Source organism: Telopea speciosissima, chromosome 8, assembly GCF_018873765.1.
Source record: "Telopea speciosissima isolate NSW1024214 ecotype Mountain lineage chromosome 8, Tspe_v1, whole genome shotgun sequence".
Taxonomy (NCBI): Eukaryota; Viridiplantae; Streptophyta; class Magnoliopsida; order Proteales; family Proteaceae; genus Telopea; species Telopea speciosissima.
Window position 1 is genome coordinate 14,729,554 of NC_057923.1, and position 65,216 is coordinate 14,794,769.

General features: G+C 39.9%; 3 protein-coding genes, 2 long non-coding RNA genes and 1 pseudogene across 6 annotated transcripts in view; 3 read left to right on the plus strand and 3 right to left on the minus strand.

Moving 5' to 3' along the window:
• Window positions 1-373: 373 nt before the first annotated feature.
• On the minus strand, window positions 374-4,363 carry LOC122670919. Its single transcript, XR_006334287.1, has 3 exons — window positions 3,999-4,363; window positions 2,675-2,678; window positions 374-386 (listed from the first exon to the last, which is right to left on the minus strand). It is a non-coding gene; the product is annotated as an uncharacterized LOC122670919 (long non-coding RNA).
• A 705-nt stretch (window positions 4,364-5,068) lies between these two features.
• On the plus strand, window positions 5,069-5,552 carry LOC122670918. 2 transcript variants are annotated; one of them, XR_006334285.1, is made up of 2 exons: window positions 5,069-5,099; window positions 5,204-5,552. It is a non-coding gene; the product is annotated as an uncharacterized LOC122670918 (long non-coding RNA). The 2 variants fall into 2 exon arrangements; XR_006334286.1 differs by having other exon boundaries at window positions 5,075-5,115.
• A 4,500-nt stretch (window positions 5,553-10,052) lies between these two features.
• LOC122670914 lies at window positions 10,053-37,780 on the plus strand (annotated as a pseudogene).
• Window positions 37,781-38,120: 340 nt separating this feature from the next.
• On the minus strand, window positions 38,121-39,449 carry LOC122670916. Its single transcript, XM_043867954.1, has 2 exons — window positions 38,366-39,449; window positions 38,121-38,298 (listed from the first exon to the last, which is right to left on the minus strand). The coding sequence occupies exon 1, from the start codon at window positions 39,365-39,367 to the stop codon at window positions 38,381-38,383; it is 987 nt and encodes a 328-aa protein (XP_043723889.1). The 5' UTR covers window positions 39,368-39,449; the 3' UTR covers window positions 38,121-38,298; window positions 38,366-38,380.
• Window positions 39,450-57,669: 18,220 nt separating this feature from the next.
• On the minus strand, window positions 57,670-59,334 carry LOC122670915. The gene has a single exon (XM_043867953.1). The coding sequence runs from the start codon at window positions 58,998-59,000 to the stop codon at window positions 57,939-57,941; it is 1,062 nt and encodes a 353-aa protein (XP_043723888.1). The 5' UTR covers window positions 59,001-59,334; the 3' UTR covers window positions 57,670-57,938.
• Window positions 59,335-64,949: 5,615 nt separating this feature from the next.
• Window positions 64,950-65,216, plus strand: part of LOC122670917 — a 1,084-nt gene continuing 817 nt past the window's right edge. The window contains exon 1 of the mRNA XM_043867955.1: window positions 64,950-65,216. This exon is cut by the window's right edge and continues 817 nt beyond it. Coding sequence (XP_043723890.1) covers window positions 65,006-65,216 — 211 coding nt within the window. The 5' untranslated portion in view covers window positions 64,950-65,005.

Consider the following 65,216-nt stretch of genomic DNA (forward strand, 5'->3'; position numbering starts at 1 on the left):
ACTTCCAAGAATTTGTGATCGGACAGATTCATACTCCTGCCCAAGTCCTCCCAAAAAGCCCATAACAGCCACCTGTTCTCTTTGGATTTGCATCTGTTTCACATCCGAAGAGATAGGAAGAAGAGCATTTAATTCTTCATACAATCGCTTAAAATCAGCGAAATATTGGGTGATAGAACGCCCCTTTCTCTCAGTCCTGTAAAACTCCTGTGACAACTCATAAATCCTTGATAAATTATTTTGGCCCGAGTAAAGAACTTCCAAGTAGTCCCATAAATCTTTCACAGTGTCAATATGAGTGACCAAATCCACAACATGATTCTCCATCGAGTTTAACATCTGTCCAAGAATTCGGGCATCGACCGTCTCCCAAGTTGCATCATTTGCTGGTTTGGGTCCTGTCAAGTGTAGTTGCTGATTTCGCCCAGTCAAAACAAGCTTCACAATTTTCCTCCATTGCTAAAAATTTGCAATGCCTTTAAGCTTCTTCTCTGTGATCCGATTGGAAGATGAGGAAACTACCTCTATAACCACTGCACTACTTTTATCTTCATCACCCATGTTGACTTCACAATAAATTTTAGAGATCAAAAAAATCTCAAACACACCTCCAATAGATGATACCACCAATCGAATCACCAAAAATCACCCACGACTTCACCAACTGCTGCTACAATAGGTACTGCCATCGATCACATCCAAACACATCACTCACTGCTTCAAAAAACTGCTGCTCAACCACAAATCGAGCCTCCCAAAACCATCAGTCCACCAATACAGCACTCAAACAATCACAAACACCATCGCAAACACACCAGAATCTGCTTTTAATTATAAGATAGCAGATTTACATCATACACTTCCAAACACCAATCAACCAATACCCAAAAAATAATCGCAGGGGTGAAAATCACGTCCCTTGCTAAAACCGAGAGCCTCTGGTAGTGTTACCAGATATCACAGAGAAGGAAAGAAAGAAAATGGAAGAAAAGGAGAAGAGAGGGCTTGCGCAGATTTGTACCAGGCCTAGAATCTCTGCTCTGATACCATGATAGTTGAGAAAATCAGAAATCAGAAAATAGAAGAAGAAGAAGAGAAGAGAAGAGAGAAGTGTTGCAGCCGTCACAATCAATCTATTCAATAGAGACAGCCAAAAGAATACATATGCAAGGGTAAAGGGTAAGGGAAAAAGACGAAAAAGGTCTCACCTTTGGGGCTTAAGGAATCTCGTGATTAGCGCCTGGAGCTAATCACGAGATCCTATGTGGACCCCACGACAGCACCATAACAGTTGTCAAGGCATCGCCTAGGCGTCCAGGAGCCTTGGGCGCCTTGTTGGTGCCGCCTTGATTTTGGACCCTCTCCAACGCCTTGGGTCGCCTAGACTCCGTGACAACTATGCTGGCGTAAATGGCAGATCTCTCCATAGGCACAGAGTGAAACATAGCAGTACGATGACTCTCCTCAGAATCAACAAGAGCATAGGCCTGCTCAAGGGTAGGGAATGGATATTGATTGAGAACATGTGCCCGAATTTAATCAAACTCCATATTCAAACCAGCCAAAAAATCAAAGACCCGGAGTTTATCTTCCTACTTGCGAAAGGCAATAGTGTCAGTATCACAAATTAGAGTAAATCTCCCATAGAAGTCCAAAGTTTGCCATTGACCTCGCATAGTAGAATAATATTTAGAGAGAGAGAGAGATCCTTCTGTTGCATATTGTGAATTTTTCTACAGAGTTCATAGCATTGTGCATCATTGCCAACTTGGGAATATGTTTCCTTAGCAACCTTCCAAATGGTTGCAGCAGAGTCAAGAAGGAGATATCCCTGGGCGATAGCAAGATCAATTGAGGTGAGAAGATAAGACAGGACCAGGCATTCATCACTCTCCCATTTAATTTGAGCAGGACCAGCAGTATACTTCATAGAGGCCCCGCTAAGATGGCCAGAGAGACCACAGGAACCCATGGCAAGAGAGCAGGATCTCAACCACATCAAGTAGTTACTCTCATCAAGTTTGACGGAGTTTATAGGGAATGAAGGAAAGTCACATTCACGCTGTTAGACTACTCCTTCCTGTCCGGTAGATGCAGTCGATTCATCCGACATGGCTGCTGATATCAAGAAAATATGTGAAATGGTAGCCAAACACTTACCACATGAAAATCTTCAAAACAACGGAGGAAGATTCAGTTCATGGGTTAGAAAGATCCTTTGGTGGGAGAAAAAATCACCACCAAGGGAGAAAGAACAAAAAAACAAGGAGGAGAGATGGAGGCTCCGGCGGCGGAAGACGGTGATGTTTGGCGGTAAGAGAAGCCGAGAAGAAGAGGCGGAAGGGAGGCGGTGAAAAAAATGAGAGAGGCAGAAGGGAGGTCGGCGGTGGTTGGTGGCGGTGAAGATAGAGGCGAGAGAGAGAGAGAGAGAGAGACGCAAGAGGGGGATGGCGGCGGTAGGTTTAGGGTTTCATGGGGATGGAGGCACAAATCCCAAAGTCAATTCTCCTAGCTTTGATACCATGATGGAATATTTGGGGAATTGAACTTATGTCTATGAGACACAAGCCCTCTTTATTTATAATGAATAAGATGATGTACAAGTTACACTCATACCCCTAGGGCAACACAAGCTAAACCCCCCTGGACAATTATATCCTTGTACCCATATTACAACACTCTTGATATTCGTTAGCTGCAGTAGTGCAGCATCCTTATCTCCCCAACACTAAAGTAGTGTTCTGAAAATTCTGCAACATGACTAGTCTTTAGTTTCACAGATCCACCTTCGCTTCCGATCACTCTTTGAAAGAGAGTGAGAGAGAGCTTTCGAAGAGGAGCCCGGATTTATAAAGTCAGTCACCGCCATGATGGCTCTTTTGGTGTTGGTCACAAAGATCTGAAATCCTTAGAAACACTGAGTATCAGCTGCTGAAGTTTCAGTCAGATTCTAAGAGTGGGATGCATTGTTTGCTTTTGCAAGATTGAAGAAGGGGAAGATATCAGGGAGCTCAGACACGAGCTTCTCCTCAACAGGGACTTGGTTAGATAGAGGCGCTGGGTGTCAATGCTGCATATGTTCCCTTTGTCTTTCCAAGATTAGAGAAAACTGGGTGACTGGCTCCAGGCTCTTACCAACCAGAAAGGAGAACATTTGGGCAAGTAAGGAGACTCAAATCTTTTCCAAGAATAAGGGTAAATTAGTCGTAATAAAAAGATTGGGAGCTCAACTAAGCTATTTCCATGGCTTAGAGTGACAAACCTCCAATGGAGGGACCCCAATTATGATTTTTGAAACCTCAGAAATATCCTTGTTGGGGTTTTCAAAATTGAAGGGACCCGGATGTTATTTACCTTTTTCTTTTTTCCCCTTGTTCCCTTGGGCTATATATTCTTCTTATGTTTTTACAAACTTCTGTTTATTCATTGGAAAGGGGGGGGGGGGGGAGAAAGTGTGAGAACTCAAGGTAGGTGAATGTAACTTGTGAATCCTTTTGTGTAACATCTGTCTGTCTAGTTTCCACCACTGGTAACGGTTCTAGACCCAATCAATATTCATTGAGGCTTCAAAATGTCTTTCATTTACCACATATGTAATTTTATGATCGTATCAGTTGAGTAGGTACTTGCCCTTAAGCTATGCAATTTCTCCTGAAAATAATGGTATCATTCCCATCAAATCTAGAGGAAATATGGAATTCTGTCCAACAGATCATAGATGAGCTGGTGGCTGGTAGTAGGTCAGCTGCAGGCCTGTTGACATTTGGCACCGAAATTAGCATTTATTACTTGCAAAATTAGCTAATTTAGTCTTCCCTCTTCTTTTGGAGGGGATGTGGTTGGTTTGTATTTCCACATTTGCAACTTCATTGTACAACAACAATTTCATTGTATGCTAAATTTTATTTAAACTAGATTCTGGTGATTCTTTTCGATCTGTTTATATTGATGATAAAGTTGGCTATCTTCTGCATGACTAATGCTGAACTGATATTTACAGTAACTGCAACTCTCTTAAATTTTGTGAGGATGTTTCGGAGAGCACATGATGAGAACTGTAAGCAAGCAGAACTAGAGAGGAAGAAAGCCCAGAAGGAGGCCGAAATGGAGAAGGCAAAGGGTATTAGCCTAACAAAGAAAGCTGCAACATAGCTGCAAGTGTTCTCCATAGCCCCACATGGAAAACGAAGTCAACCTCCCCCCCCCCCCCCACCCCAACCATGCAGCTGTCAGGGGATGTGAATAGAAACATATGACAGAAAGTTGGACTGCTTCATACTCGGGCCCAACTTCGGGTTTTCAGGAAACTTGCAATGGTAAGCTTTCTAAAATGACATTTTGACAATTAAGAGGAGCTAATCTGAAGCTTGTTAACCCTAAACACCTGATGTTTCTGGTCCCTCCTTGGAGAGATGGGCAAATCCAATCATGCGCTAGTGCTCACCTTATTCATTGCTCTGGTTTAAAGAGGTTGAGAGCTCTATCTATATAGTATATTATTTTTATCTGGAAACTCAACCACACTCTAAGAAGCATGTTGTCAAAATCCTGAACCATCTGATTCATAGAGTTGGTGTTCTGTAAATGATGTAGGGAAAAATGGCTGGAAAAGTTCCATCCTTGTGGTTGCATGTGGCACACCAACTTTTCCGGATTTAGAGCACCCTGCCTGCATGGGCAGTTGGATTCTAGTAGCCAATTGTGTTTTGACATGCATCTCCTTGCGCAATTATGCCTCGGATTAAGATCCAACAGCTTACTTTTGACTGCAGGCTTTTTAGAGTGTGGTCAAGCTTTTTCAACAGCATAATTCTTCCTTAAAGACGGTTCCGTTCATGGTTTCGGGAATCGGTGTTGGATCGGCTAGACAGGCCAATTCGTATCGGTATCGGTGGAGATGAATATCGAGTCCTGATCAATCCCGTATCGGTGGATTGGTACAGACAAGGGTAAAAATGTATTAAAAAAAATGATTTTTTTTTTTAAAGAGAACAGGGGTCATCCTGACTGATACAGACCGATCCAGTCGGATTGGTATCGGCCTCTGCCGATACCGATTACTAAAACCCTGTTCCCGTTAGTAGGATTCATCAAATGAGGTGCTGGCCTCTATCCGTTAGTAGATAGTAGTAGTCACTCTTAGACTCTGAATTTGTTCTTTTATTTTGTACATGTTTTGAATCATATTTACTCTTGTTGGCAGATATTTTGGGGGAACCATTGCAGATGTCCTTGCATTGTAAAGCACAAGCCAGAATGTATCTATGGACTGTGTACATAGCTCTAACCCTACTAACCATTGATTCTTTTTCATGTAACATAAAGGTAGCCTTTTTGTTTTTAATTTTTGTTCAGATTTTGACAGGATCAACATCATGAAAATTTTGTATAGAAGTTGAGAAATGAAAGGAAATGAGAGGCCAGGCATTCTTATTGTAAGTGTAATATAACCAGGTGTAAGTTGATAGTTGAGAATTCTTTTTTCTATTGTTTCACTCACCATTTGTTAGAATATTCTCATTTATTTAAAGGAAATATATCTCTCCCAAGTCGATTTTTCAGGACCTCCGGTCATTGATTCCGTTGCAATGCTGAACTTTTTTTGACGTATATTTGTGCATGCACTGTAAGCTCTGAAACTATTTTATATTATTTGTTTTTGGGCAAGAGAATATTAACCGGTTGTATAGCCCCTACAACAGCACAGTAGCCAATGAAAGTGCACATATAGGTATTGGTTTGGATGCGATTTTCGATTTCACTAGAGACTGAATGGTCTTTTCACATATGAAGACATTGATTTGTGTTTAGGTGTAGGAACCATGCAACTGGTTAGTGTTCTTTTTCCCTTTGTTTTTATACAAGGTATGCCTCATGAGCATTTAGCAAAACCATCGTTGTGAAACTTGAGCCATAACCAAGGTTTTAAGAATCATTGAATTGGCCGATTCAGATCGGAATCTGCCGATCACGATTTCCACTAATCTGACACGGCTGATTCACACCCAAAAAACCTAAGAATCCTTGTTTTTTAGTCAGAGGACCAATTCTATTTCTAGGGTTCTTGAGCACCGATTCTGTCCCGAATCCGTGTTTAAAACTTTGGACATAACAACAAACCCATTACGAGGTACCAAATAAACAGTTATTTTTTGGATTAACCATCTGGTCACAAGTATGGCTATCCCATTCCCATACTTGTTCAGTGGTCTCGTTCCCACTATAATTAGAAGGTCAAAGTTAGTCTATAAACAATGGTTGGGTACCCAACTAATAACATGTTGTTGGCTCTTGAACCAAGAGAATGCTCCAGAGCTGAGTGAGTCAGCTGGAACTGAAGGATATCATAGGGGTAGGGCCAGAGTATAGTGTTACCACCCATTTGAACCCTATTATCCGATTCCTTGAGTCGTACTTTGGAGGAGAGCCATCACTGGCAGGTAATGGATTAATGGGGATGCTCGCTCGCTGCTCGATCTGTAGGGTGGTGGACCTGATCATCTGATAACAAGAGATGCCCTAAATTAATGCCCAATGCAGTACAGAGATATAAAAGTGTCAGGGAGAGAAGAGTAACAGACGTGGAAAAATACGATGGAAACATCCACTTGCCACTTTGCTTGGCCAAGCTTCTCCGACGACTCACAATTAGATGCCAAATACACCAAAAATGCCATGCCCTTCGCTGTGGGGGGTTGGTCACTAGTATTAAGCTCTCACAGAAACCTCTCAAGGAAAAAACACAAGATGGGTTACCCCCTCCCCTACGTTTGTATCAGTCGGTATCCCTCACGTGTTTGGAGTCTTAGGACTCGCGACGGGAATGCCTTGATGAAGATGGAACTGATTGTCTAGATAGGTTGTCTTAAGAGAAATTTAAGTTCTTAACCTTTAAATGTTAATACAAATTGTCCGAATGACACCTCTGTAAGTGTATGTAGAACTTCACAACTTCTTTTAATTATTATCCTTATCTTATCTCAGAAGTTTTTTAAATTAAATGTATAAATGAATTAAAAAATAATAATTTGAAAGGGATAAACCCTCAACGGGCACGCGACACATGGCAAAAGACCAGTCAATGGAAGGACTCGAATCATAATTGAAGAGAATTGTTAGAAAAACGGATCATCGATATCAGTCCTCTGGGAGGACTCTTTGCACGAAGAGTCAATTCTCCATTATCAGAGTTAGTTTAAGATTTAAACTCCACTCTATACATGAGAGAATAGGGCACGCCCCCCAAATTAAGGGAAGTACAAGCCTCACTCTACAACACTCAAGGGAATATGTGAATTTCCCAAGCGTGAAGGGACCCCAACCTTTGTCAGGACTCTGCAACCGCCTCATCAACTGCTTCTCCTTTATATAAGAAAGGAGGGAGTCCAAGGTACAATCATTCAACAACTTACTATTCTCTCCGTACTCCCATCTCATTCTTACTATTGCACGGGATCTGAATTAAGATGTCGGAGAGTCTCTCGTCGGAGTTTGCTCTGGGCCTTTTCTGTGCCCTTCGCCTTTTGCAAGTCGTCCTTGTCACCTACTCGGATTCTGACTACAACAAAAAGTAATTTATCATCATATCATTATCATAAGCTGTTATTGTCTTGCACATTTTTCGAGCGCATATGTGAAATACTAATATTTACCTCGTTGGAAAAATATATATATCATATTAAAAAGATAAAAAGTAAAATTTAAAATATTTGACATTTTAATGGGTGTTGAATAAGACTATATTTGAAAATCAAGAAGAGTTTAAAAAAAAAAAAAACTGAAATGTTTAATAAAGAGGAGAAATAATGTCATCATGATTTTTGTTTTATTTATTTATTTATTTTTTCTTTATCGTCCAAACGTAGCAAAATCTCAATGTTAAAACTTGAAACTGAAAATTTTAAACTGTAAAGCATGAATCCGGTTGAAAATAAGAGAATGGATCATCTGTTGTACGTGAAGAGGAACCAAGCTCGAAACTAGTCAGTGAAAATGAAGAAGTGGAAGCCCCAATATTAATCTGGTCACCACAGGGTTGTGGAGAAATATTGCCAAAGCGCTTCAATATTTAAAAGAGCATCCCACATTTGGTCAAGTGAAAACAGGTTTATTTGGTTCGTTGTCAGTTTCTTTAACTGTTGTAAATTATCTCTTTCTACATTGGTTTTTTTTTTGTCTTTCACTATTACTTGCTATTTTCTTTTGTTTTATATGGAATCATATTTTCAAGAGTACCTGATCTACATCTGTCAAATTCTATCTCCTCTATATTAGTCAGGCTATCTCTTGATCTTGAGGTCTTATGTTATTCTCGTTGTTCCATTTCTTTTGCCCCCTTTGAATTATCTACTCTTAATTTGTGCAGGAGTATCTAATCATTTCTTGAACGTTTCACAATGGGCCTATTGCATTTTATCTTGACAGGTTTGGATTATATAATGACGGGATTGTTACCTGAACCGGTTAAAGAAGTTTGGCCGTGAGCCCGTGACATCTCTTTTCCACCTTTTTGGATCTTTCTTCTCTATCTCTTAATATGTCTTTTTGTATGCTGCTGGATAATAATGTAATTAAACTCTTTAGGAAATAGGTTTATTTCTTGGCCCAAAACGAGGGCATCAGGCTAGATGGGTGTAATAGCAGCACAAATGTCACAGGTGCCAATGTAGAAGAGGGACCCCCTTCCGGAAAATCATTTTTTATGATGTTCTTTCTATTGGATCTAGATCTTCTACGACGCAGGTGCCCGTCCGGTCTGTGCTGCGCAGACACATGGTCGCACACAATGATCGTCTTACCCCCGCTCGGGCAAGACGCTCAAGCAGGGGTAAGGCGATCATTACGCATGGCCCTGTGTCTGCACAACACAGGTAGGATGGGGCAATGCCGCCATAGAGAATCTATTTCCCTTTCTACTAGACTGTTAGCATCGATGAGTTACAAAAAACAAGTCAGGACAGTTTTCTTCCACCCATAGAGGACAGTTCACCAACCACCCTAGGATTCACAAAACCTTCCTAAGATTTTAGTGTGTTCCAAAACACCCCCCCCCCCCAAATACCCATTCTTGCCCTCTCCAACCCCACAGTGAATGAGGGTGGAGGAAAACTCGATCCAAAAAGTAAACATCAATGAGGATGAATCTTTCACAACCATACTCCACCTTGCATTATTAATGATTTCGTATTAGCACCAATCCAACGGTTACAAAAAATCCCATCCCACATAATAGATAAAGAGGGTATCATTGAATGCGACTATAGTTTGAGGTATCGATATCTCATCGCCTAATATGATGGATATTGCATGATTTGAAGGTGATTTGATATCAATGTCTCATCAAATATTGTATCAATAACACGGTACATACAAGTAGTGACATAGGCAGAAAAAAAAATCTAATTTTTAAGAAAAACTAAGACTATGTTTGGAGGTCAAGAAAAGAAAAAAAAAAAAAGTTGAATTTGAAGAAAGAGATTAGAGACATAAATTGTCATCATATTTTCTATCTAATAAGGGTAAAACCATGAATGCAACTGGTTAATCCATTTAGTTTGACGAGAGAGAGAGAAATCAGAGAATGGATTTCCTTTTTGTGCTTATAATTACTCTTCCAAGTTCCAACGTCCTTATTCTTTTCGCTTTTCTTGTTTCTCGTGTATGTCTGTTTCTTCTATGGACATATCATGTCTGTCTGGTCAGTAAATAAGACATGGTCGTTTGGTTTTGTCTCTATCAACCCATACCACTCTATCTCTCTCCCCAGTCCCCAGTCACTCTCAGTCTCAGAGCCTTGGTTGGATACAGAGGCCTTTCAAAGCTTTTGCCCGTTAGAAAAGGTTCACATGGAAGAAGCAACCCAACCCACATTTCTTATCTCTCATCATCTTCCATTACTGGAGAGATGATAAAGTAAACCAGACAAGCTTCTACACTGTCTATTGCACCCTCTCCCCCAATCCATGGCCAATCGTCTCGTCTCCCCCACCTTTTGATATTTTCTTTTTCTTTCTTTTCTTCCTTTCTTCCTCTTGATAAGAAGGGTTCTTGCTGATATACTTCATCACATTTGTCCCCGAGTAGAAGTAGCAGTAAAACAAGATAAAAGGAACCGAAGTCTTTAATTTTGGTCTTATTACTATACTCTTGTGTCAATCTGGCGTTGTAGCCATTTTTCTGTTTTGCATTTTGTCTGCAACATTTGATCAGGAAATGAGGAAGCATGGATGGCAGCTTCCCTACCACCCTCTTCAGGTATCTTTTTTTTTTTCGTTTGTTAACTTTATATATTGGCTTTTAGTTTACTCAGTCCTGCTCACTCTGTAGGTGGTTGCTGTGGCTGTATTTCTGGCACTGGGGTTCGCGTTTTATGTTTTCTTCGTTCCATTCGTAGGGAGGAAGGTGTTCAGTACGTTGTGATGGGGCTTTACACTGCCCTAGTAAGCCATTTAACATATTTAATTTACCCCTCCTATTTTCTTGTTTATTTACATTTCATTCTGTTGGGTTTTCATCAGTCATTGCATGAGATGTTCCTGATTTGCTTTTGATTGGTTGGTGTCTGAATCACGAGCTGGGCCTGTTCCTATGACCTGCCTCTTAAATGGGTTTTGTGTTTTTCTCTCCGTACTGCTCATTTCGAATTTCTTATAACCTGTGACGTTTGTATGTTTTCTGACTAATCCTATCTAGGTTTGCACAACCTTGCGACTTTAGAATAGGTAAAATGGTAATGGGTATTTTTTTTTTTAACCTCTTATGCTGTATCTTTGAGAGTCTTCGATGTCAATAATGTCTCAGACTCTGGAAATGAATGCGTATCACTCAGAAAATTAGTCTTCCGTAGCTCATTTGGATGAGGCCACAAATTATTTATCTGTAGTGATTTGTGAGTGTTGAATCCTACTCCTGTGGCATGTGGTGTTAAACATCGGGATGCCTTGCTCAAATATTCATAATAATTGGGATAACAGTCACATGGGCTAAAGAAAGAGGGGAAAGACTTACATCTTATATCCTTGTATTTTAATTGCCATTTATTGTGTTTTGAACTTCATGGCTGGTTTTTGAAACTCTCGATTCTATTAGAAGAACAGTTTTATTAAAGTTGTATGGAGCTTTATTCCATATACTTCAACATGTACAGGGACTTGATAATCATCTCTTCAGGTTGCTCAAGGCTTCTTTGGAGCTGTAGGTACTAGTGTGCAAATTTTTAGTGTGTTAAATATGACAGGTAGTGTTGGAAATAGTGCATAGGTTACATGGTAGTGTTCACAAGTGTCAGATAGGGTTTGGCAAGGAATTTTGATGATGCACAATATTTACAATTGTGTTCTGGCAGTGTTGGACTAGTCAGACAGTAAGTTTGCAGTGCAGACAGGTTTTGGTAGGTATATAGAGAGGCATCTGAACAGATATGGTAGGTGTTGGCACTGTATTGTAGTATATTACATGCTTACACAACATTTGGCAGAAGGTAGAAGCAGCAAGTGAAGGCCCCGTACGGTAAAAGTGTTCAATTCATAGGTTCATGCAGTGGCAGCGTGTTTGGATTTATTTTCGGAAGGCTTCATGGCAGAGTGTTGTACATGGAACTTGTAGAGAATCGAGTCTTCTTTCCAATGCCATTGGAAGTGTGTTGTTTCGATATTGGATGAAGAAGTTGTCGTAATTTTCATATTGTCGCGCAGAAACTGAGCAAATTGAGAGAGTTTACAAATATTTAAGGTGCTCTCTGGAAGTAATTCTTGAAATTGTGCGGAGTTAAGCTTCCAACTGTTACGAGCATGGCGGCGAAGACAAAATAGCAAAACTCATTAAAATGAGTGAGATATAACTAAGATACTCTTTCGGTGATTTGGTTGGCCTGGCACATTGACTTACTGTGTAACTAGATGCACCAAATCAGTTTTCCTATGACTTACTTGAAGTTGAAGATTCTGCTGCAGCCTTCCTGATTGGTCGGACAACATATTTTTGGTATGCTGCGTCATACTGGATCACGTCAAGATTGTCTGTAGCACATGTAATAAATCCACCTAGAAGATTCCACATGATTGGTTCATATCACTTTCACGTTTGTGGAACGGAGAAGATACCAATCCATGCATCCAATTTGAACTCGCGTCTATGGATTCTGATCCTAGGGTTTTGGTTCAAGCCACGGGACCTGCTCCAATGTTAGTTTTGTGTATCATAAGCCGCTGGGAGATTCTAAATATGTGGCTTAGAGAGCTTGCATAATCGGTCGACGGATTTGCCCTTGATCCTATAGAGAGATTCAGCCCACCTTTACGGATACTGATCGAATAGCTTATTTTGAAGCCGTCGGTACACCCTATAGTGCTGTAACCAAGGAACTAAAACTCGTCTCGAGTACAGTTTTCGAGCAGCCAAATTTCTGAGTTGGCTCGAGATCTTGCTCGAGTTGGGGTAATTTTTTTTCCCAACTCGATGGCTGGTTTTGATGGGTTTTAGACCTATTTTGGGTCTGAAACTTGGTACTCCTATTTTAGGCCATTTAAACACAGTGACACTATTATATTTTGCAAAAACAAAGTCCAAATAGGAGTTTCAAATCGGATCCTAGGTCGATAAGCGATGGCGCACTAATAGGCTCTATTCTACACATAATTTAGTAATTAAAAGCAATTAAGTCATACAATTAATATTAAGCAACTTAAATAAACATTGCAAATGTAAAGTTCAATGTTAACATATATGAGATACATCTATTCTTCCAAGCCATGTATTCGACACCAATAAGGCTCAGACTATGCCACATAGTTTTCCTATGTCATAAATTCACGCCAGAAATGGGTGTAGTCTACCACACAGCTTGCATAAGTGTTGTCATCAGCTATCTGAAGGTACCCTATCCTAGGGTATGGAACTGGAAGAGGTGATTGCGATGGGAAGAATGGGATCGATCCACTGCTATCTGAAGGCATGTATGGCTGGGTTGGGACTGTGAATAGGTTGTCAACAAACCCTGACCCAATGCTTGAGTGTCGAAATCATGGTCATAGTGTACTGACTGCGGCTGCCCATAGGCACTATATTTGGAACCGATGCTCTCCTGGCCATAATCATAGTCATGATGAGGCTGAGATGAATGCCACGACTGACGCTCACTCGTAGTATCTATACTCGTGCTTTCGAAACTTGCAAGCATGGTCTTCATACTCATGTCATCATCCCTGAGCCTGTGACTGTTTACGACCCTTCTTTCTCTTGTATGTAGCAGGGGTACCATGGTCTTGATCCTGTGTGGCATGCGCAAATTGAGACTCACCTGTGTAACGCACAGGCCCCGCCTACGTCCCCACCTCATACTGGTACCACTCGCGCATCCCCTCATGACAATCATCATAATAACCACCACTCCGCATGCCACCACCACCAGTAGGGTCATTACCATTACCACCATCATCATCATCATCATTAATACTTCCTACTGCAGCCTCAAAAGGTCTCGGTGACTCTGAATGCACACGCCCCTCTTCCGACATATATTCCTCAACATTTGTGCCTGCTGTGGTCACAATGGTGGGGTCGGGCCTCCCAGGGTTATCCATATCTGGTGCACCACGATCCCTTATCCACTAGAATAGGGGATCCTCATCATCATTAGAGTCCTCCTAAAAAGTGTTTGCTACCTCGATGGGTTCTCTATCATTGGTGTCCATTCCTTCACGTATGTGCCTCATCCTTAGTCTCATATTGTAATGCGCATACACCAGCTGCTTTAGTCGTTTGTGACCCAATCTGTTCTGCCTCTTCGAGTGGATCGATGAGAATGTACTCCAGTTGCGCTCGCAGTCGGAGGATGAACAAGTCTGTGAAAGCACACTCTCACTACTATTTTTCTCAAGTTGGGTGTACTTGTACCATAAAGCACCTACTAGTCGGCTGCATTACAAATATAGAATATTAGGAATATATATATCTTAAAGAGATAAAATTATAATTCATAAATGTAATGCCATGCCACCTACCAGGGTCTGACTTTTTGTCTACCCTCCACTGCAGCTTTTCGACTGAAACTTGTTGTGGCCTCTCTGAAGTATTGGATCTGTTTTCATTTCAAATTTTAAACATTGTTAAAGGGATTAGTATTTACTATTTAGTAATTACATTCATTTACTTACTACCAAAATACCAAGTCCCATACTCTCACCTCATCATTGCACTCAGCCTGTGTCATTGCATTGGGCTCCAACTTCTCAATAACATTTTGAACTTCTGCCTCAAGCAATTCTGTTTTTAGCACAAGATCATGTGAGTACTAATACTTTGGATTCAAATTGTAAGCTGGTAAAGTGGAAACCACAAATATAACTTGTTAATGACTTAATGCTTTTGAGTTTTGAATGTGCAAATGTAAAAACTCATGTAAAGTATGTTGAAGTGTTGAACTCACCAGCTTTATGTAATGGATGACTCATGTGCTTCTCCCATTGATCATCAATGATGTTAGTGTATGACCTTGTACTCTGGGGTATCGCAGTTCTGACCATTTCATTCTTCTTCTGAAGGGCAGCATAAATGTGAGGCAAGGTAGGCTTCTTCTCTGAATCAATAATCCTTAGTAGTTAGTACGACCACCACTAACTCTAATATGACAACAACTTTATTCAAATCACGTTAGAATGAGTCACTTGCAATGGTCTCTTATGCTCCCTTCTTCTGAATTCTACCCCTGCCAACCAAACCATTGTTCACTTGCAAACATAGACCTCAGACCCACCCCCTTCGTCTGAAAGCTCTTCAATGCAATTTAATTGGTGGCAAATCGAGTGACACCAGGCCTCACTAAATAACCATTGCATCTTTCCATCAACATGGTGGCTAAAGCATAACCATAGTTATATACAAATGTGGTCACTTGTCTTGCCCTCTTGACCACACTTGCCACCAAAGTTTTCTTCCCCATGTCATTCAGCATTAAATTAATGGAATGTGTTGTACATGGAATCCAAAAGAGGCGGATCCTCGTACTCTTTTTGTTCATCAACTTCTCCCCAGCCTTTTTAAAGTAAAAACTGTGATCCATCACAATTTGGATAACATTCTTTGTTCCTACATCCTTCACCACGTGCTTCAGTTCCCTATACAAATATGATGCATCTACAGACTTCAAGAATACTGTCTTTCCATTACAACCAAAGTTCGAAAACTCGGCCTCGAAGGCATCTCGACCCCTCCAAAAACCGAGATGAGCTGAGATCTCAGCGAGTTGATGCATTTTTTTTTCCGACTCGAAACCCCATCTCGGTGGGTTTTAGACCTATTTTGGGTCTGAAAGTTGGTATTCAGCCTATTTTAGGCCATTTAAACACAATAGCATTATTAGATTTTGCAAAAACAAAGTCCAAATAGGGCTTTTACATCGGACCCTAAGTTGGTAGGCGACGACGTACTAAAATACTCTACTCTACACATTAATGACATAATTTAGTAATAGAAAGCTAGCAAAACATTCAATTAATAGTAAAACAACTTAATAAGCATTAGAAATGTTAAAGTGATACATCAAATTGTTTAAGTTTAACAATGTTACAACTATCATCACATAAAATGAGATTGAATCACGTATTCATTCCCCACTTGTTCCACAGTCTTCCTATGACATATTGTTGCTGCATTGTTGCATAAGTGCTCCACAACATTCATATAATAGTTGTTATCCACATATACCAAGGCCCCTATCCTAGGGTATAGCTGTTGCCATGTGGCGTGAGACGGTTGCCATGAAGTGTGAGATCCACTGCTTCTGCTACTGTCATATTGAGGCATGTATGGGTTTGGGAATATGGGCACAATACCAAACCCAGTGCTTTGATTGTCAAACTCATGTGTTGACTAGCCAAACTGACAATAGGCATTATATTCAGAACCAGTACTCTCCTGGCCATAATCATAGTGATGATGAGGTTGAGATGAATGCCACGACTGATACTCACTACCAGTATCCGTACTCATGCTTCCGAAACTTGCTAGCATGGTGTTCATACTCGTGTCATCATGCTGAGGTTGGTTGTCTTTGCGACCCGTCCTTCTCTTATACGTTTTAGTGTGGCCACCATGGTCTTGATCTTGTGTGGCATGTGTAAACTGAGACTCACCTATGTAACGCACAGGGTCCGCCTGCGTTCCCACATCATACTCGTACTGCACACGCATCCCCTCATGACGATCATCATAATAACCACCACTTCGCATGCCACCACCACCACCACCACCACCACCACCAGGGTCATCACCATCACCATCACCACCATCACACCATCACCATCACCATCACCATCAGTAGTAGTTCCTGTTGCAACCTCAAAAGGTCTTGGTGACTCTGACTGTGCACGCCCCTCTTGCGACATATAGTCCTCAACATCTATACCGGCTACGGATGCAATGGTGGAGTCGGGCCTACTCCAAGCTCACCCATATCTGGTGCACCACGATCCCTAACCCACTGGAATAGGGGATCCTCATCATCATCAGAATCCTCCTGGAATATGTTGGCTAGTTCGATGGGATCTTAATCATTGGTGTCAAATTTTTCACGTATGTGCCTCATCCTTAGTCTCATATTGTAATGCACATACACCAGCTGCTCCAGTCGTTGACTACCCAATCTGTTCCGCCTCTTTGAGTGTATCAATGCGAATGTACTCCATTTGCTCTCGCACCTAGAGGATGAACAAGTTTGTGAAAGCACTTTCACTGCTATCTTCCTTAGGTTGGGTGAACTTGTACCATAAAGCACCCACCAGTCGGCTGCATTATAAATATAGAATATTAAAAATATGTATATTCTGAAGGGATAAAATTATAATTCATAAATGTAAAGTCATGCCATCTACCAGGGTCTGACTTTTGTCTACCCTCCGCTGTAGATTTTCGACTGAAACTTGCGGGGGCCTCTCTGAAGAATTTGATCTATTTTCATTTTAAATTTTAAATATTGTTAGAAGCATTAGTATTTGCTATTTAGTAATTACATTCCTTTACTTACTACCAAATTACCAAAGTCCTATACTCTCACCTCGTCATTGCAGTCAGCTTGTGTCTTGGCATTGGGCTCCAACTTCTCAATAACAGTTTGAACTGCCACTAACAAATCTGTGTCTAGCCCAAGATCATGCGACTACTGGTACTTTGGATTTAAATAATATGTTAGTAAAGGGGAAACCACAAATATAACTTGTTAGTGACTTAATGCTTTTAAGTTTTGAATATGTAAATGTAAAAACTCATATAAAGTGTAAAGTATGTTGAAGTGTTGAACTCATCAGCTTTATGCAATGGATGACTCAAGTGCTTCTCCCACCGCTCATCAATGATGTTAATGTATGACCTAGCATTTCGGGGTATCGTAGCTCTGACCATTTCCTTCATCTTCTCCAGGGCAGCATATATATGGCGCAAGGTAGGCTTCTTCCCCGTATCACCCATCCTTAGTACTGCCACCACTGGCTCTAATATGGCAACAACTTTATGTAAGTCCTTCCAGAGTTGGTTACTTACAATGGTCTGTTGTGCTGCCCTACCATCTTCTGAATTAGAACCATGGCAACCAAACCACTGTTCACTTGCAAACATAGACCTTAGACCTATCACCTTTGTCTGAAAGCTCTTCAATGCAATGTAATTGGTGGCAAATCGAGTGACACCAGGCCTCACTAAATCCCCTTTGCATTTTTCCCTCATCATGGCTAAAGCATAACCATGGTTATATACAAAGTTGGTCACTTGCTTTGCCCTATTGACCACACCTATCACTAAAGCTTTTTTCCTCATGTCCTTTAGCATTAAATCAATGGAATGTGCTGCACATGGAGTCCAAAAGAGGCGAATCCTCTTACTCTTGTTGTTCATCAACTTCTCTCCAGCCTTTTTAAAGTTAAAACCGTTATCTGTTACAATTTGGATAACGTTCTTTGCTCCTATATCTTCCTCCACCACTTGCTTCAGTAGCTTATACAAATATGATGCATCCTTTACATGCTTCGATGCATCGACAGACTTTAAGAATACTGTCTTCCTATTGCAACTCACCATGAAATTGATAATGGATTGTCTAGTAGGTCCAGTCTAACCATCAACCATAAGGGTAACCCCATATGTGTCCCACCTTGGGTTCAGACCCTCAATGTACCCTTTTAGCTCCTCTACCTCTTGAGGCAAATATACATTATATAACTCATGTGGTGAAGGCCCCTTCCATCCTGGGCCAGCCCTCTCTGCAGCGTCAAGGAATGCATTATAGTATGTTCCTTGTGCTACATTAGCTGGAATGCCATTGTATAACATGGATTTGCTTAAGGCTTTCCGTGCTTCCTTTTGTTTACCACCAAACACTTGCGGGATGGTTGGCTGGTAGGCATCTTGTTGCCTAAGGTAGATGGATCCTGCTTAAAATGGGATCTGGGGAATGTGCTCGTGGTCGGGCTAGGGGCCGTGGGATTTCTCTTGTGTTAGTGCTTCTCCTCCTCTCAACTTCTTGCATTGGTGCAGCTGAGCCAGATCCACCAGCTCTTCTCGCTTGGTCATATCTTCTCACATTCTCATAATGCAAACTTTGTCTACTCTCTGCCAAAGTCTGCTGGTAAATTCTCCATTCAGCCTCTGATTCGAACTCACCAGGTGTAGGTCTATATTCAGTATCATCTCCTCCACGGATCTCTACACTAGGCCTCTCTAGAACTGCCTTATCAAAAGCTATTTGTTGTCTTTCCCTCTCAGTTTTCTTTGTTCGTATTCCTCTCATGTTTTGTGCCATAGCCAGTTTCACTTGGCTCGGAACATTTCGGCATGAGGCAACGTCCTTACCTGTATCAGACAAATGTTGCTTCAACCTAGTTGCTCCTCCAGAATTTAGAATCTTTCCACAATAGTTACACTTCGACTTCTTTTTATCCTCGGACATCGGGACTCCATGTAGCCATGCTATATCCCCCATTGTGTAAGAAATATATTATTTTTTACACTGTTACATAAAAAAGCATGTATTAGTAACTATTACAGACTTAAAATAATGTATTAAAAACTTAAAGTATTGTATTCATACTATTAAACATAATGTCAAGCTTCTAGAACAATCAAATAGCTATCTCTTATTTATTCCCTAATCCTAGTATTTATTTCTTAATTAAAAATAATATTTAGAATTTTTATTAAAAATAATTATACCTTAAAGTATAAAATATTATAACATAATGATGTACTTGACACCATTTGAAGTTGGACATTATATACATATGTTGTGCATAATTTTTCAACAAAAACATATATTTTTCGTTAATTTATATATTTTTAAACATTTTAATAATATTTTTATTAATTCTGGAAAATAAAATACTTTTTTTAATGCGTTAAAAAATAAAATGACTCCACGAGGCTGTAGAGCATCTAAAGTTGTCCAACATATATGAAAATCACACCCAAACAATAACTATTCATGCTATTTTTTTCAATTTTTTTGTAGAAAATATAATAAAAAAATTAATAACAGAAAAAAATTCAGACTCCATCAAGTGATAGATCGGCCAAAGTTGTGATAGATCTACCAAGGTTTCAACAATTTTTTTTGAAAAAAATAGATTTGGGGAAAAATGGCTTATTTTTCAAAAATCCTTCAAATACTAGATGAATCTTGCAAACGTGGAGTTGAATCTTCAGTTTGGCAGCTGAATCACCCTTGAAAGCTTGAAATCCATCAAAAAAATCAAGTGAAAGAGAGGTTTTGGAAGAAAGAGTAGAAGAGTGGTGTTTTGAGGTTTCTAGACAGAACTTGCCGAGATATGCGAGTTTTGTCGAGTTAGGTGGATAAAATAGAGGTAGGTGGGTCAAAAAAAATGGGTCGAAATCGAAACCTTATCCGAGATCCGATATCTCGCCAAGATCTCGGTGAGATATTGGACTTTTTTCTCTCGATCTCTGTCTTGTCTCGGGATTTTGGAATACCGAGAAACTCGACGAGATCCCGCGAGTTCTCGAACTATGATTACAACTCACCATGAAATTGATAATGGACTTTCTAGTAGGTCCGGTCCAACTATCAACCATAATGGACCGGTTGATAGTTGACTGTCATGTAACCATAATGGTTGATAGTAAACTATCAACCGGTCCATTATGGTTACACGACAGTCAACTATCAACCGGTCCATTATGGTTGATAGTTGGACCGGACCTACTAGACAGTCCATTGTCAATTTCATGGTGAGTTGTAATCATAGTTCGAGAACTCGCGGGATCTCGTCGAGTTTCTCGGTATTCCAAAATACTGGGACGAGACAGAGATCGAGAGAAAAAAGTCCAATATCTGGCCGAGATATCGGATCTCGGATATGGTTTCAGTTTCGACCCTTTTTTTTTACCCACCTACCTCTATTTTATCCACCTAACTCGCATATCTTGGCGAGTTCTATCCAGAAACCTCAAAACACCTCTCTTCTACTCTTCTTCTCCCAATTATCAACAAGAGTGCATTGTGAGTGTCGTGACGTTATTGTTGATAGGTACAATGCTTTCAGTGTTGGGAATACCAAGGGTGCATTGCAACGTGTGTTGGGTATATTTTTGGAGAATTTTGTGACCCTAATTCACCCCCCTCTCAGTATCAACCTGGGAAATATCATGAAGTGCTTCGTAGTTAGAAGGGTATCAGCCTCTCTCAAAGGAAGTATGTATAAGATCTTTTGTTTGAGATTGGTATGCTTGCAACGAGTTTATTGATACTCTATTTGACCCTAATCAGAAGTTTGGGGCAGATGATGGTAAGGAACTTGCAGATAAGCATTAGTTCATGACACTTGTTGGTAAACTTATTTATCTCACTGTTACCCAGGCCGATATATTTTTTTGTGTCATTGGTGCCATAAGTCTGTTTTATGGAATCACCTAAGAAGGTTCACTAGGATGTTGCTGCTTGGATTTTGAGGTTCCTTAAGGAAGGGTCTCATTTATAGACTTAATAATCATGCAGGATATTTTGATGCAGATTAGGCTGGTGCCGAAGGTGATAAGATCTATCACAGGATATTGTGCATTTGTTGGTGGTAACCTTGATACATGGAGAAGTAAAAAAGCAGACTACTGTGGCAAAATCAAGTGTTGAGGTTGAGTATAGAGCTAGGACTCATACTGCAGCTAACTTAAGGTGGTTGAGAATTTGAGATCACTTCTTGATGAACTTGGCTTTGCAGTTACTAAACCCATAAATATGTTCTATGATAATCAAGCAGCCATTTATATTGTTGGTAATCCAGTTATTCATAAGAGAACCGAGCATATTGAGGTGGGCTGTCACGTTGTGAGAGATGCAGTAATGAGGAAACTGATTTTTACTCCTTTTTTTTTGGATGAATAAAAAATTCATTAACAAAAAGAAAGAAGGGGGGGGGGCAAACATATACAATCACGATCCAATTACAAGGCCTTGCCAAGAGAAAGGGAGTACGCTAGGGCCTGCAAAAGAGAAGGGGAAAGGCTCCAACCAACCACAACAACAATGGACTAAAGGGGGAGGGGAATCGCCAAGCAGAGCGAAGCACACTATCCAGGGTCCAAAATCCCGTGACAAAGGACATGATCTCTGATAATGCTACTCCATTTATATCCTTGGTGAATCAGCTTGGTGATGTGTTTACTAAAGCATTATTTTGTCTAGCTTTTCTTGCAGGTTGTTCCAAGTTGGGCATGGGTGATATCTATTTTCTAGCTTTAGGGGCAGTGTTAATACGTTAGTTATATGTGTGGTGACATTTAGTATCTATGGTGAAACTTCACCATACTTGGTGATGTTTAGTATTCTCGTTGAAATGTGAGTAAAGTTAATGTCAGTTTAGTGCTCTTGTAATCGTATTGTGTTATGATTCTATTTGAATCATAACCTTATGAAATGATAAAGGAATATCCAGAGACCCTGTCACACCCCGGCCTGGTGCTTAAGGGTCAGGAGAGACTGGATGTCTCTGACATCCAACTAATCCCCCAAGGATCGCAAGTGCAGTACCCTATTTACAATCATTATCTCACAAATACAGTAATCAGAGGTAGTGGAAACAATTTAAATAACAGAGGTAACATTATTAGTAAGAGAAGTCTAAGTGATATTTCATATATATAAAGGATAAAGCTTGTGATACAACTATAAAGTTCATAAAAGTACCAGAAGGTAAAATTACATAAGAAACTATACTATAACTATACAAAGTGTTTATAAAGCATAAAAGAGTGGGGAGGTAGCCTGGACTGTCAGGCCAAGATCAAGAGATTGCGTAATCATCACTTGCGCACGAAGTATCGTGCACTTCAAAGTCCAGCGCCGCAAATCCATTATTAAAAGTAACTAAATCACCTGAAAAATAAGGATATCCACAGGGGTGAGCTCTCCACTGAGCCCAGTAAGGGGGATACACGCATACAAACACAATTATATTCATGATGCATGTGCTAAACTAACATGCTCCTAGCACAGATACTAAGTCTCATGAGGTCTAAGTACTACTGGTGGTAGATGCTAACCTCGATCCCGGAACTAACACATCGGTCACCCGAGTGAAACCATTCTACCACGGTGAGGACCCGCCAGATCGGCATGACACCAGCCAGCGGACCCGACAGACCCCCAAAGACCAACCCTGTTTGTTTATTCCCACAGCGGAGCGGACACGCTAATATGGGACAGAAGATGGCACCCCGGCATGTCCCTTCGGCTGTACCACGGGTTGTCCAACACCTCTCCCCCTGTTGGTAAGGGGCGTAGTACTGGGTAATTAATATCAACCTAACCCAGTGCAATCTAATTATGATGATACAAGCATGGATTGAGTTATAGAGTACTGATTTCCACCTTCAACAATTTCCACATAATAAAAATATCAATGCAGTGGAATGCAGTATGCCAATGTGCAGCCTAATTCACATGCATTCTAATGCATTAAATCATAAGCTAGAAAACTATATGCATCAGTATATTTGTAATGATGCATGACATGGCATTCAGCATAATAGTGAAATTAAAATGATAAACACGCTTAAATTAAGGTCAAGGTCCCTTTACCTGTAATGTAGCTTAACCTTGTCAGATAACTCTCCAATAAACCAGTAAAGCAGACAAACATAGCAGAAAACAGACCTAATCAACATGTAAAAATAGCATTTATTAGGTCCCAATAGAAGTTAGGGCATTTCCTAACATAACAGGGCAGCAGGGACACCAAAACGGACCAGCCGGATGCAGAGGGCTTCAGGGCCGGATCATCCGCCTTGGGCCTGCAACTCCTTCCGGGAGCTTGTCCGAATTTGGGGTTTTTGCTTCATTTGGGCAGATCCTTACATGCATGGCCCAAATTTGGGGTTCCAAGCCAATTTCAAGGTGGGTCTTCCTTTTTGGGGTTCCAATTTGATATTTGGTTCCCAAATTTAGAAATCTCATCATTAAATCTCAAATTGGTTAGCTTAGGTTCATAATTTGCCATTAAGGATCAGCAAATAGGCTCATTAGAGGTACAGCCATGAAGGTTCGGGCATGGCTGAACCCAATTAGCACTAGAACAGCAGGAAATTGGGTAGAATTCCTAGTATTTGAGCTCAGATTTAGAGCTTTAATGGCAGGAATTCAATTAGGCCTAATATGTTGAAGATTAGAGGAAGAGGAAGGTGGAATATGTACAGAAGCATGGCCTACCTGAATTTCAGAAGTGAAAACAGATGCAGGCAGCCCTTCTTTTGTGCAATTTAGCCTTCCAATAGAGAATCCAAGCTTAATCCTAAGTATGGAAGACAGGCCCTAAGTATATGCTTCTTCCTCTCCCTTCTTCTCTTCTCTTTTCCTCTTTCTTTCCTTCTCTCCCAAGCTGGAACGAATTTCTTTAGCTCCCTTAGACTTGTGAATAGTGATCAATTGGAAAGGCTTTTGATATTTATCTAACTACTTAAGCACTAAGGGGTAAATCTGTCTTTTGGACAGAAATTAGATTTAAACTAATTTCTAAAATAGTTTATAAACCTGAATTCGTATTTATTGGTCTATTCTATCCATAACTTGATGCCGGGTGACAGAAAGGTCATCCGAACACGGGTAATTGTCTGGAACAGCATTCCCCACTGGGGAACTAGGTCCCACAGGGGCAATTTGACTAAAATACCCCTGAATTTCTATTTGGTCGTATATCAATATATATAAATATATGTAAATTATACTTACAATAATTTTAATCGAGGGAGAGCCTCTGCATGGCCTCCAGGCAACAGATCCGGCACAGGTAACTTCGGTGCGGGGTCTCACAGGGGTCCTCGGACTCCAGAAGAGCAGGTTGGGAAAATTCTCAGTTGGCACTCGGCCTAAGACAAAGAGAGGCTCCGCAAGCCATCAATCTAGCATGCCAAGCTTATGTGTTGTCTTCCGTTAGACACCTCAAACTCATTTAAGGCCACGGTAGTTGGTTGATCGGAATGCCTTTACAGACGAGTCATGAGATAGGTCTGAATTTCTTAGTCAAGATGGCCCTCAACTTAGAGGCTAGCATGGGCAAAGTTGAACCAGAACTTAAATCACACAGGTTCCAAAAGTTCAAAATTTATTTATTTATTTATTTATTTGCGGGTTTCACATTCCCCCAACCTTATAAAAATTTTGTCATCGAAATTGATGCACCTAGTAATCCGAACAGTTGAGGTTACTGCAACTGCATCAATGACTTACACTCTCTTAAGTTGTTTCCTATTTTGGGTACCGTACAATCTACCGGTCGATGGCTTTTGTTGACCGGTTTCGGGTCAAACAGTATTTTAAACCAACTAAAGACATTATCCTCTTTTCCAAACTTTCCTATTCTTTCTCTAAGCACACAAGAATATACAAGAGGGGGGGGGTCCTAGAGTATCTAAGGTAACTTGGGAACAATTCATTACAAGGCTTAGTCACCATATCGACAAAGTACCTAAACCTAAAAATACAAGGAAAATATTCTCATTATTATTATTATTATTATTGTCGTCATTATTTTTTTTCTTCTTTTATTTAAATTCTATTATGTTCATTATATTTTCATATAATTCGATTATTATATTTTATCAATATTTTTAGGGTTTAGGTTGTAGGGTGTAAGTATGTATAATTCTTGCTTATAGGGTTTTCTATTATGAAGACTTCCACTTCTGGTTATGCAATACCTAACTCAATTGTAAGATGAATTGGAATATTGATGGAATCCCTATTGCTCACTCCCAATAACGGAGGGGACATTCAGGGACCCATTACTCCACTCATACCTATTGTTGAGCAAAGTTTTGTCACATCCTTCAATTCCAACTTCTTATTGTTTTCAATTGTTCTTGGCTTTTATTGCATTATGTTTAAAGTAAAGGAACTCAATAATTTTAGGAAGAGCTTATTATTCTAATGCCTACAAGGTGTTTGAGTGGATGCCTAAACTAGCATTCCTAGGTCTTTCGTTATGAATTCCTTAAATTTTCTTATACCCTTCTATTCTTAAATTGTTCATAAGTTTTCTTATGTGAAATTTCTTCTTATCTAGAAAGTTCTCTTCCTAATACTTTAGGTTTCTTTAAATTTGACTAGGGTTTTAATGGATCCTAGGCGGTAAGCCTAGCCTAACGATATCAAATGTTATTTATTCGCTCCCACACATCTCCTATGGTTTCTTGGGGTACTTTCATGGGGATTCAGTTATCTATAGTGTTGTACTTTCTTTGGTCTAATTCCAATACACTTTCCATGAGATTAGGTTAGTTCCGTATGGTTTGTTTAAAGATTTTATTGTACTTTACTTAGTAGTCCCAATTGATATTTGTTAAAGTCTATGTATGTTTTTATCTTCACTAAACCGCCTTGTATTAATTGTGAGATGAGTTCCCATTTGTTTAGCTTTTTCTTACCCTTTTTATTCCGTTTACTTAATCTAAGTAATGTAGCATTATTCTTTCTTTCACTTACTCTCTAATTCTTTCAAGAATTCTCCTAGAAGACTTCTAACACATTTTGGGGCATTCAATCCTAAGACCTACCTTCCTAATCTATAAGTTGTCCAATCTTAATTTTTCTCCTCAAAATTTTTTTTTTTTCAACCTTTTCACTTTTCTTGATCCTAGGTTGGGTTCCTTTTTCTTTTATATTTCTTTTAAGTCTTTTACTTTTGCTTACTAACCCTAGGTACTCAATATAAAACTCATTATTAATATGTAAGGAAACATCATTACATATAATACATACTCTATACTATTATTAGATAAGTAACCAAACATACAATTTATGCCTCAAGAATACTAATAATAACAAAGAACGCATCCTTTAACATTATAATATACCTTAACTATGTAAAGTTTTAATACATGTACACATACATATAATATTTTCACGTTTAGTCTTATGTTATATTCTATTTTATATTAATACATGCACAAATACATATGTCCTAATTTATTACATTAATACATACCTATTTGCGTTATTTTATATGATATTTTATACTATAAAAGTATATATCTTTAATGTATATTTATTGTATTTTTATTTAATTTTTATTTTTATTTTTATTTTCTGTTTTGACCTAGCCGGATGCAAAACAGGGAACCTGCCGGATGCACAGGCAATCAAGCCGGATCACCCGCCTGTGGAGTCAGTGGCTTCATAAGGTTTTTGGATCAGCTAGATGGAAGAGCCGGATTCAAACACCAATCCAGTCGGATCGTCCGCCAGGCAAAACAGGCTTTATAAAACCCACTCAAAACACATCAAACTTCATTTCTTTCTCTTCACTAACACTTTCTAACTTCTCCTAAGGTTATTCTAGGGTTCCTATAACACTAATAAGAGCTTAAATCATAAGATCCACTCCTCCACATCTAAAGTAAGTGTTCTAAACTTAGAACTCTCAAGGGGGGGGGGCTACCAAAGGCATTTCTACACTTGGGAAAGCATCTCAAACACTCGATCTCACACTCCTAACTACATGTAAGCTTCCCAATCTCATTTCTTCTCATTATACTACCCTATTTTTATTGTGTTTCTCAATGTGTTTGTATCCATTTATACTTATATTGGAATCTAAACAGATTTTTATATCTTCCTAATGTATTCCTACAAAATTAGTTTACCTAGACATATTGATAGGCTTCCTACCTTAGTACCTAATAGGTTTAACAATCTTACCTCAAATTTTGTTACTGTCTTAAGACTTTACCTAAATAATTTTCTTCTTAAATTTGCAGCATTTACCATAAATGACTGCAGCTCAAGGCTGTGGAGGGAGAGGTAGAGGTGCAGCTACAGTTCCAGCTGAATTCAACCCAAGGTTCTTCTGGAAAGGGGAAGAAGAAAGGAATGTAGTCTTGGTTGACCATATCCCATTTAAGGTCCAGGAAAGATTTGAGAAACTAGGGTAGTTTATCCATGCTACAACCGGAGAGACATCACTACCCTCGATTGGTGCGATTCTTTTTGAGCAATCAATCTTACCGGTATGAAGGAAAAGAGTTCATCATCAACTCTTATGTGAAAGGACATGCCCATCTCTTTCAGCATAGCCCAATTAACTAATATTCAAAAGATATCATATGAAGGGGAGTGGAGGTACTGCCCTCCAAGTGCTGATGCATTTGAGTTCCTAGCTGATGAAGATCAGGAATGGTTATATTCAATAATGGCAAGTTTAATGAGAAGATGTAATCTGAGTTGGACTTGCTTCCATCAGCCCGTGTCTTAGCTAGGATTTGTGGACACAATGTAGTCCAAAAAAGTGGTCACCGGACTGAGTTGTCCACAACACAGATCCTTACCACATACTGTCTCTATACAGGATACCAGATCTGCCTTCTTGATGCCATCATGCGTACCATGGCACACCTGCATGATAACCCTGGGCATGGAAATCTGTTACTGGGTAGGCTACTCACCAAGGTATTTTCCAGATTTGGTGTAAACCTATTGAATGAGGAGGCTTCGGGGGTGAAGTTTCCGAATATCAACCGGATTACCCGAGTGAAGATGGGTATAGAACCTTCACCTTTTTCTCCAGAGCTTGGTCATCCCGATTGCACTGACATGGGACAGACTACTGATGCTGAGGATGCTACAGAGAGAGGACATACAGAGGCACGCACAGATCCACTTCCTCCTCCTCGACACCCTTCACATGGTCATGCGTGTGTTTCTTCCTCGTCTGTTGCGGTTGTTCCTGCAGATGGTACTCCCTGGGGATAGCTCTTTAGCCGGTTTGAGGGCTTAGAGAGATCCATGAGACAGGGTCTGCTGGCATGAGGATGGACTTCACTCAGGTTAGCAGCCGTGTTCAGGCAGTGGAGACAGAGTTGGGTTAGTGGAGATCTTGGGACCTGTGGGTTATGGGCCCACCACCACCACCACAGCAGTGATGACTTATGCATCCTAGTCTAGCTTTTACTTTACTTCCTTTCAGCTGTTCTTTGAAGGAATTTGTACTTACAGTATGTAAAAAGTTGTAACCATTGTACTAAAGACTCAATTTATTTACAAGGTTTTTTTTTATAATTCTCTATTTAATATCTCTTGTGTTGTACAATCAAATTTTTTTTTTTACTTTAGTTGTAGCGTTTAGTTGAAGCTTTTATTTATCCTAAGTAGACTCACCTTCAGATCAATGAGTCTAAGAGCTGTTGTACTGTGAACTTGATTGTAAATAGGAGTAGAGCACGAAGGCTCTGATACCACTTAAACGTCACACCCCGGCCTGGTGCTTAAGGGCCAGGAGAGACTGGATGTCTCTGACATCCAACCAATCCCCCAAGGATCGCAAGTGCAGTACCTTATTTACAATCTTTATCTCACAAATACAGTAATCAGAGGCAGTGGAAACAATTTAAATAATAGAGGTAACATTATTAGTAAGAGAAGTCTAAGTGATATTTCATATATATAAAGGATAAAGCTTGTGATACAACTATACAGTTCATAAAATACCAGAAGGTAAAATTGCACAAGAAACTATATTATAACTATACAAAGTGTTAAAGTGTTTATAAAGCATAAAAGAGTGGGGAGGTAGCCTGGACTGTCAGGCCAAGATCAGGAGATTGCGCAATCATCACATGCGCATGAAGTATCGTGCACTTCAAACTCCAGCGCCGCAAATCCATTATTAAAAGTAACTAAATCACCTGAAAAATAAGGATATCCACAGGGGTGAGCTCTCCACTGAGCCCAGTAAGGGGGATACATGCATACAAACACAATTATATTCATGATGCATGTGCTAAACTAACATGCTCCTAGTACAGATACTAAGTCTCATGAGGTCTAAGTATTACTGGTGGTAGATGCTAACCTCGGTCCCGGAACTAACACATCGGTCAACCGAGTGAAACCATTCTACCACGGTGAGGACCTGTCAGATCGGCATGACACCAGGCAACGGACCCGACAGACCCCCAAAGACCAACCCTGTCTGTTTATTCCCACAGCGGAGCGGACACGCTAATATGGGACAGAAGATGGCACCCCGGCATGTCCCTTCGGCTGTACCACGGGTTGTCCAACACCTCTCCCCCTGTTGGTAAGGGGCGTAGTACTGGGTAATGAATATCAACCTAACCCAGTGCAGTCTAATTATGATGATACAAGCATGGATTGAGTTATAGAGTACTGATTTCCACCTTCAACAATTTCCACATAATAAAATATCATGCAGTGGAATGCAGTATGCCAATGTGCAGCCTAATTCACATGCATTCTAATGCATTAAATCATAAGCTAGAAAACTATATGCATCAGTATATTTGTAATGATGCATGACATGGCATTCAGCATAACAGTGAAATTAAAATGATAAACACGCTTAAATTAAGGTTAAGGTCCCCTTACCTGTAATGTAGCTTAACCTAGTCAGATAACTCTCCTTCAGATAACTCTCCAATAAACTAGCAAAGCAGACAAACATAGCAGAAAACAGACCTAATCAACGTGTAAAAATAGCATTTATTAGGTCCCAATAGAAGTTAGGGCATTTCCTAACATAACAGGGCAGCAGGGACACCAAAAAGGACCAGCCTGATGCAGAGGGCTTCAGGGCCGGATCATCCGCCTTGGGCCTGCATCTCCTTTCGGGAGCTTGTCCAAATTTGGGGTTTTTGCTTCATTTGGGCAGATCCTTACATGCATGGCCCAAATTTGGGGTTCCAAGCCAATTTCAAGGTGGGTCTTCCTTTTTGGGGTTCCAATTTGATATTTGGTTCCCAAATTTAGAAATCTCATCATTAAATCTCAAATTGGTTAGCTTAGGTTCATAATTTGCCATTAAGGATCAGCAAATAGGCTCATTAGAGGTACAGCCATGAAGGTTCAGGCATGGCTGAACCCAATTAGCACTAGAACAGCAGGAAATTGGGTAGAATTCCTAGTATTCGAGCTCAGATTTAGAGCTTTAATGGCAGGAATTCAATTAGGCCTAATATGTTGAAGATTAGAGGAAGAGGAAGGTGGAATATGTACAGAAGCATGGCCTACCTGAATTTCAGAAGTGAAAATAGATGCAGGCAGCCCTTCTTTTGTGCAATTTAGCCTTCCAATAGAGAATCTAAGCTTAATCCTAAGTATGGAAGACAAGCCCTAAGTGTAAGCTTCTTCCTCTCCCTTCTTCTCCTCTTTTCCTCTTTCTTTCCTTCTCTCCCAAGCTGGAACGAATTTCTTTAGCTCCCTTAGACTTGTGAATAGTGATCAATTGGAAAGGCTTTTGATATTTATCTAACTACTTAAGCACTAAGGGGTAAATCTGTCTTTTGAACAGAAATTAGATTTAAACTAATTTCTAAAATAGTTTATAAACCTGAATTCGTATTTATTGGTCTATTCTATCTATAACTTGATGCCGGGCGACATTAAGGTCATCCGAACACAGGTAATTGTCTGGAACAGCATTCCCCATTGGGAAACTAGGTCCCACATGGGCAATTTGACTAAAATACCCCCGAATTTCTATTTGGTCGTATATCAATATATATAAATATATGTAAATTACACTTACAATAATTTTAATCGAGGGAGAGCCTCTGCATGGCCTCCAGGCAACAGATCCGGCACAGGTAACTCCGGTGCGGGGTCTCTCAGGGGTCCTCTGACTCCAGAAGAGCAGGTTGGGAAAATTCTCAGTTGGCACTCGGCCTAAGACAAAGAGAGGCTCCGCAAGCCATCAATCTAGCATGCCAAGCTTATGTGTTGTCTTCCGTTAGACACCTCAAACTCATTTAAGGCCACGGTAGTTGGCTGATCGGAATGCCTTTACAGACGAGTCATGAGATAGGTCTGAATTTCTTAGTCAAGGTGGCCCTCAACTTGGAGGCTAGCATGGGCAAAGTTGAACCCGAACCTAAATCACACAGGTTCCAAAAGTTCAAAATTTATTTATTTATTTATTTTTGCGGGTTTCACAGGCCCATATACAAAAGCTTCGTATAGGAATTCACAAAGAAACGATACAATTGGTCAAGATGCACAATGAGGGTCATATCCATACTATTTTGCACTTCTCGACAAATAGTTCCTTTGTTCTTGCTTCGGAGCGAAAATTAAAGAGTTTAGTTAATCTAAAATCCAAAGGAAAGGAAGTTCATGGCTAAGGGTAAAGATGTCAGAGGCATGGTTATTTTGGAATGTACCAATTGTGCAGGAAACGATGTTAATAAAGATAAACAATATAAGTACAGCAGTGCCCTACCCACGAGAGCACACATAAGTCATATGACGGGATAGATTTTTCTCTCCTACGATTTCTCTCACTTCTCGTTCCTCTCTTGTTCTTTCCCGTCTTCTTCATGTGCAGCCATTGATCTAACCTTACTTAATATTATCACAAGTCATGTATGGGAAATTTCTCCATTTTGCTTTCTGAAAATTCCAGAACTTGTTTATTCGGACATTTATATTTGTATCATACATGGTTTCTGTTGAAAGACCACGAGTATGAGATTGCTGATTTGTTAACATTTGGCCTTGGTAATCTCTTAGGAAGCCAATACAATGGGGCTTACAGACCCGCTTGTGCTCTGCTTTTTTGACAGGGGACCTGTTTTCTGCTTTCCATTACAGGTTGTCTTTTCAACTGGGAATTTGGAATTGGCTGCCAAGTTGGATACCCAAATGGGTTCACGTGTTCTACAGATCATTCTATATTTATGTCAATGTTCAATAAACTAACCTCACTGATGCCCCCCAGCCCCCACCAAGAAAAAAAAAGGCAGCCAGCTACACAAACCAAAAGAGAAAAGATCCTTTTCCTGATGGGTACTCTTGGACTTAAAATTTTGATATTTCAGAACTAGCATTGCTGGGGAAGTGTGCAGTACATGATGAGATTCAAAGCTGATTGGGACCTGGGTACTGATTCATGAATGGTCCTGAAGGTCCCCTATTCAGTGAATAATTTTTGTTTGCCATATCTTCTGAATAAATGGCACAAATAGGGATTTAAACTGATAACTGCGAGGTTTGAAATTCATTTTTGGAGTTCTGTAATGCATAAACCCTTTCGACGTGTGTGATGCATGACTGTTGCATGTTGTTAGTCATTGCATTGTGTTATTGGTAATTGTTTAGTCTCTTACAATTTTTTTATATTACCTGAATGAGTTTCAGTCACACCATCCTCTTCCTATCTTGGTTCTCATTGTCGTTAAATCTATTGCCAGATTACATATGTTTTTGGTCTGTACATTTGGTGTGCGGCAGCTGATCCTGCAGACCCTGGAGTCTTCAGGTCCATGAAATTTGTTGGCATCACACACAGTGGAAAGCACAATCAGCACAAGGAATCAAAGCTAGGAGGAGAATCAACTTCTTCGACACATAAAGGTGGAATGATTGGAGTGAGGCCCATGGATGAGGTTGTGATGGGCATAGATTCCATTGGGGAGGATACCACTGGTGAAACTGAAAAGAATGCATCCTTTCATAGGCAGTCTTGTTGGATGGTTTTATTGGGGTTCTGTACATGTGCTTTTATGTGTAATTCCTGCAGTCGACAAGAACAATTTTCTGAGCAAGAAACGAGCGAAGATGGCATGTTCTTTTGCAGTTTGTGTGAGGTGGAGGTATGTTGAACCATTGGCAACCACAGTGATTCTTATATTCTTTGAAGGATTTTAATTTTAATTGTAGATATTTAGTGGGTGAGCCTTGGCGCAACGGTTAAGTTATGCTATTGCAACCATCAGGTTGCGGGTTCGAACTTCGAAACATGGAAACAGCCTCTCGCGAAGCGGTGGCAAGGCTGCGTACATTTGCCCCTCCCAGACCCTGCAGTAGCAGGAGCCTCATACACTGGGATGCTCTGTAGCCTCATTATATGAGGGAATCTGAGGACCATGTTCTGTAGATCTTAGGATTGTTGATTGATTCTCTGTATTTTCACAAATATAGGCTTCAAACCCACCATGTTATGCATACCACAAAGTAGATATTCTACAAGATCAACTAAACCATTTGACTGTTTCTATTTGTTCCAAGGAACTGACATTTAGAAGGATCTATCTTGTCAATCTTTACCACTCACTAGATGCATCCCTCTATGTGTCCTGTGAGGCTCAACTGCTCATACTGTTTGTTGTCACTGTCCTAAAGGTTGCCTTAAACTTGGACCTTGTATGAAGTGCCATTCTGAAGGAAAAATGAACTTTGAGCGGCATGCCTAAGAAGGCCTTCCTGTGTGGCCCACCCTTATTGTGCCACATGGACAGATGATGTGGTTATTCTGGCCGTTCGATAGAAAAAATAATTTTAATATTATATAAGCTTATGTCCCACACATCAAATATTAATGAGACATGAGTTGGTCTCACAATTTATGTGTATATTGCCCTTTTTTTGGTCGTATTTTTCAAATACAATCTGTTTTCCTTTTTTTTTTTTTTGCCATTCTCAAAAATCTTTGGCTGTAATTGTCACTGTCCGTTCAAATTTTGAGCCTTTTTAAACATGCTCCATACTGAACAAAGTTTTTTTGCCGTTTCTGTTTTAACTATGGTCTGAATTAACCACTTGCCCAAAATTCTGGAGCCTAATTCAGTCAAATACCCCCATGTACTCGCATGCATCCCCTGTGTATGTATATGCACTTCTATTGTACTCCGACAACTATTTTGCTCTCTCCCATAGTCCTTTCCCAAACCTCTATTTTGCCTCTTGGCAAACTCCTTTGGGGCTGAAATTTGATAAGTGAGCAGGCTTCCTATCCACAAAATTAGGCCTTCCTATGTGGGTCATGCTGGAAACAGGGCTGAATTTTGAATTGTGAAATGTCCAGTTCCTTTAGTTCTCTCATAATCTATCTGGTAACAGTGTTACTTTTAGTTGCAAGTTGGATAGTTTCTAATTGTTTGAACAATCCTGTATCCTATCGGTTCTGGGAAGAAAAAATAACCACTTTGCTTCCATATGTTTTTGTTCCTGAAATCGAAGATTAAAGGAGAAAGAAAAAATGTGTTTTCTGAAATATGACATTTTAGCTTAATTTGGAGATAAATGTGTTCGTAAATAATGACACCAAGTTGGGTGGATGGGAAAGAATCCTGTGCCAATTTAGTTGAGCTTGCTGGCTCTAGGATGGCTCACTAAATTAGTTATCATTACATTGTGGATTTGTTATGGGATGTATTCTGACTTGGTTGAGCTGTACCACAGGTTTTCAAGTACAGCAAGCACTGTAGAGTTTGTGATAAGTGCGTTGACCGCTTTGATCATCACTGCAGGGTAAACAGACTTTTGATTTGCTGGGAATTCTCCTAGTCTCTGGGACGACATCTAATGACTTCTTCATTGTTGATTTTGTAGTGGCTCAACAATTGCATAGGCCAAAAGAATTACCGACAGTTTTTCACCCTTATGATTACTGCCCTTCTCTTGGTAAGCATGGGCCTGTCTTTTTCACCTTACTTAGAATCTTGGAAATGCCAGACCTGAATCCTACGAACTGCCTCTGTGCCTTATTTCATCCCTTGGGTGCATTCAATCCTTGCTCTCTTCACAACCTTGAGATTTGATCTTTCCCTCCTTACCATATACTGCTTCACACCCAATCTCAATTCCAAGTCTCTTTGGCCTTTAAGAGACCCTCACCTCAAAGTAACATGCTACATCCCATAGTCACCTGAATCAATGAGTAAGCAATTTCCTTTTAAGTCTTTTTTTTTTTTTCATTTTGGTCGACTATTGACAGGTATATACGTGGTTTGTGCACCTTGGAATTGAGTTTGCAGCTTATTCTACAATGGTCGATAGGAATAGTTGTGATGATATGTTGTTTTCTTGAGCGCAAGAAATTCTCTGTGGAGATCACCTCCAAGTTGGGGAGCAGTTTCTCTTTGGTTCCCTTTCTTCTTGTGGTGGTGAGGGTTTGATTCTTTTCAGCCCCAAGTCAATGTTTTTTTTCCTCTTAATTCAGCTCATTTAATTGAAGAACCAAATTCTGTGTTGATTCCAATTTTTTAAGTAGTCTTATTCTATGACTGATAGATGTAAACTTGTATTAAACAGGCTTCATGCACCATTTTGGCTATGATTGCCACTCTACCACTGGCTCAACTTTTCTTCTTTCATGTTCTCCTCATCAAAAAGGTTAGCTCAGGATCATAACTTGGTTTCTGTTGTAAGATTGGTATATTGTCACCCCAAGGATGATGCATTTTACTCCATGTTGTAAAGTTGGTCATCCACCTCTAGTATGGGTGCCAGTTTCTCCCCCTCCCCTCACTTTCCTATCATGTTTCAAGCCGCCAATTATGTGCTTCAAGCATGTATGTATGTGCTTTTTGTTACAGGGAATCAGCACCTATGATTATATCCTTTCCTTGAGGGAGCAAGATCAACAAGGAATCGGAGGTCCGCAGAGCCCACAAATGTCTCCTGCTAGCTCCCTTACTGGGTTAAGCAGTGCAAGCTCCTTCAATACTTTTCACCGAGGTGCATGGTGTACTCCTCCTCGCCTCTTTCTTGAAGATCAGGTAGGCTCCAAATCACCTTTCTTGTGGGAAATTCAGTACACATTTAAGGCAATAACCCATGGGGAAAGGTTCTCTGAGCTGCTGGGGCAGGTTACACTAGCACCTCACTGTCTCTCTCTCCTCACATGAAATGATCCTGCTGCCCTCCAATGTACAGATCTTTTATGTTACGCCTCATTGGTGTGCTCCTCTATGCCGCTTGCTCAGAGAACGCTTTCCCTAACCCATATATTGAAGTCATCAAAATATCACGTCTGGATACCCAGACCATTGTACTGGATTGGGCCCTTATAACTTGCCTTATGTGCAATGGTTAGGTCGGGACCTAGTGATGAGGTGGACCCCTTCTAAGAGTTTGGATGTAAGAAAATTCGGCATTAATGAATGGTCTGTACATGTCTTTTAATCATTAATTTTGATTGTAAAAACAAAATCAAATATGGTTTCAAAATAGTTTGAAGGAGTTGCACTTAAATCAGATGGTTAAAAATCATCTGTTCGTATGGATTCTTATTGTGTACATTCTTTATGATGGTACCTACACATGCATAGCTCCTCAACCTTTGAAAGAGTGATGCGTAACTTGTGTTGGTGCCCAAGACATGTTTACAGGTCTGGTAGCTCACTAATCCTGACATGATATTTTTTTAACCTTCTTGACTTTTTTTTTAAAACTAAATAAAGTGGTTTTCCACTTTCGCCCAGGGGGTTGGGGGGGGGGGGAGAGGAGATTCCTTAAGTGGAATGTAATTGCTTTCTGACGCTCTGCTAAGGTTATTTGGTAAAAATAGAAGTTTCTGTGAATGAAGTTCAAATTGTTTGTTTATTCCTTACCCCATTTGGGTAGGCATATGTTTGTGTGAGTTGATGCTGCCATTTTTGGTTCTTCCAGTTTGATGTTGTTCCTCTAGACACTGGCATGTCTGTTAGCTCATCAGGTAAGAGGGCAGATGAATCAATCAAGAAAAAGAATGTGGGGGCTGTAAGGATCAGTCCCTGGACATTGGCACGATTGAATCCAGGAGAAGTCTCAAAGGTTGCTGCACAGGCGAGGAAGAAGTCCAGAATCTTGCAGCCTGTAATGAGAAGGGAAACACCAGGTTTAGAATCAGACAGCAGCTTTGGCAGCAACAGTGGCTGGATGGTCCAAAGGCCTGAGAATTGGAGGCGAGCTACTAAGCGGGTCCGTCTACCAGCAGACCTTCCTTTTGAACCACTCACAAATATATCAGCCGAGGATATGAACAGCAATGGCGATGATCCAGTGGCAGAGACATCCACCAGTTTAGCTCCTTTACAGCTTGAGGCACGGAGTGCTTTTCTCGCAAGCCGAGCTATGTCAACCTCGGCTCAGGTTATTGCTTATTCTCCTGATAGTAGTCTAGATTCACCAGGTCGCCACCCATTCCGTGTGTCCTCATCGAGAGCAGAAGAGGGACGAGGGCTCACAGCCAATCCTGTTGCTGACTCTGCTGCTCAGCAGGGAGTTCCACTGTCAAGGTATACCAGTGATGGCTATGAAGCATCAGGCGGTGAAGATAGTGACCAGGTTCCCTCCAGAGTGGTCCACAGGACAGCAAACTGGAGTAATTTCCTCTTCAGCTCCAGGCATGATGATAGAACAGTTAAATTGAAGGCATCATCTTCATCAAGTCAAGCAAACAGCAGAAAGCTTTGAAAGTAACGAAATTAGGATGCCATTTTGGTCTCCTATTGTTTCAGAGGGTAGCTTGATATTCTTTTTATTCATGATCAAAGGGTTCAATTTGTCTGGGAAAAATCGACCTTCCTCAGCCCTCCCTGCTGGAAATGATCCTTTCATTGAGGAGAAAGGAGATGGCAGAGACCAATGAATGAATATATCAGATTCATGGAGAATGGGTTGAGCTGTTTGAACTTAGCTGTAGTAGTGGGTTGAGCTGTTTGAACTTAGCTGCGGTATATGGTTTCTGTCCATGCCATCAACTCTACAAGATAACATTGATGTTGTACTGTTACCTAAGTTGTTCTTGGAGTGGGTTTCTGTATGGAATTACCCACATTGAAAATGCAGACCTCTTATCAGTAATTCTGGATCTGTTTGATAAATGCTAAATACAGACAATATCAAGTGTTTGCCCTTTCTACAGTATTGTAACTTAATTCTTTTCGGTGGGTAAACTTACGCCCCTGGAATGTGTTTCATAACACAGGATGTAAAACCAATCAAAGAAACAAAAGCCTCTAATAATGAAAAATGAACCTGTATACAAAGTTTCCATTTACAAGAAGAAAGAATACTGAAGCATAAAAATGAGTATAGTGGTACGCCGCCTTTTCATCGTAGCAGTTTCTATATTATCGTTAATCCCATCCTACTCTTGATCCATAACAAAGCTCTTCAGGGTAGTTCTAGCAAATTTTTTGAGTATGTAATGGTGCTGCAGTCTTCATCCCCCAGAATCTCTTCAGGGTAAAAATATCTGCACTCAGGGTCCATATGAGAACTTGACTTGAAACTCTTGAATAACATGCAATTTGCAATGGTGTCCAGGAGAATGAAGAGGGAGTACAAGTATGCAATGAACATACCCTCTAAGAGTATAGAGTGACTGAGCCTATCAGAATGATTATACACTCTTACGATCCGGTACTGAAACAAAGCTTCCACAAAGGCCAGACCCAGATTAACAGGGAGAGCCAGAGAAAGTGCAGTTGAAGCCCTTCCTCTGATCAGCATACAGGCCTTGAGGATTGCCAGAAACCCACTGCAGTTCTCCATCCCTGCTACAACCAAGGATAGGTTGCAGACAACAAGACTATTAGCAAGGATGACAGAGTAGAAGATGGCAGCAGCCACCAAGACCACAAGAAGGATATTGGGTGAAGAGAAGCCAAAAACATCAAGGATACTGAAGACAAGGAAGAGCAGAGAGAAGGTGACTGCGTTTGCTGAGAGGATAATAAAGGAGTTGCATAGATGGGTGATGAGGAGGGGAACATAAAGGGATAGGAAAGAAGAAAAGTAAGGTTGAAGAGCATCAATTACACAGGCTTTTGCTAATAGGAGAAAGGAAAGGGTGAAGGGAATAGATAAAATTGAGGAACAGAGGGTTTGAGATAACTTTAGATTGAGAAGTGAGATGAACTTTGATGAGGGTGGGAACCCAGAAGCACAAAAGAGTGATTGAAGACGAACTTGAATGATTGAAAAGAGAGGCAACAACAGTGGTCCAAGTGATTGAGAGAGGAGAATTGAAGCAGAGGCAGGGAATACAATAACTGCTGCTGTTGTAGTGAAGTATTGGTAGTTCTTGAGGAAGGTGTAGATCGATCTCCTGATGATCTTGCAGGTTCTCTCCATATGTACTGATGGCCTTTCTTCCATTGAGATGGAGATTTTAAATGGGTTTGTCTCAGAAGGGGAAGATCTGTATATGAAAGAAGAGAAGCTATTATCGATATTTCTCCTTTTCCCCTCGATAAAAGAGGTAGTTTTTAAATGGGATTTTCTCTTTCAGGTGGTGGTGGAGTGAGGGTTTCGGGTTGGTATGTTTAGTTGAATAGATTTGGCCAACAACTGAAGTAACACAACTGCATAACCGCTAAAGTGGAGTTTGTATTATTTATTTTGAGGGTTGCAGTCAAAAAGAGAGTGAGAAGCATGAGAACTTAAATGAGTTAGGAGTTATGAGTTATGAGTTTCTTCTTTTTGCCATTATTTTAAGTTTCTTGTAGGTGGTCCATCCATGGAAATTTCTATGCACTGGTCACCTACTGTATTATATGGAAGGATCAATAAATGATTTATTAAATCCAACCATTAAATTGGAAGAGCATGGTTTAGAGTGGCAATGTGTCAATTTTCACAGTAAAGCTCGCAATGGTCAAACTTAATATCAACCGGCCGAGAAATATTGTGTACAAGTTCATCCCATAATACCCTAATTACATGTCAAATTTTAATTCAATTAGAATTGGCTATGAGGAATTATAAAGCTTTGAAGATTCATTATAATTCTTAAAGCAAATGAAATATATAAAAATTCTAGGGAAGGATGTTAATAGATGAAGATAAATGTTATATGCCTAATGGGGCTCTAGTATGAACGCTCATTGGGCTAATCTAATATGGGATAGGTTAATGGGTTTGATTTAATGCGTTCCATTAGCTCTAAAGTTTTTAGTGTATTAATGACTACTTGGAATAAAGTGAAAGCTTTTAAAAAAGAGATAATGGGAGAAAGAACGCCACCCAGTCACACATTGTGCAATGACCGGTGTATCCTCTGGAAAGACAGAAATCACTAGAAGTATTTCGATAATTTCACACACCCTTGTGTCTGAACTCAGAGACACGCCACAATACGCGACCGGTTGACATTCCTTTTCCCATAATAATTAAGGGAAGGGGGTGGTTTCAACCGAGGCAGATTAAATGGGCAGGTTATAACTGTGATGTGGCAACATATTTAGTGCTCAAAGTTTAGCCTTAGTAGGGTCCGCCAATGCTAATCCATGGGTTAAATTTTATGTTTTAGTTATCACCGTTGTGAATCGTGAGGTCGTCGTTAGGGACATTTACCGGTGGGGGACGTGGCGTGACGTTCTCCGATGTTGTTTAGTCGTTAGTCGTTTCTTGTTACTCCAAAAAAAAAATTAAATTAAATTATAAGCGATATAAGAAGGATAAACTATCTTAACATAGTGTGTTTCATTAGCCACAAGATTAGGACTGCAATAGGGTCGGGTTGGATCGGGTCTTTTAAAATTCCAGCTCAACCATGAGTCCTTTTAGCTGGTCCCAAGCCCAACCCAGCCCTGACTCAGGGTCAGAAAAATCTAACCCTGACCTGCCCTCAGGGTCGGGCCGGGCTGACTCTGATTAGCCTTGACCATGGTGGGGGAAGGGAGATGCATGGGCTGGTCAGGTCAAACTGGGAAGAAGAAAAATAAGAAAGAAAAAAGAAGAGTAAGAAGAAGAAAGAAAATGACGAAGAAGACAAGATCGGATTGGGCTGGACCAGACTCAGCCCCAGGCCTCATCCCTGACCTGGCCCGGCCGTAACTCAAGACCGAAAATTTCCAACCCTAACCCGCCTTTAGGGCCAAGATATCTCAACCCAGGCCCTGTTCGGGCTCAGGCGGGCCAGGGCAAGCTGGGGCCGTCAGGGCCAAACTTGCACCCCTATACAAGATGATAAACCTGGTTTCCCTAACTCGGTCTAATGAACCATGGTGACGCATCAATCTAAAATTCTAAAATGGAAAATGATGGCCACCATACATTTCTAGTAACCTTTTTTGTTGATGGACGACAACATGGAGAGTGGCCTTATGAGTGCATGCATGGGCAATCAGTACTCAGTAGAGAGGGCCTAACTCCAATTATGGGAAGTTGCTGGGTCCTTGACATGAGTCGGTTAGTTGAGGTTCTGGCTCTAAAGACTGAATTCGGTCACCACTCATGCACTAATTAGTGATGGTTTGAACTTTAAGGAATGATAAGGGCTATACGGCTAGATGTGTTGGTTAAGTGTCAATTTGTTTGATAACATCTCTTCACCATCCTGTGTTTTTTTGTGGGTCAGGGACAACTTTGGGGCAGTTCTAGCTTTCTAGCCCCATAGCTTCTTCCTTTAGGGTTTTTACTTCTTCTTAGGGTAATAGGGTAAATTTAAGGTATTTGGATCTAATTATAAAGAAAGAAAGTGATATAGAAGATAAATTTTCACAGAGAATTAAAATAGGATGGATAACATGGAGATGTGCATCCGGAGTGTTATATGATTGACGTATTCTTGTAAAACTTTAAAAAAAATTTTTATAGGATAATCATATGATCAACTATGACGTATAGTGTGGAATGTTAGGTAGTTAAGACGCATCATATAGATATAGCTGAAATGAGGATATTAAGATGGGGGTGTGGCAAAACTAGGAAGGATAAAGTAAAGAATGATCAAATTAAGCTGATTTGAAAGTAGTTCCGATACATGATGAGTTACGAGAAAATTGTTTGAGGTGGCATAATTATGTTCAAACGAGGCCTTTAGATGCTCAATTACAAAAGATTGATGATCCCTATCAGATTGTAGGAACTAAAACGAGACAAGGGAAGACCTAAACTGACTCTAAGAGAAGTGGTGAGGAAAGACATGCATAGCTTAATCTTTGTATGAAGCATGAGTTCAAGTAGAGCTGATTGGAAAGTAAAGATCTATGTAGCCGATCACATTTAGTTGGGATAAGAATGAGTCGTCGTTGTTTTTGTTGCCATTTCTCATAAGGAACCATTTCATATTCATGTAACATTAGATGTCTCAAGAAGTTGGCATAAGGTGTTGGGGGGGGCCCTAGATCGGAACATGGAAAATGCATATTGCCCTCTACCCACCGACTAAAGTAGCTCATGAAGCTTAGTCTGCAAATTATGTGAATGGTAAAATATTCTTATCAACTATATTTTAAGATAAGTTATAAGCGGGAGAACAAGGAACAAGCGGAAGGAGGAGAGGAGAAGAAGATGGTTCTCATGAAAATGGTAAGAGAGCATATAAAATGACAGAAAAGGTCCCTTAACTACAACATGATCACAAAGGTTGTTTGTCGAGCATTATAGCATGATCATGTTTTAGAGATGATTTAAGAGAATTGATGGAAAATATTGTATTGTATGTAAGATCTAATACCCAAGATCGTGACATGGATTAAGAAATTTAAACAAGTATAATAAACTAAATATAAAACGTACCTGAAGACATGGTGACGAATACCGATAAGCCAAGCTCGAAATAGGAACCAGAACGTGATTGCAAGAGTGATGGAACCTCTAAATTGCATAGTTACTATTAGGATTAAGGTAGAGACTAGACTTATTTATAACCTTAAGCCCCCAAACGAGGGTTGCAAGTTTGGTCATGTTGGCCCAAACCCGCCTAGGCCCGCCCTGAGCTCGAATGTGGCCTGGGCTGAGATATTTGGCCTTGAGGGCGGGTCAGGGTTGGAAATTTTTGGCCCTGAGTCAGAATAGGGTCGGGCTAGGGTTGAGGCCTCAGGCTAAGCCTGGCCCGACCCGATGATATTTTAAGTTATACTATAAAATATATATTATAAACTTTAAACATCACCTACATTTTGTTATATAACATATTATATATGAAGACAATAAGTGATATAATATATTTTATTACAGTATTATTTTATATAAAATTGAAAATTTTCTCCCCGGCCCATTCCAACCCATGCATTTCCTTCCCCTCCTCATGATCAGGGCCAGTCAGGGTCAGCCCGGCCTGATCCTAAGGGTGAGTCAAGGTTGGATTTTTCTGGTCCTAAGTCAGAGTCGGATCGAGCCTGGGCCCAGCTATGGGGACTTAGGGTTGGGCTAGGGTTCTACAAAACCCGACCCAACCCAACCCTGTTACAGCCCTACCCCAAACCTATCATTGGAAACAATTAGCAACTGGACCAATAAGGAAACTTTTAACCTTCTCCACTTGGTCTAGTGATCATTCTTTAAAAATAATTTACACAAAAAAAATCCATATTAATATCTCCAACTTGGCAACAACTTTATACTTGTCAAATGGAATTATCACACATGGATCAAGGTGCTTATTATGTCATTATATCGACATAAGACTTAATCATGGTTACAATATGACAATTCTATTTTTCCAAGTCCTTGTGGTATATTCAGCTATATTGGATAGATGAAACTATATTGGACTTCCCTTATATCTATCTGATGATCAAACTTTGAATTCTACTTCAAACCTTATATGCATAATTAAGTAGAAAACGAAATAAACTTTATTGATGTCCAAAGAAACTTCATTTCATTACAAAACTGAATTGACTAGGACCATATGGATCACATGATCCTTATATATACCTGGTACCAATGCCATAGTAGATCTGCTAGCATCACCTTAGTGCCGGTATGCTCTACAGAAACATATCCTTTTTCCACTTTATCCCGTACACTAAGATACTTGATCTCAATATTTTTAGAACCAATTGTAACTAGGGCTGTAAACGGATCGGATTCCGCTCGGATAGTGCTATATCCGCATCCGCATCCGATTAACTATCAGATGGATTCAGATAGTGCTAAACGGATACGGACACAGATACAGATTGAATATTTTATCCGTTTACATGTAAATATAGTTTTTCGAATAGCTATAGCCTATTTGTATCCGCATCCGTTTAGCTTTCGGACGGATTTGGATAGTGCTAAACAAATACGGACACGGATACAGAAACGGATTTTAGCTATTCATTTACACCCCTAACTATAACCTTATTGTTCTTTAAGAGGTGGATAACAACTACATTATCATAATAAATCTTCAGTGGTCTTGAGATGCTATCTACCACATGAAGACCTAAAATGAAGTTTCTTAATTGCATGGCTTGAGATGCGGCATCATAGCAAGCCACAGAGTCAATTTCCATAGTGGAGGTTGCAATTATAATTAGTTATTCTTTTGCACTTCTCCACGAGATAGCGTAGACTTTTTGCTATCAAGGCATCCTGCAAAATCTGCATTTGAAAACCCGATCATCTTACGATGGTTGGTCTGCCAGTATGTGAGCATAAGATCTTTAGTACCATGTAAATACCTCAAAATCTTCTTGTCAATTTTCCAATGTTTAATTCTAGAATCACTTTGGTATCGGCCAAGCATACCAACAACAAAAGAAATATTTGAACGGGCGCAGGTTTGAACATAAACTAAACTCCCAATAACAACAACAACATATGGAGTGTTCGTCATTATGTTGCGCTCAAACTCATTTATAGGACACTAAAACTTATTGAATTTATCTACTTTAACAATGGGCGCAGGTTCTAGAGATCAACTTTTCATTTGAAACCTTTCAAGTACCTTCTCTATACATGCTTTTTGAGACAAGCTCAAAGCACCAAGCTTTCTGTTCCTGTGAATTTCAATGCCGAGAATGAAAGATGTTTCACCCATATCTTTCATTTCAAAGTGCTTTGTAAGGAATTTCTTGGTCTCTTGAGAACATCAATATTGTTACTGACCAATAATATGTCATCAACATACAACACCAAGAAAATATGAGCTCCCACAAATTCTCAATAAAATCATATGAGATACTACCCCTCTGAATTTAAGATACCGTTGACCTGAAACTTGCTTCAACCCATAAAATAATTTCTTTAATTTACAAACTTCAATCCTTGTTTACTGTATCTTCAAAACCCTGAGGTTGAATAATATACACTTCTTCTAGATTTCATTCAGAAAAGTGGTCTTCACGTCCATTTGATGCAATTTTAAATCAAAGTGTGGTGTCAATGCCATAATGATTCGGAATGATCTTTCTTGAAAACTGGTGAGAAAACTTCCTAATAGCCCACTCCTCTCTGTGGAAAGCCTTTAGCAACAATTTGCTTTATAGTAAACTCCTCTCTGTTGTCGATCCAGGGCTTGCCTTGGTGGTTCACTACTCCCTTGGGAGAACTGCATCAGGCGCTTGATCAGTGGTTCAAGTCTCCTTAGCGACACCTAATCCACATTTAATTGCTTTCCAAGAAGTGGAGACTTTGGGTACCATATTTGACCCCTTGTGGGTCCCCTCATTGCCTCCTTGTGGGGTCTTGCCTCCTTGTGGGGTCCTGTTGAGGTTGATGGCCGGTGGGCCCTTGAATTGCACCCAAAAATAAAAACACCTCTCTGTCCAGTCCTTCAATCTTGATGCAAAGAAGGGATATTAAAGGCTTTTGACTTTATCGATTTTGGTACATGTGACATTGTATAAAAGGAAAATACAGTAAAACCAACAAGAAAAGTGTCACACGTAGTATAGGGTTGCTTGAAATCATTCGTATAAACATATGTGGTTGTATACAATGCCCTTCAAGGTGGTCACAAATATTTTATCACATTCATTAATGATTATAACCGGTCTGGATATGTGTACCTATTGAAAGAGTGAAGCTACGTGTTCCAACTTGAGAAAGATGGAATTGTAACATAATACACTACACTTGGTACTTAGGGTCTAAAGACCGCAGTATATATTATGAATAGAGTACCCAGTAAGGTAGTGTCTAAAACCCCATATGAACTTTGGACTGGGAGAAAACCGAGCTTGATGCATCTACATGTGAATAATAATGTTGGAGTGAAATAGAATCTGTTGAATGAAAATTCTGCAACACTAAAAAAGGGATTCAATAGCCCAATGGTCAACAAGTCACTCTCATAAGCTAAAGATCTAATACTCATGAGAATTACTTGAGCATTAAATCTTTAGCTTATGAGAGTGACTTGTTGACCATTGGGCTATTGAATCCGTAAATTTTACCAATCTTTCCATTCTTTCCCTAGATATGTATTCTAATCTTTTATGCCACAGTTTTCCAAAATTTTCATTCAATTGATTCCGTTTCACTCCAACATTATCATTCACATGTAGGAATAACAAAGAATGAGAAAATGTTGGATCTAAATTTAATTTATACAAACCATCAACCAAAACACCTAAACCAACCATTCTGGAATCTCTAAATTAAAGACATACTTTTATTTCCAAATAAGAAAGAGTATCCAACCACATCAAGTCTTGAAATAGAAATAAGATTCCTTGACATCAAAGGAACAAAACTCTGTTTTCTAGAATAAGAATGTGTAGACTATCTTGGAAGAGTCTTATTGTCCCAATTGCTTCAACGTTTAGCTCCACTCCATTACCTAGCACCAATTTTCTCTTTTCTTTGTTTAGCTTCTGATGAGCAACCATTCCATGCATAGAATTGAAAATATGAATAGTAGTACCTGTATCTAACCACCAAGTATTGAAAGACACGTCAACCAAATGAGACTCATAACAAACTGTTGCGTCAAGAAATCGCTCAGCGATCCTTCAAGTGCCGTAACTTGCAAAAGGACCAAGAGGTGACAACGGAGAACCGGTGTGGTTCCGGCCTAGGACTCTCCGATGCCAATGTCAGATCTCTCTGAGCAAACAGATGAGTGAATGAAACTCAAGATATTCAAGATGAGTTCAGATCCCCCTTGATGGGGTTGAGTACCTTTCCTTTTATAATAGAGTATGGCGGTGTGGAGAGTCCCAGTTTGATGGCGAGTGAGCTGTAGAGTGGATATAGACCCTGGGTAGCAAGGCTCTTCCCTGGTTGGCCGTCTCCCTGCGGGATGGAGTGTCCTGGCAGTGTTAGGATCCTTGATGGATAGACACCTGTGTGTGGTGATAGCGCCTTTAGTGTTTGAATCCATTTGGGTGACGTGACTTCTAGGCGATGGCCTAAAGTCTTGGAGACGGCGTATGTCTACTGTGGTGAAGACTGGATCATGGCCTAGGTGCCTCGACGTCCGCATAGGTCACGTCTGGAGTTGCGCCTATGGTGAGGCCGCACCTATGGTCTTCCTTGAGGCTTATGTCAAGCTGGTTCTCCCCGGATTCTAGAACAGGTCACTTCATGGACCGGGACATTTGGCAGCCTCTGATTGGTCCGTATAATCTTGGATGTATTAGTGGTTCTTACTCGAGTTGGTTCTCGTCGACGGGCCGCCCCCAAGACACGTGGCCGTTCATGATTGGTCTATATGATCTTGGGTTCATCACAAACCAAAGCTTGTTCCACAATGTGCCTAAGACATTGGTGGCAAGAGAACAATGAGTCCTTTAAAATAAACAACTAATGTCCAATAAGTGATTTTGTAATACACCCATTATGTGCATTCTTTTTATTGGTAGGGACTACTACCAATGTTAATTTGGTCATCCTAAATAATTGGGTATGTTACAAAAAGGCCCAACTTTTATTTTTTAATTTTTAAGGTATAATAAGAGAGACACATTATATGTTGGGTGATTGGTAGCGGAACGTACGTCCTGTCAACTTACTTTCACTGTTTTTTAATTGTAACCGTAGATTTGACATGAAGTTAATCTGAACCATCTATTGGTTTTTCACTTAATCACCGGTTCCCGGCTTTTACGGTGAGAGCCTCATGGCAACTTCTGAGTCCCTCGTCTCGTCTCCCACCATCTTCAGCCCCCTCCTTGCATCACTTGCATCACATCGCCTGTTATAAACACGAACATGAAGCTGGATGGCAGATAAGAAACCACCATATCTGGGTAAAATGAAACAAAAATTTAAACAAATCCCTTCCCCCGATTGTACATCTTCCCTGCAAAAACCACCATATCTGGGTACGATGACTCTGGTCAACTCTGAGAAAACAATCTCTCTCTCCTCACTAGATTCTTACACGGCAATCTATTTCCTTTTAATCCCCTTAAATGCAACCTTCAACTGAAACCACACCAGATTTTCGGAGTTATCTGGCGTGGGTTATCTCTCGCTGCTCCTCAATCCAGAGAGTAGAAAAATAGAACTCTCCTTGTTCCGTACTCCATTGACATTATTATTAGAGAAAATTACATGATTAGCTACTGTAAGTACCATGGTCCTCAGGACGAGGGTTCCTTAGCCTCTTGGCGACAAGGATTAGCTTCGATGAATAACGGTGTATCGTTCCGATATATCATCATGGGGATTGGGATCATGCTTTATAAAGAAATGGAGTTGCCACCTAGGGTTAGGGCCTAGGACCCAATGGGTGTAGCCCTATCCAGGGTTAGCGGAAAGGGCTACGTGATTCCATATGGTCTGGTCAAAGATTCAGAGTAAGTAGTCAGGTTACGAGGGTGGGAAGGTGTTAGGCACCCACCTCGTCCAGATAAACCGGTCTTTCTACTAGATGCTAGTTTTTGAATATTCTCCCTTAATAATATATCATATACTAACATGTAAGGCTAAGTTATGATGCACTAATCATGATAAAGAAAGAAAAATCATTTACTATGTACACTAAAATGAGTTACTTTAATTGTCTACATTATGCCAAAAATAATGAGAGGAAAAGAGACAGATACCTGTCTAGAAATGCAAGAAATAAATGAAAGCGCATCGAGGGCGAAATATGTGATGTCCCACGGCTCAGGTGGAGACGAACGATCGGCTTGTCTCTCTCTTGTCGGACAGAGTAAGGACTATATGAGATGGGTTTCGATACTCAAACTTCGGGCAGAGTAACGGCTATATAAGGGATTCTTGTTATCTGTATACAGACAGAATAACGACAGTGAAGGGGGTTTTTCGTTATCCGTACACTGACGGGATAACAATACTCAAGAGCAGAATCGCTCTATGCTTGGATGGATAACCGAAGGATCTACCCACGTCAAGGAACTCCACTCACTCACATACTCATGAGGGAAAGACGGAGGAAAAGAGGGTGAAAAGGGGGCAAAACAAGCCCTGAAGGGTCTCTTTACCCGAGAAAAGCTTGTTTTGGAGGGAGGGGGACCCTCCTATTTATAGGGGAGGGAGGACCCTCACCCTTGGCCAGATAATTCCTCCACGGTGCCGTGGAGATGTCCACGGCGCCATGGGAGACTTTTCCATGGCGCCGTGGGTGACATCAGCAGGCTGATGTCACACCCCTTCATGGTGCCGTAGAAATCAAGTACACGTCCCCACGGTGCTGTGGGAAGGAGCCCACGGCGCCGTGAGGGCGCAGTACCACTTTTTCTTATTTTTTGGATTTTTGTCTCCCTTCTGACTCTTCAGAAAATTTTTTGTCGGGGGGTTGCCTACCCCCTAGACCCCACGGCCCACTAACCGGCTAGCGGGACGGCCGTGGTGGGGGAGGGTGAGCAGTACCTCCTTCAGCGTTTAGTAAAAGGGTCTGATAAGTCATTTTAAGGATGTTAGGATAATTTGGTTCAGATGTATGGACAAGAGTCCTTTTTGAGAGAGATACCAATGTCTGTCCATGTCCTGTTGTCATCATCACCGGGGGGTGACAAAATTTAGTGTCTACAGCTACTTTTGGGTTTTCATTTACAAAACTGTCCACCATATGTTTGAGTTAACAAAAATAGACAAAAACAAGTTAAGGTTTACAAAATTGGACAAAATAGTGTCTCTCCCTCCCACACTTACTTTTTTAGACATTTTTACCCGTCATTGCCTTCTCGCCCAGGCATCCTCCGTTCCCTGCAACCCTACCCTTGTCCCAGCCACCGCCATTCTCTGCTACCCCAAGTAACAGAGGAAAAAAAAAAGAGATTTTTTCAGAGGGGAACTGCTGAGGAAGGAAGGAGAGTCACTGTTTTGTCTAGTTTTGTAAAACTAAACTTGTTTTTGTCTATTTTTGTTAACTCAAACATAAGGTGGACAGTTTTGTAAATGAAAACCCAAAAATAGCTAATCATGTAATTTTCCTTATTATTTCAATGATTTTGATTCTAAGAGAAATCTCGCTAAAATTAAGAAACAAAGAAAACAACTGAAATTAATTCCAACCCAATTTCGTGGTTCGCCTCCTTTTTCAAACCTAAAATCACCTTATAAATTTAACTAAATCTTTAACAGAGATTTCTATATTCTCTTCATATATTTTAATCTCTTGTTTTGAAAAAGTAGGTTTGTAAAAATTACAGTCACTATATCTGCTTTTGCATATTTAGCTTCCCTTAGAAGCTTCAGAGTGAGAAGAGGAGGAAGGATTTTGGATGATTTTGGGTTTGTGTAGTTCTTGAACGATCCGTGGTCTGTTAGGGCTAGACAGAAGGGTACTGTTCAGGTTTTGGTTCCTCAAATTGTTGTGTCTAACTCCTGTGGTGAGTGTTGTAGCTGATGGGGTCAGGGCGTTGTTCAGGTTTTAGTTCCTTAAATGGTTTCATCAATCCTGTGGTGAGTACTGTAGCCAATGGGGATGGGGGTGAAGATGTCTACACAAAACGATTTGCGTTGTAGAAGGTAATGGCTGCTAAATCGTTGGCCGCAGTGGATTATGCTCTAAGATTCGAGATCAGAGATTTGGCGGTGAGGTTCTTCAAAATTTTAGCCTTTCATTAAGGGAACCAACAATGGGGAAGAAGCTCAAGCTCTCTCTGCATGGTGCAGATGGACGGTAAATATTGACGAAGAAATCGACGGTCCTTTGTTGGGCCTCCTGTGAGTTGCAGATTGCAGAGAGGGGTGTAGAGAGACAAGGAGGACAAACCCATTGCAAGCTCACAGTAGGAGGTCGCATGATCTGATATGAGAGTTGCAGAGGATGAGTTTAAGATAAAACAGTAACAGCCTGTCTCGGTTAATTGAGAGAAAAATGTTCAATGACTGAGATTTAATATAACTAAATCAACGATTGAATTTGATCCACGAACTGTGAACATATTTTCACCCGCATCCTGCGACCTTTTAGCCTTATATGTTTATAATGGGCCTAAACCCACTCCTTTGAAACTTTTTTTTAAAAATTATATAGTCAAAGGGTAATTAACCCAAAACGGCAAGTTCCCAAAGTAAAAAATAATAAGGTAGGCTCCCTTCTTCTCCATGAAAGCCCACAACGTAGAACTCCTGTCTTCTTCTTTAAACTCCTTTCTTCTCCATGAAAGCCCACAACGTACAATTTTTAACCTTGTTGTGCCTCTTTTTTTTACATTGTATCTTCAGATTGTGCAGGTCATTGCACATGGGAGAGAAGCAGTGATGTAGTCCTAGGTAGGAGAAGTCCCACTAGGAGCTAGGGGAATAGGGTTACCTAACAAGGCTGGCCGATTGGGACAGATTAGGCTAATTAGGGCAGAAATTAGGGTTAGGGTTGACTAATGGTAAGGGGGTTTATAGGGTTTTAATATGTAGGTTTAGGAGGCCTTAATGACATAAGAATGTTAGGGTTTGGAAGGGTTTTAAAATTCTGCAATTGGGCAGAATCAGGTTGCAGGTTTTAGGGTTTAATGGAGTGAGGGAATGGAGGGGTTAGAGTGGATACCAAAGGCTAGGGTTAAGGTCGAGTGTGGGGAGTGATGGGGGGGAATGTAGGCTGGTAGTAGGGTTTGAAGGTGAAGGCTAAATCTGGAGTTATGGGGGAATCCTAGTGGAGGTAGGAATGCAGGTTTAATAGAGAATTAGGGTTGATGGGTGAAGGGACTGTAGATCAGGTCTATGTAGAAGAAGGTTAAAGTAAAGCAGGTTCAACTCACTGTAATGGCAGCAGCTTGACTGATTTGAAAGGACCTCCCGATCTTCACAATGCAAGGAGTCGCAGGAGTCCACCTACCCTTCACCACCTTGAGATCCACAAGGATGTAAGAGCTCACAGAGGAGCAGAAGCAGCAGCACGATGGCAGCAAGCACAGCTTGAAAGCAGGAAATTTTTAATGCAGAAAATAGTGGGGGAGCCTGTCCACGATTACTAGTATTTATAGCTTTAAAAAAAAAAGGGCCAAATGCTTTACAGATATTCAGATCTGGATTAGGAATCCTAGATCTGAGTCCTAGTTACAATCCTAGTCAGATTAGGACTGGTGATTTCTAACCTGAATCCTAATTACAAAACGGCAAGCTTGTACTCTAAATAGGAGTACAAGTTTAAACAAAACAAATAACAACTCATCCCTCTAATAAAATCGTGGAGGGGAAATAAACTAAGCAGCACTTAAATAATTAAAAGGGGAAACGACTGTTTTACCCCTAATAACTAAAACACTAAAAAAAAACTAAAAATGGGAAAAAGAAAGGCTCCAACGAAACACAAAAACAGCCAAGTCATGGCTTCTTCTTCTTCCTAGTGCTTGGACCTGCTTCAAGCAGCCACCGGCCAAGCAGTCGCAGGCGGCAAGGGTTCTCGCCGCCAGGTTCGCATATGGATTCTAAACCCATGAACAAAGGTGGAGTATTTCAAATGTGAACACAAGAACAACTTAGTCACTGCTCTCCGATCAAAAAGGAAACTTGGAGTAAAAACGAAAGCAAACTGATAGGAACAAAAAAAGAAAGAAAAAGGCATTCACTGTAACATTCAGATCCTCTACTGCCGAGCTACCCGATAGGACCCTACTGCCAAGACACAGCAAGACAGTAAATGACCACCTTAAATTGCTACATTGGGTTTTTGTTAGGCACAAGTTCTTTTTTGTTATTTTTATAATCTGATATGCTATTGAAATCTACACTCCAAATCTGTATTGCGACCTCTAAACAGACTAACGGCGATGGCCTTTATGATAGGATTGCCTTACTTTTTATGATAGGGAGGGCAAAGTCTCATAGTTGTTCAGACGAATCAGACTCATGCATGGCTTATTGGCTTTCGACAGTCACGAAGCCATATGCGAATTGTTTTTTTTTTTGTAATGTTTCCTTAAGTCTTGAGCTTTCAACTCTGATATTACGTCAGATCTATGGGGAAGATGAAGTATTACTGATGATACCCCTACTCCTGATCCTGAAGACCCTACCTCACTGACTATGAAGATTGGATACATGAGAATTCCACTATCAAATTATGGTTATAGAACAGTATAGAACTTTCTATTGCTGTTAATGTCAAGTTCCATACCACCGCCAAGGGTGTCTGGAAAGTTTGCGAGAAAGCTTCTCTCAAAAGAAGAATGTTTCCAGGATTTATGAATTGTATGAGAAAATGCTCAATTTCAAACAAGGGGATACAACTTTGAATGAGTAATTCAGTGTCTACAAGAGTATTATTAAAGAACTCTAGATTCATCAACCTCTCACTACTAATCTGGAGCAGTTGAAACACTAAAGGATTGAGTTTCATGTTGCCAAGTTTCTGGGTTCTAACTGGCCTCCATCCTGACTACAAATCAGTGAAAAGTCAAGTGTTAACTAGAGAAAAGGAGAAGGTGCCTTCACTTAATGAAGTGTTTTCTTGTATCAATTGTCCTTCTCCTAAGGATAATTCGGACTTCGTAGCTGGGCCAGGCCGAGGTTCCACTTCTTCAGGATGGGGTCGTGGCCAATCATGTGGTCGGGGTCGTGGCTCTAGCGGTCTCGGTACAGGTGGACAGTTTATGGATAAATCTTCACGCCAATGTTCTTTTTGTGGCAAGCCCAACCATATTGTTGATACGTTTTGGGTCAAACATGGCCGTGCTGAATGGGCCAATGAGTTAGCTAATATTGCCAGCACTAAGAGTGCTAACAAGAAAGTGTCTTCAGGTGACACCGTACTGGCAACTGCATCTGAGGCTTCTTCCACTGTGTCTCGAGAGGATTACAATCAGATTCTCCGGTGTCTCCAACAACTTGAGGCTTCTGCATCCACTTCTACCACCACTTTAGCCCACACAGGTACATCAGCTTTTCTATCCATCATACCTCCACTCCATAGATTATTGATTCCAGCTTCTACACATATGACTGGTAAGTCTGAATAATTTTCCTCCTTGGTACGCATATTGAAGTTGATAGTCACTTTGTGCGGGATGCTGTTATGAAGAAGATGCCTTGGTCACGTTGGGCACCTAGGCAAACGGCTTGGCCGCCTTGATTTTGGACCATCTCCAACACCTTGGGTCGGCTAGACGCCGTGACAACTATGGTTGATTGTTATGCCTTTTGTTTCCTCTACTAGTCAACTTGGTGATATGTTTACCAAACCTCTGTTCAGGCCTGCCTTCTGGAAGAATTGTGTCAAGTTGAGCACGGTTGATTTGTATGCTCCAGCTTGAGGGGGAGTATTAAAGTCTACCAGTTAATGTTGTAAGGGGTACATGACCCATATGTACCGTTGGGGGGGTACATATGGACATGAACAAGCTAGGTCGGTAGCTTGTGCTTGTGGGTTTGGTTTAGTTAAGTCTCCTAGATATATAATGTTTCCTACTTAACGTCTAACTAAGTCTGTCCTTCCTTTTCATAGATAGGTCTAGCTTGTCTATAGGTTGTATTCTGTTTTATATAATTATATATATTGGACAATAGGTGGGAGTTAGATACCACCGATTCTGCCTTTTCTCTTAACAGCAGAATTCTATCTTTCTCTCCCATTGATTCTCTTTCTTCTTCTTTTATTCTTGTAAAGTTATATTAGTCTCAATACTGTCACATCGTAAAAGATGCTTGCCACCACCTAAGAGAATGAACTGACTTCAACTTCTTGTTTCTGTAAGAGATTGAAAGCAAACTTTTTGAGCTCTCTAGTATCAGAATGTTGGAAAAAGATATGAAAACCATTCCTTCATCAGTTTCTAAAACAAACAAAATATCAAACTATGGTTGGAAAATAAGAATACGAGATGTCAAACTTTGAAGATTTGAATTAAAGCATCATCTTTCCACTGAAAGTTGATAAAGAAATGGTTGATCTCTTCACTTATATGACTTGCATCTTACCTATATTTTCATCCTGCATTACTCCTCAGTTCTACCTCTATTTACATCACCTAAGTTGCTAGGAATTCAAAGGCCATTTTGTAGGAAAAATAGGATGCACCAGTTCTGCAATCCTAGTGAGTAGTGAGTTCAAGTGTAAACTTGAACAAAAACCCTACGATGCTTGCCATTTTTTTCTTTTGATTTATTACTAAAATAAATAATTGCTCATAACTCAGGGACCCATAAAAGGTCTGCAAAACAAGTGCATTTCCCACTATCGCAGGGTTCCATGAAGGGTGGATTGAAAACGAAAACAGTACCTTTGGCATACTTTGAACAAAATGGCCAACTTTCCTGACTTGAAAACCACATCTTCACAGGCAGCCTGAGTATTTTACCATGTCATCAAGTGACGGCCCCATTCAAGGCAACCCAACCAACATAAACTAATCCTTCTGCAAGTGCAAGTGGCACAGAGGAGAGTAAGCGTAGTGTAAACCTTCAATGGGGCTTAAGAATAAGACTTGTGACAAAATCAGTCTGATTAACCATGCAACTTATTGCATTGTTTTGAATTCATAATATATGTTGACTCATCTGACAATGTAAAAGTTCACAGAATTGATGGTCAACAAACTGAATGAGCTTCTGGCACTGGAGATTCCATAAGCTAGGCTCATAAAACGTTAGGTCTAGCCCCAACATAAGCAACAAGTTTCTGTATGAGGACAGGAAACTAACCTTACCATGTAACATCATTACTCTAGCAACCTGCTTCTTTTGATTAAACAGGAAGAAAAAAAATCATTACACCCATGTAATGTAGAACACCATTCTAGAAGAAAGAACTTCGCAAGTAAATGTCATATAAAGATTTCTGAACATCTACATAAGAATCAATATCACATCCAACAATGATATCTTCAACAGAAGGACGTGCATCAAACTGAAATTTTGAATGGGAGAGTTACCTTGTTGTGGAGTTTCTCAAGGAGGACCTTCAAGTTCTCCAAAGAAGGATGTCCTCAAGTGGATGTTCAAGCCAATCATAAATTTGAAGAAAAATAATAGGTTCACACTTAAAGAAAATTAGATTCTTCTTAAAGGTATTCAGTTGAAAGAATTTCCTCACTCTAGAGAAATATTCTTTGGGAAAGACTCTTCTACCTGCTAACAAAAAGAGTGTCCAGTGCACGAGGCTCCCGCTACTACAGGGCCTAGGAGGGGCAAATGTACGCAGCCTTAACCCCGCTTCGCTGAGAGGCTGTTTCCATGTTTCGAACCCGCAACCTAATGGTTGTAATAGTCAACTTAACTGTTGCGCCAAGCTCGCCCACTCTTCTACTTGCCGACACACTTGACTAAATAAAAGAACCAATATGAGGTTGCACATAGAACAAAGAAACACAAATTCAAATGCTACCAGAAAGAATACCCCTTTTGCTGCCCAAGTTGACATAACTGTGTCCTTTCTGAACAGATTGGCAATTCTGAGCAGTAGTACCATGCAAGACATAGCAGGGTTGTTCAAAACCTAGCAAATGATTATTGTCATTCTCCAAGTAGGCATTTGAACTAACCAAAATACACATCAGCTGACTCACCCCAACTTGAGTCCAACAGATTGTCAATTCATAACCACTTGTCCCAGTTGTTTTGAAGTTGCCCATGTAATATGAGTCTCAGCATCAAATCCATATCACTTGGCCACAAATTTATATCCAAAAAAGAGCATCAAAGCCTTTGCTAGAACCATCTGAGGTTGGTTATATGGATTCTGATCCATCTCTACAAATCATCCAAGCCATATTCTCCAAAAGTGGAAGTCCTAATCATATTAACTCAAGATAAAAAGGGGGATGTGTATGAGAACCAAAAGTCGAGAAGTTTTCTTTGTAGAAGTTGCTCAAGCAAGTCGTATTCATTTCCTGTAGACATCGCAAACAACTTGGTGCAAAGAATCAGATTTCAGAAGTTATGCATTATCAATTTAATAATTACTAAGTCAAAGGCAATCTGAATCACCAAAAATGCAGGAGCAGGGAGAAATTTGTTAGTAGTGCACACCTAGTACGACAACCACTGTCCAAACTTTGGAAGTAACAAACTATTTCCACATTATGCCATTCCAACTGTTTATTGTAGTAAGGAGTTTATCATTAAAAAATTAGGTATAACAAGCTCAGCAAAGAAATAAAGGAAAGAAGTTGTACCACACTAATATTCATCAATTGATTACTATATATTCGTACCAACTAAGCCTTATCCCAGCTGCTACTGTGTCTGCTTTGCCTACTTTTACCAGATTCTAAAAAACTTGAAGAATGCTGATTTTTAAGTACATGCTCAAATTATAAAGACAAAACACAAAAGAGAAAAAAAATAATTTCTTGAACAATCTGAAGTAATTTTATATTAATTTTGAATGATGACAAGAAGTACATGGTATACAATGAATCTAATATAAATTATATACTAAACTCTTTCCAAAATGGGGTTCAACCAGTACACCACTGTTACCGCTACTTGTGTTTTCAGGTATTTTCTTCCACCCTCATAGATGGTAGCAAACTGAAGAGGTAAGCATTACATCCTCCCGTCAAAAATAAAATAATAATCTCATACTCTTCTATTTTGCGGCTGTAAGATATCCTATTTTTCTGCTAAATAACCAAGAAATTTATGCTGAAACAGCATAACTGTGCAGTATGTCACTGAGTATCCATTGATTCAGAGGTGATTGCCATTATTTCTACTGCTCTACAAGGACTTTGCTTTCTCCCTCCGAGGAGTCCATGCTAGATGACCTACAAGTGAAATAGAAAACTGCACTCATCATTGAATCAATAAGCACCACAAATGAATGCATAACCACTAGCAGAGGTCCTTCCCATATCCTGGAGGATCCATCTCCATAGCTCAGAGTCTTCACTCTGTGCTCAAACAAACCCTCCACAAATGTCGTCCCCATTGTTGATCCAAGAAATATCAGAAGACCAACCTGAGTCTGGCCCTGCATTAGGATGCTAGATCTAAGCAAAGCCTCAGGGCCAGATATATCCTCCAAAACAGAGATGACAATAGAAAGGTTACAGATGATAATAGCATTGGCAAAAACGATGGAGAATACCAGTCCAATCATCATTGCAGGGTAGACAATCATATCAGATGAGCATCCTGCTATAGAAAAAATGTTACACACAACAACAAGCAGAACAAGGAACAGGGCTAGGCAGCCAACAATCGCCATACATGCCCATATATACGTCACAACGAGACGCTTCCAGATCTTGAGAATGATTGTGAAGAACTTTGTCACATCAAACTTCTTTCTGGAGTAGGTGCAATCTACCGAGTACACTACTGCAGCTTTGGATAATAATGAAAATGTGATGTACATGGGGAAGCAGAAAATAGCTGAAAGTGCCATCTCTGATAAACGTTGGCAGGATTGCTTGATAAAAGGCTTCAAAGGCAGTCCAGTAGACCGTGCCACAATGAGAAGCCTTATATTCAGTCTCTTTACGATGGACTGGTCAACCAGGACATTGGAGAGGAGTAGAGCAGAAACAGGGCAAATAAGAAACACTGCAATCGCCAAGAAAACCGCAGAATTGTGCCGGAGGATTCTAACAGTTTCTCTCAAGATCTCCAGTGCATTCATGGAATGCGACTGGTGGCCAGAAGCAAGACTCCCAATGACACTAGAATCCGGTGATTCCACCACATTGTTCTGCGGATGTGACTCTTGAGAGCCTCCACTGTTCAGGCAATCCAACTCGATTCCACAACGATCTCCAGTAGAAACTTCCATTTCTCGATATCTTCAGAAATTCGGCAATTCAAGGAACTCGTACGATCAAATCCATTGCAATAAGCCCTAATCTAAACTCATCCAGCCTTAGAAAATAACAATTTCATTTCAAATGATTTTAGTTCAGACATCTCCAAATGTAAAAAAAATGAAATCGATTTCTATCACACAAGAAGAAAAGAGAGAGAAGCAGGGCTTCCATTCCCAGTTCACCGCACAGAAGAACCACAATTTTGAAGTTTTTCAGAATGAATTAAGCGTGTCAATGCCCAATTTCCGCGTTTTCCTCCGTAAATCAAGTAAAAATAGAAAGTTCGATCTGAATAAAATGCACAGCTCAAGGATATCAAGATCCGGTGAAGTGAAAGAAAAACCTGATCTTTTTCACGAAATCAAAACGCTCAGCACTCGTACAAGCGAAAAGGACCTCATTAACCGCGAGTTCCGGATACTCTGCGAAGTGTTTCAGAGTTTTTGATTGATTGAAGTAATGGAAATTTTATAGGAGCGTTGTCACGTGTATACGCATGGGAGAAAGAGGAGACTCGCTCCAAGATATTGAAGAAACTTCTCATGGGGGAAACATCAGGTCGGAGATGAGAATCGAAATAAAGAAAGTTAAAAAAGGGAGAGAGAAGAGGTGAAAGGTTCTTGTCTGAAACACGTACGATTTCATGGGAAGGAAAGAATAAATGCGAAATGTGTAGGAAGAAGAAACATGACGGTGGAAGTGGTGGAGTCAGTCAGGACTTGGGAGAGTGAAGACCTCGTGACAGTTCGAACTGAGGGCTAAGGACAGAGGAGGGGACTTCGTCATCGTTATATTGTTTTTTAGTACCAAAAAAGTCTCCAATCATAACGTAATGGGGCTTCCATTTACAACGGCAAATGGATCGGGATTTTGAAGTTTGACCATCAACATCTCGTCCATGGCCCGGTCCACCCATCGAAGGGTGTTAATTGGTTTAATTTTGATTGATCTTTTTTTTGGGTAGAAATTTTGATTGATCGATGGTTCATGATGTGATTGATAAAAGCCCATCGTTTTAATGCATGGTATCGGAATGGGTATCGGTCAATTTAGAAGCCGATATGGTATTGGATTAGTATCGGTAAGGATCAGTCGTATCGAAAAAATTTGCCCTTGATTTTCCTTTAAAAATATTTTTTGATCATTTTACCCCTTGTTTGTACTGTGTTACTAATATGGTATCAGAATCGGCAAAGTGCAAAACCAGTATAGATCGTTCAATTCGGGGATATTGATACTTAGAACCATGCAAAAGCCAAACCAATTATTAATCGATTCTAAGTTCTCAATTTGAAATCGATTATTCCCCTCTTTATAATTTGGTTTCATTTGATTCGTACATGATAAATTCGGTTCAAATTCAATTTAAAAGAAAATAACATGTTGAAATAAATAAAATTAAGAACGAAATTACAAAATCATGAAGATATAGCTTCACAATGTCAAATCTGGTACATTTCAACTATTTTTACACAACTCAATAAAAAACCCATAATAAGCAATTTCACACAATTCAACATAGGTACTTGATTGTAGGATTTAATATGATTTAAGTTCGGGTTCAGATCTGATTTATATGGTTTAAATTGATGAGTTTTAGTTTAAAACATAAATCAAATCCAACCAATTAAATTTTCATTTTTCAAAATCAAAACCAAAATAAAATGTTCAATTTTGTCTTACAGGTTTCGATTATAATTACATGATAGTATGATACATTGTACATATCCCCCAAACCCTAGAACATTAGCAAATAAATATGGCAAGACGCAAGAGCAAACCATTCTAAGGCCTGATTTGGTATGATTTCTATTTCGGCAACTGTTTGGTTTGATTTTTATTGCTCTTTAATGAGAACATGGTAACCTTGATGGGTAAACTAGTAATTACAAATTAAAATAAACATGCCACCCTTCTTCTTCTCCTAATGGTCTCACTACCACAACCACCGCCACCACCACCCTTCCCAAAGAAATATAAAGAATCTATTCTCAGAAAATCTATTTGTTGATTATTTAATAAAATCAATCTCAAATTAAAATAGAAATCATACCAAATCTGATCTAAGACAATATTAAGGAGGCCGATAGGAGGGGGGAGGGGGGGTCATCGAGATCTGACCATGGGAAAAGCATCATCCATAGTCATAGTGGCCGAGTAATGCTAAAACCTCTGGCTTTGTTGTGCTCACAATTTTACCCTCCCAAGCCCTGTGTATTAATCATATTCTTGTATATGGCTCCATGGGAGGTCTCCATTTTTATTTCTATTTTCTTCCCTTTCTATCCTTGTTGTCCATCAAGGAGACACGATCGATGGCCCTCGAAGAGGCAATGGTTGAGGCATGAATTGGACTGATGACAACACCTGGCTCTTCCACCAGCTAAAAAAATTCTCTCCAATTCCCTAAAAGTGCAGTGTGGTGTAGATTGGGGTTGGGATGTTACCATCTGACAGGTGCGACATCCAATGGTTCGAGCTTGAGAAGAAAGAAACAAAAAAACTGATTGAATTGAGCTCCGACCGTTGGATGTTGTGCCTACCAAGTGGCAACATCCCACCCCCGAACTGCATGCACTGCACATGTCAGGAATTGGAGAGAATATTAATCCCCACCCATTTCACTCTCAGTCTCTCTCCCTCCCTCGAAACTTCAGGAACCCACAAAAACATTCATGGTTTACTAATTACATTCTATCAGTTTTAAACGGTTCTAAACAGCTTACAAAATGGTTTAGAACCAACAGTTTATCAGTTCATAATCAAGCAGAATAGTTTATTATCTGGATTCATTATTTTAAAACCAAAACTGAATCGAGTATTAATCAGTTTTAGTAATGATATAGATGCTTCATTCAATTTCGGTTTGTAGGTTTACAAAAAAAAAAAGTGTAAAACAAAGTCAAACCTAATTGTTTTGTAATATTTTTTCTTATCTAGAAGATCTAGGTAACTTTCCTTTTTCGATAAACAGTATCAATTTCAAATTCATGCCCTTACATCCAACGACAGGCCAGAAGAAGGTATCACCACCACAAAGGATTCTTCAGACAGAAAATTGTTCGATACTCTGTAGTGATGTTGCTGATGGACTGGATTGGATCTGGGCTGGGGCTAGGATTTTCCCAGTTATGTTCAAGAGATGCTCACACTTTAAGATGGCAGGCCATGGGCCCATTTGTTGAAAGACTTATGACTCAAACTAATAAGCATCCGTTTAGTTGAGCCTACTCGCAATTTCCACCTTCATTATGAGGCTATGAACTTCCAAATATTTGGGAAATGGGCAAAGGTTGGGGACATTGCCAGCATGGCAGCATGTGTCATTCTCTCTCTTCCTTTTTCGGAAAAAACCCTCTTGTCCTCTTGTATTTATATTTTATTTACTTAAGATATTATTCATAAATAAACAAATACCTCTATTTGAATCCAATAAAAATAATTAAAAAATTAAATTTTAAAAAGAAAAAAAAGTCAATCCTTAGTGTAAGAACAAAAATTAGATTTTCGACGGTAGATGCAATTTTCAACTTTCTAATGTTTGAGTTTTTATGAAATCTAAAAATTTTATAAATCTTAATATGATAAAACATTGCTAAAAATCAAAAGTGCTGTAAAATATTCATTTGTTTTGATGTCCAAAAAAATATTTTCATTCAGAACGATTTTGACAGCATTCGCGCACACCAAATTAAGTTTGACCGGTATATAACTCCTTTAATATAAATCAGATTTAAGTAATCTTGGACTTATTGGAAAGCTATCAAAATAAAGTTTTCTAACAAATCCAAGATTGTTTAAATCTGATTTATATTGAAGGAGTTATATTCCGGTCAAACTTTATTCGATACCATATCCAAGAACAATATATAGTATCAAACTTGGATCAAAACCACAAGTAATAATTTTAGTGTTCTCTATATGAAACTAATGCATGGATTGAGTTTAAAATATCAAAAATAGACAGTACAACAAGACTCAGAGCAAAAACATAATTTCTGGAACTCAAAATCAAGGTTCGAGTTAGCTTGGAGAAAGTCCTAGGTTTTGATCGAGATATGATCGAAACCAAAACGAACTCGATTTCTGACTGATTGAAACCTAGTTGAAACCCAAGTTTTAGAACCTTGATGTGAAGTCATCTCAAACACGTCAATATCAATTATTATCAATTATCAATAGATAATCGATTCGTATGTGTGAAAACCATAGTTGGAAAACATATTTCTTTCTAAATGGATTAACTGAGGTGGCATTCAATAATGCCTTCTTATGTGGGATGGGTTTTTCCTAATTGTAGGATTGGTGCTCATGCCAAATCTTCAACCGTACAAGGTGGGGTATCGATACGGTCTTGGTTGCAGGAAAAATAGAAATTAATAGGAAATAAGGTTGAAGAAAGGAAAGACTGCTTCGAGGTGTAGGAACCTCCTAGAAAAATAGACAAAGAAGGAGGAGATTGGATTAATTCTTTGATACCTTTTATAATCACTCTCCTTACACTATATAAAACCATATCTAACAGTTAATTACCCATCTACCCTTAACAACTAACATAATACTTCTAAACCCTATGATCGTAGCAGTCGATCCTAACAAACTAACTAATGGAATGCCTCATCAACCGATCCTACGATCAGCACTATACTGATCATAACAATTAACAAGTATGGACTTGAAAGGTTGAATTCTAATGGAAGTTTAAATGACTTAGTCACTCTCATCGATGCTTACCGTGCAATAGTTTTTTTGTTTTTTTCCCTGTTAAGCTTGGATGAATGTGATACAAATTCTTCTATATATAAGAATAATTTCTCAATTAATATGTTTAGCTAGGTATCTTTCTTTTGACTCTAGCTTTATGCTATAATTTGGCCGAACTCTAATGTGGCATTGCTATTTACCTATTTTCAGAGAGGGTCAGATGCTTCCTGATTCATGGACAACCATTGAGGTGGTCAACTTTTAATCACCTAGAAATGTCGAATTGTTAACCAAAACCATGGTAAACCACACCATCTATTAAGCAATTTTATTTTTGATACTAATTTCATTTTCCATAAGTTCTATCAGTTGGTGGATCAGTATTGTCGCCTGTTCTCTGTCTGGTACATAGGTCCAGCTTCTCTCATAGAGGTGGGAAATGACGACCTAACCCCTACCCGAACACACTGTTCGAGGGAGATTAAAACGCCATTTTTACCTTTCTATGAGAAGAATTGAAGCACTGTACCGAGTAGGAAACAGGACAGGAAAAAAATTTCATCAGTTAGCTTGGTATAGTTTTCACAAGGTTTATTTTTGGCATTAATTCCATTTTCCATAAATTTTATTCATGCCGCAGCTACAATTTTGTTTTGGCTATGTTTGGTTGAAAATAAATGGATAAAAAAGAAAAGAAAATTTCTTTTTTTTTTCTATTCATTTCTTGCCAACCAAACATACTCTTAAAGAACGTGTTATTCATACAGAAACAGGGCGTGTGAAATGACCACCACGCCCTTTCTGATTGTCCCCTGCCCTGTATCCACGGTGGCAGTTTGAAGCAAATGAACAAAATGGAAATGCGCCGTACGCACCTAGCGCATCCAAAAAAGATCTTCAACGGGGCAAGGAATAGTAAGAGTGACTTATGGCTACATAGCTGCTCGTGCTCCTTAGAATCATAACGGTCAGATCATGTTTTATTTTGTACGAGAAAATTTAGGCACCAATCCAACGATTCTTACTTGAGAGTACGGTTTCTTCAGAAGGATATAATAAGTGCACCTCATCATCCATTCATGATTCAACCCTATCTAGAAGCGTCGTCGTGACGCCACGTAATCTCATTAAAAAAAAAAATCTCTCCTCTGCGGCTCCCTGTTGTTTCTCACTTTCTCTCTCCCTGCACCTCTCAACGGATCATAAAAATTCATCTCTCAACTTCTCTCTTTCTCGAATTCCTCTGTAGGATCGTATCGGCTATTCGGCCATGGCGGCGGTTCCAACTCTTGATTTCTGCGGAGTATTATTGGAATCGAAGAAGATCGTAAACGCCCATTCACGCCATTTCTTAGCCCTTTCAGTTCTATTTCTTCTCCCTCTTACCTTCTCTCTCATCTTCTTCTCAACCCTCCGACACGCCATTATCGAACCCCATCGAAATCCCGCTGAAACCCTACTCCGTTACAGTCCTGAACAAC

Coding starts and splice junctions, on each gene's coding strand:
- LOC122670915 (XM_043867953.1), bottom strand. CDS start 59,000: ATGGAAGTTTCTACTGGAGATCGTTGTGGAATCGAGTTGGATTGCCTG.
- LOC122670916 (XM_043867954.1), bottom strand. CDS start 39,367: ATGGAAGAAAGGCCATCAGTACATATGGAGAGAACCTGCAAGATCATC.